This window comes from Elephas maximus, chromosome 17 (genome assembly GCF_024166365.1).
Source record: "Elephas maximus indicus isolate mEleMax1 chromosome 17, mEleMax1 primary haplotype, whole genome shotgun sequence".
Taxonomy (NCBI): domain Eukaryota; kingdom Metazoa; phylum Chordata; class Mammalia; order Proboscidea; family Elephantidae; genus Elephas; species Elephas maximus.
This window is the reverse complement of record NC_064835.1, coordinates 17,690,780-17,761,516: the sequence shown is the minus strand read 5'-3', so window position 1 is coordinate 17,761,516 and position 70,737 is coordinate 17,690,780. Positions and strand designations below refer to the sequence as shown.

The window sequence follows — 70,737 nt, the reverse complement described above, 5'->3', positions numbered from 1 at the left end:
TTCTTTAGTGAAATGTGTGTTCATATCCTTTGCCCACTTCTTGATTGGGTTGTTTGTCTTTTTGTCGTTGAGTTTTGACAGAATCATGTAAATTTTGGAGATCAGGCTCTGGTCTCAGATGTCATAGCTGGATATTCTTTCCCAGTCTGTAGGTGGTCTTTTTACTCTTTTGGTGAAGTCTTTAGATGAGCATAGGTGTTTGATTTTTAGGAGCTCCCAGTTATCTGGTTTCTCTTCATCATTTTTGGTAATGTTTTGTATTCTGTTTATGACCTGTATTAGGGCTCCTAGGGTTGTCCCTATTTTTTCTTCCATGATCTTTATCGTTTTAGTCTTTATGTTTAGGTCTTTGATCCACTTGGAGTTAGTTTTTGTGCATGGTGTGAGGTATGGGTCCTGTTTCATTCTTTTGCAAATGGATATCCAGTTATGCCAGCACCATTTGTTAAAAAGACTATCATTTCCCCAATTGACTGACACTGGTCCTTTGTCAAATATCAGCTGCTCATACATGGATGGATTTATGTCTGGGTTCTCAATTCTGTTCCATTGGTCTATGTGCTTGTTGTTGTACCAGTACCAGGCTGTTTTGACTACTGTAGCTATATAATAGGTTCTGAAATCAGGTAGAGTGAGGCCTCCCACTTTCTTCTTCTTTTTCAGTAATGTTTTGCTTATCTGGGGGTTCTTTCCCTTCCATATGAAATTAGTGATTTGTTTCTCTATCCCCTTAAAATACGACATTAGTATTTGGATTGGAAGTGCGTTATATGTATAGATGGCTTTTGGTAGAATAGACATTTTTACTATGTTAAGTCTTCCTCTCCATGAGCAGGGTATGTTCTTCCACTTAAGTATGTCCTTTTGAATTTCTTGTAGCAGAGTTTTATAGTTTTCTTTGTATAGGTCTTTTACATCCTTGGTAAGATTTATTCCTAAGTATTTTATCTTCTTGGGGGCTACTGTGAATGGTATTGATTTGGTTATTTCCCCTTCGGTGTTCTTTTTGTTGATGTAGAGGAATCCAAGTGATTTTCATATGTTTATTTTATAACCTGAGACTCTTCCAAACTCTTCTATTAGTTTCAGTAGTTTTCTGGAGGATTCCTTAGGGTTTTCCATGTATACGATCATGTCATCTGCAAATAGTGATACCTTTACTTCCTCCTTGCCAATCCGGATACCCTTTATTTCTTTGTCTCACCTAACTGCCCTGGCTAGGACATCAAGTACGATGTTGAACAAGAGCGGTGATAAAGGGCATCCTTGTCTGGTTCCCGTTCTCAAGGGAAATGCTTTCAGGTTCTCTCCATTTAGAGTGATATTGGCTGTTGGCTTTGCATAGATGCCCTTTATTATGTTGAGGAATTTTCCTTCAAATCCTATTTTGGTGAGAGTTTTTATCATAAATGGGTGTTGAACTTTGTCAAATGCCTTTTCTGCATCTATTGGTAAGATCGTGTGGTTTTTATCTTTTGTTTTATTTATGTGATGGATTACATTAACAGTTTTTCTGATATTAAACCAGCCTTGCATAAATACCTGGTATAAATCCCACTTGATTAGGGTGAATTATTTTTTTGATGTGTTGTTGGATTCTATTGGCTAGAATTTTGTTGAGGATTTTTGCATCTATGTTCATGAGGGATATAGGTCTAAAATTTTCTTTTTTTGTAATGTCTTTACCTGGTTTTGGTATCAGGGAGATGGTAGCTTCATAGAATGAGTTGGGTAGTATTCTGTCATTTTCTATGCTTTGAAATACCTTCAGTAGTAGTGGTGTTAGGTCTTCTCTGAAGGTTTGGTACAACTCTGCAGTGAAGCCGTCTGGGCCAGGACTTTTTTTTGTTAGAAGTTTTTTGCTTACCGTTTCAATCTCTTTTTTTGTTATGGGTCTATTTAGTTGTTCTACTTCTGAATAGGTTAGTTTAGGTAGGTAGTATTTTTCCAAGAATTTATCCATTTCTTCTAGGTTTTCAAATTTGTTAGAGTACAATTTTACGTAGTAATCTGAAATGATTCTTTTAATTTCATTTGGCTCTGTTGTGATGTGGTCCTTCTCGTTTCTTATTCGGGTTATTTGTTTCCTTTCCTGTTTTTCTTTAGTCAGTCTAGCCAATGGTTTATCAATTTTGTTAATTTTTTCAAAGAACCAGCTTTTGGCTTTGTTAATTCTTTCAATTGTTTTTCTGTTCTCTAATTCATTTAGTTCAGCTCTAATTTTTATTATTTGTTTTCTTCTGGTGCTTGATGGGTTCTTTTGTTGCTCACTTTCTATTTGTTCAAGTTGTCGGGACAGTTCTCTGATTTTGGCTCTTTCTTCTTTTTGTATGTGTGCATTTATTGGTATAAATTGGCCTCTGAGCACTGCTTTTGCTGTGTCCCAGAGGTTTTGATAGGAAGTATTTTCATTCTCGTTGCTTTCTAAGAATTTCCTTATTCCCTCCTTGATGTCTTCTATAACCCAGTCTTTTTTCAGGAGGGTATTGTTCATTTTCCAAGTATTTGATTTCTTTTCCCTAGTTTTTCTGTTATTGATTTCTAGCTTCATTGCCTTGTGGTCTGAGAAGATGCTTTGTAACATTTCGATGTTTTGGATTCTGCAAAGATTTGTTTTGTGACCTAATATGTTGTCTATTCTAGAGAATGTTCCATGTGCACTAGAAAAAAATTATATTTTGCAGCAGTTGGGTGGAGAGTTCTGTATAAGTCTATGAGGTCAAGTTGGTTGATTGTTGTAAGTAGGTCTTCCGTGTCTCTGTTGAGCTTCTTACTGGATGTCCTGTCCTTCTCTGAAAGTGGTGTGTTGAAGTCTCCTACTATAAATCCACGTGGAGGTGTCTATCTCACTTTTCAATTCTGTTAAAATTTGATTTATGTATCTTGCAGCCCTGTCATTGGGTGCATAAATATTTAATATGGTTATGTCTTCCTGATCAATTGTCCCTTTTATCATTATATAGTGTCCTTCTTTATCCTTTGTGGTGGATTTAAGTGTAAAGTCTATTTTGTCAGAAATTAATATTGCTACTCCTCTTCTTTTTTTGCTTATTATTTGCTTGATATATTTTTTTCCATCCTTTGAGTTTTAGTTTGTTTGTGTCTCTAAGTCTAAGGTGTGTCTCTTGTAGGCAGCATATAGATGGATCGTGTTTCTTTATCCAGTCCGTGACTCTCTGTCTCTTTATTGGTGCATTTAGTCCATTTACATTCAGCGTAATTATAGATAAATAAGTTTTTAGTGCTGTCATTTTGATGCCTTTTCATTTGTGTTGTTGGCCATTTCATTTTTCCACATACTTTTTTTTGCTGAGACGTTTTTCTTAGTAGATTGTGAGATCCTCATTTTCCTAATGTTTAACTTTATGTTAGTTGAGTCGTTACGTTTTTCTTGGCTTTTTTCTTGAGTTATGGAGTTGATATTCCTTTTTGTGGTTACCTTATTATTTACCCCTATTTTTCTAATTAAAAACCTAACTTGTATTGTTCTATATCGCCTTGTATCACTCTCCATCTGGCAGTTCAATGCCTCCTATATTTAGTCCCTCTTTTTGATTATTGTGATCGTTTATCTATTGATTTCCATGATTTCCTGTTATGTGTATTATTTTGTTTATTTATTTATTTTTTAGAATTAATCTTAATTTGTTTGTTTTTGTGCTTTCCCTATTTGAGTTGCGTTGATATCAGGACGTTCTGTTTTGTGACATTGTATTTTTGTGCTGGTACCTGATATTATTGGTCATCAGGCCAAACAATCTCCTTTAGCATTTCTTGCAGTCTTGGTTTGGTTTTTGCAAATTCTCTAAACTTGTGTTTATCTGTAAATATCTTAATTTCTCCTTCATATTTCAGAGAGAGTTTTGCTGGATATATCATCCTTGGTTGGCAGTTTTTCTCTTTCAGTGCTCTGTATACGTCGTCCCATTCCCTTCTTGCCTGCATGGTTTCTGCTGAGTAGTCTGAACTTATTCTTATTGATTCTCCCTTGAAGGAAACCTTTCTTTTCTCCTTGGCTGCTTTTAAAATTTTCTGTTTGTCTTTGGTTTTGGCAAGTTTGATGATAATATGTCTTGGTGTTTTTCTTTTTGGATCAATCTTAAATGGGGTTCGATGAGCATCTTGGATAGATATCCTTTCGTCTTTCATGATGTCGGGGAAGTTTTGTGTCAGGAGTTCTTCAACTATCTTCTCTGTGTTTTCTGTCCCCCCTCCATGTTCTGGGCCTCCAATCACTTGCAAGTTATCCTTCTTGATAGAGTCCCACATGATTCTTAGGGTTTCTTCATTTTTTTTAATTCTTTTATCTGATTTTTTTTCAGCTATGTTGGTGTTGATTCCCTGGTCCTCCAGAAGTCCCAGTCTACATTCTAATTGCTCGAGTCTGCTCCTCTGACTTTCTATTGCGTTGTCAAATTCTGTAATTTTATTGTTAATCTTTTGGATTTCTACATGTTGTCTCTCTATGGATTCTTGCAACTTATTAATTTTTCCACTATGTTCTTGAATAATCTTTTTGAGTTCTTCAACAGTTTTATCAGTGTGTTCCTTGGCTTTTTCTTCAGTTATCCTAATTTCATTTGTGATATCTTTAAGCATTCTGTAAATTAGTTTTTTATATTCTGTATCTGATAAGTCTGGGATTGTATCTTCATTTGGGAAAGATTTTGATTCTTTTGTTTGGGGGGTTGTAGAAGCTGTCATGGTCTGCTTCTTTATGTGGCTTGATATGGACTGCTGTCTCTGAGCCATCACTGGGAAACTAAATTTTCCAGGTAATCAGCTAAAAAAAGTGCAGTCAGATCCCTATCTGAATTCTCCCTCTGGCTCAGGGTATTTGGATGTTAATGGAGCCGCCTGGGAAGGGTGGGGGAGGGATCAGAGAGCTAAGAGTGTAGCAGCATAGAATATAGAGCTGATCCCCGCGTTCACGCTCCGCCCCCGTCTGCCAAAATCCCGGCGGGACGGCTCCCCAGCTGGGACGCTACTCTCCCCGTTCCGAGACCCGTCACTTCCTCCCAGGGACGTCTCCCTCCGGTGCGCCACACCGCACGCGCGAACTGGGTGAGCGTCCCCCGCAGGAATGTCTGGGCCCCCCTCGGGGTCGTTTTAGGAAAATATTGCTGATCCCCCCACTCTCGCCACGCCCGCTTTCTGCCAAACTCCCAGTGGGACGGCTCCCCGGCTGGGACGCTGCTCTCCCCGCTCCAAGATCAGTCACTACCTCCCGGGTGCTTCTCCCACTGGCTGCGCCGCTACGCCGCCCGCGCCAACCAGCTAGACTCCCTCCCAGGATGGGTTCGGGAGGGGTAGGGCTGGGCCCCTTGTCTGTGCCGTCTGCCCCCCTGGGCTCTGCCCCAGCTCGGGCTCCAAAGGTCACCTGCCTAGTACGCTGGCTCCTAGTTCTGAAAACGATCGCTGTCTGCCCGTATTTGTTCGTTCTCCGTCTCTAAGTCTGTGTTTGTTGTTCTGAGTTCGTAGATTGTTATGTATGTGATTGATTCACTTGTTTTTCTGAGTCTTTGTTGCAAGAGGGATCCGCAGTAGTGTCCACCTAGTCCGCCATCTTGGCCCCCAAAAATCCTCCTGCAGTTTTTTGATTGTTGTTTGTTTGATATATTTTTTCCCCCATCTTTTGAGTTTTAGTTTGTTTGTCTTTAAGTCTAAGGTGCATCTCTTGTAGGCAGTATATAGATGGATCATGTTTTTTAATCCATTCTGTCACTTTCTGTCTCTTTATTCGTGCATTTAGTCCATTTACATTCAGCATAATTATTGACCAATATGAATTTAGTGCTGTCATTTTTATGTCTTTTTTGTGTGTGTATCTTGCTAACAGTTTCTTTTTTCCACTTAGTTTTCTGTGCTGAATAGCTTTTCTTTATATATTGTCTTTTCCTCTTTTTCATTGTTGTTGCTTTTGTATCTGCTGAGTCTTTATGTTTTTCTTGTTTTTTATTTTGATGTGTAGGAATGTTAATTTTCTTTGTGGTTGCCTTACTATTTATCCCTATTTTTCCAAGTTTAAACCAATCTTTTATTTCTTTGTATCCCCTTGACTTCCTTTCCATGTGAAAGATCTATGACTATATTTTTTAATCTCTGTTTTTGATTTAGGGTTGTTATCTTTTACATAAAGTGTCTCTGTTTTCCTGTTTTGAGCATTTTAGCTTTGATTTATTTGGGGGTTTTCCCTATCTGGGTTGATATCTGGTTTCTATGCACTGTGTTCTAGTCTTAGGTTGTTATCTGATGTTATTATTGATTTTCTAATCAGGGGACTCCCTTTCGTAGTTCTTATAATTTTGGTTTAGTTTTTGCAAATTCCCTAAACTTCTGTTTTTCTGGAAATGCCCTAATGTTGCCTTCATATTTGAGAGACAGTTTTGCTGGATATATAATTCTTGGCTGACAATTTTTTTCCTTCAAAGTTTTATTATATACATCATCCCATTGCCTTCTTGCTTGCATGGTTTTTGCTGTGTAGTCTGAGTTTAGTTGTATTGATTCTCCTTTGTAGGTGACATTTTGATCATGCCTAGCCACTCTTAAAATTCTCTCCCTATCTTTGGTTTTGGCAATTTTGATTATAATATGTCTTGGTGACTTTCTTTTGGGATCTGCCTTGTGTGGAGTTTGATGAGCATCTTGGATAGTTATCTTCTCACCTTTCACAATATCCTGGAATTTTTCTGCCAACAAATCTTTAACAATTTTCTCTGTATTTTCTGTTATTCCCCCTGTTCTGGTACTACAATCACTTGTGGGTTATTTATCTTGATAGAAAAAAAAAAAATAGAGTTCCACATAATTCTTAGGGTTTCCTCATTTTTTTAAATTCTTTTATCTGATTTTTCATCAAATATGTTGGTGTCATGTGTTTTATCTTCAATCTCACTAATTCTGGCTGTCATTCCCTCGATTCTGCTCTTATGACTTTCTATTGAGTTATCTAATTCTGAAGTTTTATTATTAATCTTCTGAATTTCTCTTTGCTGTCTCTCTATGGATTTTTGCAGCCTATTAAATTTGTCATTATCTTCTTCTTAAGTTCCTCTAGTGCTTTGTCTGTGTGCTGCTTGGCTTGTTTTGTTTTGCCTGATCTCCTTTCTGATCTCTTGAAGAGTTTTGTGTATTAATCGTTTATATTCTACCTCTTGTAATTCCAGGAAGTTTTCTTCATCTGGAAGATTTTTGATTCTTTCCTTTGGGAGTTTGTTGAAGCTATCATGATCTGCCTCAATGTATGATTTGATAATGATTGTTGTCTGTGAGCAACAATAAGTTACTGTATTTACTTATTTTATGTTTGCTTACTGTGTCCTAGTTCTTGTTTTGTTTTTGATATGGCCAGATAGGCTGCTCAAGTTCGCTAGTTTGATTATTGGCACCTCTGAAGCTCTAACATCCTGTCACCCGGTGGTTAAAGCTTTTACTGGGTATATGAGCCCAGGAGTCCATTTACTTTTCCTGTATGGGTTCAACTCAGGTGTCCAGGTAGTTGGTCACCAAGTATGTGATGCAGGCTCTCACCTACAGTCTTAGACAAGCAGGGGTGATTGGTGTAGGCACAGGTATCTGGTGGCAGTAGGTGCGATGCACTGAGGAAGGCAGGGAGCTGACAACTGCCCCTGAATGTCTGTGAAGAAACCATGTCCCTGTTCCCTAGAGTACATAGGTGTGTGGATTTTGCAGCTGAACTACAGGATCCCAGTGCTGTTGGCTGTAAGGACTGGGAGTCACAACTTATTTTTGGACTCCTGTCAAGGGTCACTAGGCGGCATGGTTGGAGCCACCAGTCCTCAGGTCCTTGATGTGGGTAGGTGAGGACCTTGCTTAATAGGCATAGCAGTGTCAAACATCAGGAATCTGCCTCTCCACCACATAGCTGAAACAGTTAAAGTTAGACTTCATGTATATAACCTATTTTGCTATGCTAATGAGGTCCTATGCTATTGAAATGGGCCCACACAGGTGTATGCAGGGGTGAAAGGGATTCAAAGTTTGTGGACCCGTTAAGCCTGTGCCTATGCAAAGGAGTTGTTTCTGCCCTGAGTTTCCAGTTTAGGGGAGCTGGTGGATTATTTTTTCCCTGTTTCTTAATTTGTTCCTTCCCCAATGCCAAGAGAATGGCTCAGAATAACTGATAGGTCCTACTTCTGGCCGAGGGAAAATGGCTAACACTGAAGCTGGTTTAGGATCTAGTGCCAAGAGGAGAGGAGTCAGGAAAATGGGAGAGAATTTTTTTTCCCCAAAGGGGTGATTTTTGGTCCACACAGTAGATTAGGTCCATGTAGTTATCTTTTGCTGAGAGCGCCGCTTTTTGCTGATTCTGAAGGAGTGAATGGACTCTCTGCCACTTGGTCTCTCCCGATGTGGAAAATGTGTATTGAACACCACGACTTGTCTCACCATGCTCACGCCAATGGATCTGGCCTGCAGGGTGCTGGTTCCAGCTGAGTCAGATCTGGCAACTCCTTGTTGCTTCTGAACCATTTCTCCCTCCCTCTGCCACTCAGTCCAATTCCGCAACTTTGCCTTTGATGTTCAGGGCTCCTAGATTGTCATATATATTCAATTCACTTGTTTTTTTCAGGTCTTTGTTGTAAGAGGGACTACAGGAAGCATCTAACTACTCTGCCATCTTGGCCTTGCCTGCCTGTTGAGACTTTCTATTTCCTCTTGAGTCAGTTTGGTTAGGTTGTGTGCTTCTGAGAATTTGGCCAGTTTATCTAGGTTATTCAGTTTGTTGCCATACAGTTGTTCATAATATTCTGTCATAATTCTTTTTATTGGGTCAGTTGTAATACTCTCTTTCATTTTTTATTTTGGTTATTTGCATATTTTCTCTTCTTCTGTTTGTTAGTCTAGCTAATTCTTTGTCAATTTTATTGATCATTTCAAAGAACCAACTTCTGGTTTTAGTTGATTCTATTGTTTTTCCATTTTTTATTCTATTTATGCTCTAGTATTTGTTATGTCCTTTCTTCTGGTAGGCTTAGGCTTAGTTTGCTCTTCTCTTTCTATTTCTGTAGTTGTTAAGTTAGGCTGCTAATGTGAAAATTTTCTCTTTTTTATGTAGGCATTTATTGCTATAAGTTTCCCTCTGAGTACTGTCTTCACTGCAACCCATAAGTTTTGATATGTTGTGGTTTCATTTTCATACAACTCTAGGAAATTTGTGATTTCTCTTCTGATTTCTTCCTTGACCCATTGGTAGTTTAAAAGCGTTTTGTTTAATTTACCTATGTTTGTGTATTTTTTTTTTCTATTATTGATGTCTATCTTCACTTTGTCTAATTTCAACCTTTTTAAATTTATGGAGACTTACTTTGTGACCTAACATGTGGTCTATCCTGGAGAATGATCAATGTGCACTTGAGTGGAATATGTATTGTGTTGTTACTGGGTGAAGTGTTCTATACATATCTGTAAAGTCAAGTTGGTTTATACTGTCATTCAGGTCCACTGCTTTCTTGTTGATTTTCTTTTTAGATGTTCAGTCAGATATTGAAAGTGGTGTACTGAAGTCTCCAACTATTATTGTAGTATTATCTATTTCTCCCTTCAATTCTATCAGTACATGCCTTATATATTTAGGTGCCCCAATATTTAGGATTGCTAAATCTTCTTGACTAATCAACACTTTTATCACTATATAATGTCCATATTTATCTCTTCTGACAGATTTTGTCTTAAAGTATGCTTTGTCTGATATTAAGATTGCCACCCCAGCTCTCTTTTGGTATTATTTGCATGGAATATAATTTTCCGTCCTTTCACTATCAACCTATTTGTGTTCTTGGGTTCAAGGTGTGTCTCTTGCAAAAAAACATATAGTTGGATCTTTTTTTTTTTTTTTCCTAATCCATACTGCCACTCTCTGCCTTTTGATTGGAACATTTATTCCATTTTACATTCACTGTAATTACTGATAAGAAGTGACTTACTTCTGCCATTTTACTTTGTGTGTGTGTGTGTCTTAGCCTTCTTTGTCTTTGTCCTTTAACAGTGCTTGCTTTCCTGTTTTTTAGGTTTATTATAGTGAGCCTTTTTGTTCCCTTCTCCTTTCCCTTTCTGCAAATGTTTTATATATTTTCTTAGTGGTTATCATGAATGTTACATTTAAGAGCTTGTATTTATAACATTCTAAGGTAAGTTGGTACCAACATAATTTAAGTAACAAAAAATTCTGTCTACACCATTGCTCTCCTCCTCCTTTTGTTGTTGTTATTCTTAATTACATGTTTATATTTCATTTACCCTATAAAATAATTTTATCTTTGCCTTTTATATATTCGTTTTTAAAAAACATGAACAAAACATTTAAAATTATCTAGCATGAATACCTTATTACTAAGCCTTACACTTCTCCATGCATTTACTTCATAAGGGATATATAGACCAACAGGACAGAATTGAGAACCCAAACATAAATTCATCCACCTATGAGCAGCTGATATTTGACAAAGGCCCAAAGCCTGTTAAATGAGGAAAAGACAGTCTCTTTAATGAATGGTGCTGGCATAACTGGATATCCATCTGCAAAAAAAAAAAGAAAGAAAGAAAGAAAATGAAATAAAATCCATACCTCACATCACACACAAAAACTAACTGCAAATGGATCAAAGACCTTAATATAAAATCTAGAATGATAAAGATCATGGAAGAAAAAATAGGGACAAAGCTAGAAGCCCTAATATATGGCATAAACAGAATACAAAACATAACTAACAATGCACAAACACCAGAAGAGAAACTAAGCAACTGGAAGCTCCTAAAAATCAAACATCTATGCTCATCCAAAGACATCACCAAAAGAGTATAAAAGAATCCTAAAACTGGGGAAAAAAATTTGGCTACAACATATCCAATCAGGGCCTAACCTCTAAAGTCTATAAGATACTACAGAACTTCAACAACAAAAAGACAAATAACCTGGTCAAAAAATGGGCATAGTATGTGAACAAACACTTCACCAAAGAAGACATTCAGGTGGCTAACAGACACATGAGGAAATGCTCACAATCATTAGCCAGTAGAGAAATGCATGTCAAAACTACAATGAGATACTATCTCACACTGGCAACACTAGCATAAGTCCAAAAAACACAAAATAATAAATGTTTAAGAGGTTGTAAAGAGACTGGAACACTTATACACTGCTAATGGGAAAGTAGAATGGTATGACCACTTTGGGAATCGATTTGGCACTTCCTTAAAAAGCTAGAAATAGAAGTACCATATGATCCGGAAGTACCACTCTTTGGAATGTATCTTAGAGAAATAAGTGCTGTCACATGAATAGGTATATGTGCACCCATGTTCACTGCAGCACTGTTTACAATAGCAAAAAGATGGGCACAACCTAGGTGTCTATCAAAGAATGAATGAATAAACAAATTATGGCATATTCACACAATGGAATACTATGTTATGGTTTGTATTCTGAGGAACAACAATGAGTCCTCAAAACATCTCATAACATGGATGAATACAGAGGGCATGATGCTGAATGAAGCTAGTCAGTCACAAAAGAACAAATATTGCATGAGACAACTACTATAAGAACTCAAGAAAAGGTTTAAACACAGAAGAAAACATTCTTTGATGGTTACGAGAATGGGGAGAGAGGGAGAGGGGAATTCACTAACTAGGTAATAGACAAGAATTATCTTAGGTGAAGGTTAGGACAACACATAATACAGGGGAAGTCAGCACAACTGGACTAAACCAAAACCTAAGTTTTTCGGAACACAATCAAACACTTCAAGGGACGGAGTAGAAAGGGTGGGGGTATGGGGACCATGGTTTCAGGGGACATCTAGGTCAATTGGAATAACAAAGTTTATTAAGAAAATGTTCTGCATCCCACTTTGGTGAGTGGCGTCTAGAGACTTAAAAGCTAGTGAGTGGCTATCTTAGATGCATCAGTTGTTCCCAACCCACCTGGAGCAAAGGAGAATGAAGACCACTAAAGACACAAGGAAAATATTAGCCCAAGAAACAAAAAGGGGCATATAAATCAAAGAGTCCATTAGCCTGAGACCAGAAGAACTAGATGGTGCCTGGCTACCACCAATGATGGCACTGACGGGAACACAACAGAGAGTCCCTGGCAGAGAAGGGGAAAAGTGGAGTGTAGGACTCAAATTCCAGTAAAAAGATTGGACTTAATGGTCTGACCAAGACTGGAGGAACCCCAGAAGACATGGTCCCCAGACTCTTTGCTAACCCAGAGCTAAAACCGTTCATGATGCCAAGTCTTTAGACAAAGATTAGGTTGGACTATAAGACATGAAACAATACTCGTGAAGAGTGTGCTTCATAATTCAAGTAGATACATGAGACTAAATGGGCACCTCCTGTCCAGAGGCGAGATGAGAAGGCAGAAGGGGATATGAGCTGGTTGAATGGACATGGGAAATCTGGAGTGGGAAGGAGGAGTGTCCTTTCACATTATAGGGTAACACCTAGGACCACATAACAAGATGTATAAATTTTTGTATGAGAAATGAACCTGGACTATAAACTTTCACCTAAAGCACAATTAAAAAAAAAAAAAGCTTAAAGGTTATCTCAGGGTAATAGTTTCAGGGGTTCTTCCAGTCTTCATGGCTCCAGAAACCCTGGAGTCCATGAATAATTGAAGTTATGTTGTGCATTTTCCCCTTTTTGATCAAGGTTCTCTCCATAGGGCTTTCAACGGCTGATATTTTGGAAGTAGATCATCACACTTTTCTTCCAAGACTCTTCTGGGCAGACTCAAGCCTTGAACCTTTTGGTGTTCAGCCCAGCAAGTTAACCATTTACACTACCCAGGGACTCCATATAGAAAAAAAGAAAATTGATCATTTTCAACTGTGATACTGGAGAAGAATATTAAATATGCTGTGGACTGCCAGAAAAACAAATGACTCAGTCTTAGAAGAAATACAACCAGAATACTGCTTAGATGAAAGGTAGGCAAGATTGAGCTCACTCATTTTGGGCATGTCGTTAGGAAAGATCAATTATTAGAAAAGGGCATCACGTTTGATAAAGTAACCAGTGAGTTGAAATGAGGGAAACCCTCAATTAGATGAATGGATACAATAGCCACAACAATGGGCTGAAACATAGCAACAATCATGCAGATGGTGTAGGATCACAATGTTTTCTTCTGTTATACGGAAGTTTGCCATGAGTCAGAGGCGACTCTATAACAGCTAACAAAGACATACATGTCAAGTAGGGCTGAAACATTCCAGTCAGCTGGCATATCCTCTCTCCTATACAGGAGAGAGACTACTTCCTTTTTGTTTTTGGACAGCTTTATTGAAGTATAATTTGCATATGGTAAAATTCATCAGTTGTAAGTGTCAATTTAATGACATGTAGTATTTTATACAGTTGTGCAAACATTGCCAAAATTCAAAACTTTTCATTACCCCGAAAATTTCCATGGAGCCCATTTGCAATCAATACTCACTTCTACTCTCAGTTTCAGGCAAACACTCATCTGCTTTCTGTGTCTATTAATTTGTCTTTTCTGAGCACTTAATGTCAATGGAATCATACAATATGTAGCCTTTTGAGTTTGGCTTCTTTCACTTAGCCTCACGTTTTTGAGGTTCACCTATGCCGTAAAAAAAAAGCACGTAAAAAGTCTTCTCCTTCATTTTGCTGAATAACACCCCACTGTATTTTTTTTTTTTTGTATAAATATACCACATTGTGTTTACTCTTTCATCAGATAGCAGGTAATTTGTGATGTTTCCAGTTTTGTAGTATTATGAATAATGTTTCTTTGAATAATTACTTATAAGTCTTTGTATGTGTTCATTCTCTTTCTATCACCTAATGCTGTAAATGTAAGAAATACAATAAATTGATAAGATTATCATACTGTCATATGTCAAAAACCAAACCAAACCCACTGCTGTCAAGTTGATTCCAACTCTTAGTGACCCTACAGGACAGAGTAGAACTGCCCCACAGGGCATTGAGTGTGGCCTGAATTTAGTGACTCATTTCTAACAAATAGAAAATAAAAGCAGCATGATGTGTGACTTTGGAAACGAGAGTCTTGAAAGGTTCCGTGACTTCTTGCTTAGTCTCTTTCTTGGATCATTCACTCTGGGGGAAGCCAGCCACCATGTTGTGAGGATACTTAAGTAGATACGTGGGTATTCTGGGGTCTAGTGGCACAGAAGTTAAGAGCTTGGCTGCTAACCAAAAGGTCAGCAGTTCAAATCCACCAGCCACTCCTTGGAAACCCTTTGGGATAGTTCTACTCTGTCCTATAGGGTCGTTATGAGTCAGAATCGACTCGATAGGCAATAAGTTTAGTGTTTTTTTTTTTTTTTTGGTGGACATTTTGGTTTGGTTTTCAGTTTGGTGGACATTTAGGTAGTTATGAGGAACTGAGGCCTCTTGCAAACAGCCATGTGAGGGAGCCATCTTAAAATCAGACCCTCTAGGCCTAGTCAAGCCTTCAGATGAGTGTAGCCCTGGCCAACAGCTTCACTCATGAGAAATCCCAAGCCAGGACTGCACAGCTAAGCCACTTTCAGATCTCTTATTCTCAGAAACCGTGTGAGACAATAAATGATCTTTTGTTAAGCTGCTAAGATTTAGCGTAATTTGTTATGCCACAATAGATAGCTAATACAATGCCATAGACAGTGCAAGGGATCCAAGAACTTTGGAATCAGGGAAATAAGGTTCAAAATGGATATTCTTTGCAAATTTATAGAAATCCATTCTCCCATTTTATAGGAATAGATAATTGACCAGTTTGTCTCCTAAAATATAATGAATAAAGTCCAACTCCAAACTTCTCTGTTGACCAAAGGAATAAAGCTCCAAGTGGAGTTATTTTGAAGTAGGAACATATGGTTAAAACCAAAGTTAAAAACTAAGTGTAAACTTAAATTTACCAAACTGTACAATCTTAATGCTAGATTTTATATCTTGTTGATTTGCTACTTAGATTCACTGAACAGCCAGAGAGAGACTAATAGCATATAGCATAAATTTAGAAAGAAAAGAAGGGAGGGAGGGAGGGAGGGAGGGAGGGAAGAAGGAAGGAAGGAAGGAAGGAAGGAAGGAAGGAAGGAAGGAAGGAAGGAAGGAAGGAAGGAAGGAAGGAAGGAAGGAAGGAAGGAAGGAAGGAAGGAAGGAAGGAAGGAAGGAAGGAAGGAAGGAAGGAAGGAAGGAAGGAAGGAAGGAAGGAAGGAAGGAAGGAAGGAAGGAAGGAAGGAAGGAAGGAAGGAAGGAAGGAAAGGAGGGAGAGAGAGAGGGATAGGATGCAGGAAAACTTTCAGTTTAATAGCAATCAATGAAAACGAAGTTGGAACAAGTATAGACTGTGTGAAGCAGAAAATATATACTATTTTGGTATATCAAAAAAACAGAAAGGCTGGGCTTATCTGAAAAGTCTTCTTGAGCCAGTGGCTCAGTCCACTCATTCCCTTCTATGTGATCCTGCTAGGACTCCTAAGAAATACCTCCTACTAACTTTGCTCAGCTTGGTATTTGGCAACAATTCTGCTGTAAGAGTAGCCGGTCTGTAGCAGCTTCCCAAACAACTTCAAAGAGAAGAATTGTCCCTACACCTCACACCCTAGAAATGTGGAACACTTGAGTTAACACCTTTAAAAAAAAATTTGTCGTTGTTTAGAATATACTCAGCAAAACATACAATTCATCACTTTCTACATGTATAATTCAGTGACATTGATTACATTCTTCTAGTTGTGTGACCGTTCTCACCCTCTTTCTCTGAGTTGTTACTCCCTCATTAACATAAACTTACTTTCCCCCTAAGGTTCCTATCTAATCTTTTCAGTTGCTGTTGTCAATTTGATCCCATACAAATAGTTCTTAAAAGAGCATAATGCTCTAGGCACACACTTTTCTACTAGTTAAGCTAAACTATTGTTCAGTTTAAAAAGACTTCAGGGAATATTTTTGATTTAAGGTTTAAAGATTATCTCAGGGAAATAGTCCATATTTAAGACTTATTAACAATAAGTTCACCTAACTTACCAATAAAACAATAAGTTCACCTAACTTACCAATACTATAGCAGAAACCATGAATATTGTGGTTTAGGAGATTATTGTCAAATTATTTACTTTATGGTCAGCAGTGCTTGTGAGGGCCAATTTTACCAGCATTATGTATTAACATATTAAAAGGTTTTAAAGGCTTTTTTCATAAGCAATTGACACCTAACTGATTTTTTATATTCATTTTTTATCACTCCTAACTGTAAGGAGCCCTAGTGGTGCAGTGGTTAAGCACTTGGCTGCTAACTGGAAGGTGGGCAGTTTGAACCCACTATCCAATCCATGGGAGAAAAGACCAGGCAATCCTCTCTCGCAAAGATTTCAACATACAAAACCCAATCGGGGAGTTCTACTTTGTCTTATAGGGTCATTCTCAGTTAGAATCAACTCAGTGGCACACAACTACATCAAAAACAGGCTAAGTATATTTACAAATGTCTGTTTATTATTTTCCTCCATGCAATGAAAACAACATGGTGTTGGTTTAGGGTTGGACAAACAGACAAAATGGAACAGAAGTAAGAGCATAAAAACATATCCTGTGCACATATGGATAAATGATTTAAGACAGAAGTGGCCTGAGAGATCATGGGAAAATATTTTTTCAATAAATTGTTCTTGGACAACTGGATCAACAAGGAAAAAATTAAATTAAAATAAAAATAACTTTAATCTCTTACTACATACAACACTAAATCAATTCCAGCAGTGTTGTAACTAAATTTGTTAAGGCAAACAATACAGCTTTTACAACTGGAGGGGAATCCTTTTGACCCAATACAGAAATAATAAAAGAATCACTGATGATTTTGGTTACATTAGGATTGAAAATATCATTAAAATAATTAAAGAAAAAAGCAAAAGGAGGAAACTGAAAATCAGAAAAATGAAATGTAGCATTGCTAACAGGGACTCATATCAAAAATATATAAAGAACTCCTAAAATTTATACAAACATTCCAATATGAAGACAGGCAAATGACTTGATAAAGCTTCACAAAAGAAACACAAATAGCCTATAAACAAAAGCTCAATCACTTTAAAAATTAAGGGAATACAAATTAAAATTGCAATAAAATGTTGCTACAAGTAGATGTCAAAGTCATCCATTACTTGTCAAGGAATTATACACGTAAAAAATGATGAAATGGTACATGTTTTGTTTTATATATAAATATACTTACCACAATAAAAAGAAATCATTCATTACTCAGCATGTGGAACTTTCACACATTGCTAAAGCCAAAAAAAAAAAAAAACCAAACCCACTGCCATTGAGTCGATTCTGACTCATAGTGACCATATAGGACAGAGTAGAACTGCCCCATAGAGTTTCCAAGGAGCGCCTGGTGGATTTGAACTGCTGACCTCTTGGTTAGCAGCTGTAGCACCTAACCACTACACCACCAGGGTTTCCCATTGCTAAAGGTAGTGTAATTTTCAGAATTACTTTAGAAAATGCTTCATCATTTTCAAATAAAGTGGACAATGTTTTCCTCATAATACAGAAATTCTCCAGAGAAACTCATGAAAGTGCACATCGGCATAAATGTTAAGAATATGCAAGACATAATATTGTACTGCCAAAAATTTTAGTATACAAATATCTATCAAGAGTATGTTTTACGTCAGCAAGACGTGGCCAAGGTAAATGAAACCATTAAGAGGTACACAAGAATAAAGGACAACTACAGTAAATGCTATAACATACACAATTCTATAACAACCAAAAATTTATGAGTGGTTAATTACATAGATAGATATGTATCTATATAGGTGTGGGAGCATGTACACGAGTACATGCACATACATATATAGGTATAATTGTGGACATTTCTATATACACATTTGTATATGCTGCATATGTATTCATATATGTAATGGAACACCCAGGGTCAGTTATGGAAAGTTCTTAGACATACCCAGACACCTCATGGGACTGAGTTACTGGGCTTGAAGGCTAAGGATTGTAGTCTCGGGGAACATCTAGGTCAACTGGCATAACATAGTTCATAAAGATAATGTTCTACATCCTAGCTTGGTGAGTAGCATCTGGAGTCTTAAAGATGGCGAGTGGCCATGTAGGATACTACTGATCTCTTCCTGCCTGAAACAAAGACAGTGAAGGAAATCAAAGACTCAAGGAAGCAGTTAGCCCACATGAACCACTGCCTCCTCTAGGCTGAGACCAGAAGAACTAAATGGTGTCCAGCTACAACTACCAACCACTCTGACCAGGGACACAACAGAAGTCCCAGTTAGAATGAGAGGAAAATGTAGAACAAAGCTCAAATTCACAAAAAAGACCAGACTTACTGGACTGATAGAAACTGGAGCAATCTCTGAGACTATCACCCTAAGACACCATTTTAACCTGGAATGGAACCCACTCCCAGAGGTCATCTTTCAGCTAAATAATAGATTGGCCTATAAAATACACAATAACACCCATGAGGAATGTGCTCCTTCAACCATACAAGAAGAAATGGGCTACATTTGCCCAAAAACAAAGATAAGAAGGCAAGGAGGGGCAGAGAAACTGGAGGGATGGAAATGGAGAGAGTGCTGGATTGCCTGGATAGCTACCAACCTCAGGGAAAAATTTGTGTATGAATTGTTGAATGGTAAACTAATTTGCTATGTAAACTTTCACCTAAAGCAAATAAAATGTTCAAAAACAAACAAAGATTGTATTTTGCAATGGAACAATCCACGTCAATTAAAAACAGATAAAGGGAAAAATATTTTAAAAGCAGCCAAATTAAAAAATACACATTGTATACAGAACAAAGATAAGAATGAATAGATAATTCTCATCAAAACTATGCATGACAGAAGGCAATGGAATGATATATTTAAAAAGCTCAAAAAAAAAAAAAAGTCAATCTAGATTTCTATATCCAGTAAAAATATCCTTAAAACAATGAAAGCAAAATAAAGGTCTAGTCAGGAAAACAAAGCCTGGAAATTTTTTTTAAACAGTACTCCTGGACTACAAGAAATGTTAAAGGAATGTCTTCACACAGAAGTTACATGAAGCCAGATGGAAAATTAATTTATACAAAAGGATAAGGAGTGCCAGACACTAAGCACAAAATATATTTTTTCATTGCTTATAGCCAAAATAATAGCAATGTATTGTGGGGTTTATTACATATATAAAAGTAAAATGTATGGTTACAATAACTAAAGAATAGGAGATTTATGCTGTTTTAAGATTTTTTCATTATACTTGAAGTGGTCTTGAAGGCAACATTTGAAGGCAAAATGTGATCATTTAAAGATAGATATTGAGCAACCACTAAAAATATGAGGAAGAAAGATATGTATGTATATAATAGAGACAAATTCAAATACTAAAAAACAAACAAAAATGCTACTTCATTAATTTAAAAGACAGGAAAAGATAAAGGAAAAACAAATAACATATGGCACAAATAGTAGACAAAATAGCATAACAGTAGAGAAAAATCAATGTTTGCATTATATGCAAATAGTCTAGACGTTAAAAAGAATAGATTGTCAAATTGGAAAAAAAAAGACTGAACTAAAATCAGAACCCTCATCCATCACTGATGGGAATGCAAAATGGTGTAAATACTGTGGACCACATGAAGAAGAACATGGCATTAGGATCAGAGGAAGGCTTATTAACAACCTGCGTTATGGCGTTATCTAGATAACACAACTTTGCTTGCTAAAAGTGTAGACGATTCGAAGCATTCACTGATGAAGATAAGAAACCACAGCCTTCAGTATGAATTACACCTCAAGGTAAAGAAAACAAAAATCATAATAACTGAACCTATAAGCAATATCATGATAAACGGAGAAAAGATTGAAGTGTCAAGGATTTCATTTTACTTGGATCCACAATGAAGACCCATGGAAGTAGCAGTCAAGAAATCAAAGGACACATTGCACTGGGAAAATCTGTAGCAAAAGACCTCTTTAGAGTGTTAAAAAGTAAAGATGTCACCTTGAGGACTAAGGTGTGCCTGACCCAAGCCATGGTGTTTTCAATTGCCTCATATATATGCATGCGAAAGCTGGACAATGAATAAGGAAGACTGAAGAAGAATTGACACCTTTGAATTGTGGTGTTGGCAAAAAATATTGACTATGCCTTGGGCTGCCAAAAGAAAGAACAAATCTGTCTTGGAAAAAGTACAAACAGAATGCTCCTTAGACTTGAAAGCAGCTGTGTGAAGAGACACATGTACATCAGTGTTCATTGCAGCACTATTCACAATAGCCAACAGATAAATAGATAAACAAAATAATGTGGTACATACACACAATGGACTATTGCTCTGTTGTAAAGAGAAATGAAGTCCTGATACATAGATGAACCTTGAAAACATTATGCTGAATGAATTAAGTTAATGACAAAAGGACAAATATTGTATGGTTTCACTAATAGGAAATACCTAGAATAGGCAAATGTATAGAAATTACAGTTTAACGCTGGTTACCAGAGGCAAAAGGAATAGGGCAAAGGGAGAATTATTGTGTAGGTAACACTGAGTTTTTGCTTATGGGAATGGAAAATTTGGCAACTGCAATTGATGATGACTGCACAACATGATTGATGTAATTGGTTTTATTAAATTGTGTATGTGAAAAACATTGTATGGCCAATGTTGGGTTCTCTATATTCTTAGAACAATTAAAAAAACAAACAAAACAAAACACTAAACTGTGTACTCGCTACACCCACTTTAATTGCTAGAACACGGACAGGTTTTAAGTAAAAGAATGGAATAAGATATACCACGTGAATGTTAATTGTAAGAAACATTGAGTGACTATAGTAATATCAGATCAAGTATGAAATACATGACTGATTGCCTCCACGAACAACTACTTTCTTTGTCATGGGACCAGAGGAACTGGATGGTGCCAGGCTACAACTACTAAACGTTTTGATCAAAGATTCTATAGAAGAATACTGATCAAAAGGGGGAAAATGCAGAGTAGAATTTAAAATTTTCATAGAATCCAGACTTTCTGGAGCCATGGAGGCTGAATTGCCTTAAGATAATCTTTAAACCTTAAATCAAAAGTATTGCCTGAAGTCTACTTTAAACCAAACAATAGTTTAGCTTAACTAGTAAAGAATGTCTACCTTGAGCATTGTACTCTTTTAAGAACCATATGGGATTAAATTGACAAGCAGCTTGAAAGATTAGATAGAACCCCATTGGGTTTTAGTGAAATATAATCTGAAAAGCTGGATAGTTCCTTTCTTGTTCTTGAAAAAGGAAAAACTCAGTAAATGTCACTACTGGTCTCCTTTTGCTGAAAAAAGCAACTGAAAAGTTATGCAGCACTCTCAAGAGATGTAAGTCATCCTTGAAAAGTAGTCAGCTGGGCAACAACAGCGTTTTCTGCAGAAGCAGTAAGACAGGAAATAAAATTAGTAGGTGCTTAGTTTTGGAAAGGAAAAGACAAAATTACTATTTATGAAGATACATGATTTTACAGTTATATAGCCCAACAGAATCAAAAGGAAGTTAATAAAATTCATAAAATTATGTAAAAGAAGTTGGATAGAAGTTTAAATTCACAAAAAGTAGTAGTATGTATTTGATAAAAAAAAATAGACTTTGAAATATAGTAACTACAGCTGAACTGTAAATAGTTATTGAAATAAACTTGCAAGATAAATGCTCTCATCAGTCATAAGTTTATTGATACATTGTTGTTTTCCCTTGCTCAACATTTTTAAAATGATCAGTATCAAAGGGTGTCATGGTACATTAAAAAAGTAAACAGTAATCCATTAGAGTTAATTAAATGTGAAATTTTTGGCCATTGCTGTAAAACTATTGATCAAATAAAGAACATACTGATCTTTGAAAAATACGAAATAAAATAAAAGGCAGCATTGTGATTCTACATTGATTTTAAGTACGCTTATACTGAATGGATAACGATATATGAAAACTGGGTAATGTGATAGGCTAATTCAGGCGGCTTCAGCTCCTCAAAGCCTATCGCTTAAAAAAGATATATTCTCAACATACAGGAGAATATAGTACAGAAGGCTTGTGAAGCTGCTCTTTTCCTTCTCCAATAGTGATAGTGCTTTGGGTTTCTACAGGAGCAGATCAATTTTTCTCCTCTTTGTCATAAATTCCTTTCCTGATAACTAAGACAGACATTGACTCTGGAAGAAAACATACCCACCCTTTCATTAGTTATATTAATTCAAGCTTAAAAAAAAAAAAAAAAAAAACTCTCTCTCTTAGAGATTCTAAAAATGTTCTAAGCTTGGAGGATAGAAGGCACAAAGACAGAAGTCTCTGAGAAAGAAAGGAATTCCTGAACCAGAGAAGTTGAGGCAGCATCCATTCTGGGCTGGGAACTTGAACAGTGCATCCGTCAAGCCCCAGAGGGAAGAAGGGTAATTACCTAGATGTTTATGTAGGAGTAATAAGACTCTGATCATCCCTGAAGCACAGAAGAGACAGAGCTTCTTTTTGTAACTGGCCATAATCGCCGGAAAGTAAGATTCATCAAAGAGGTTTTGAGCCCCACCAGAGGCTCTTTTGGGATGAAAGCCATATTTTCTATCATTGAACTTAAAGAAGAGTTTTTTTTTTTTAATAAATAAATAAATCAGTCCTGCACAAGAAATTTTCAAACCCAGAATGGCATGGTTGTTTATTTTAGAAATTACTTTTTGGCAAATAAAATGCCTTGTGGAAAGATGATCTATTAAATGCAAAACCCACTTAAACAGGTACATTTGGAAAAAAATTTTGAATGCTCATCGTAATGTTTCCCACCTTAATCATGAGGGCCCTGGGGCCAAGGCAGCATCTCCTGAGACATTAAACCAATTTTATGCTCTCTTACTTAAAAAGAGCTTGTATCTATACCTTGTTCTTCTTGTGGTTTCATCTTTACAAGAAAAAGAATCCTACTACTAATCAAAGACTAGAGCTTCTCTACACCTTGAATGTTGCCTTATGATCCAAAACCTAGTTATAAAATTGGTAAGTAGCAAAAAAGAAAAAGCAAAAGCTAAGCATTTTTCATTATTGAGCATATCTAAGTGTAGATGTTGAGCATATCTACAGTTTGTTTATAGTCATAGTTTGTATTTTTTCATCTTTCTTGAGCTTTGACTTAGATTGTCTTAGCTTCGACTTAGATTGCCAACTTTACATGGTTTTATAGATGGTTTACCTCAAGTAGATAAAGCGTTTTGTGTATAAACCTTGGCATTACAACTCTGAGTTGGAACCAAGGGAAAACTTCCATTTCTCTCAGAGACCCAACGTTGGAAATATGCCACTAATATGAGTCTGCGTGGCAGAAGTATCTTAGAAATTACCCACAAAATGCTCATTTTCTATCAGACATCTCCAGGTCTTCAAACAGATTTCTCTTCATTTCTTTACACCTTTGTATTTCTTTTAACTTTGAATATACAATTTCAAGGACAACCAACGCACTCTTAAAAAGAAAAGAAAAAAAAAAATTGAGTCTGAACTTTGGAATAATCAAAATTCTAGAAACAATTTTTTTAATACAATTTCATACTACATATTTTTTCTTTATTTTATTTTTAGAAGCACAGTTTTGTTTGTTCTATTACAAATCTAAATATTCATTTCTGAAACTCAAACACGATAGATACAGTCTTGTCCTCTTTACTATTTAAGCAGTTTTAATCCTTCTTGGTCATCTCAAAATATATTGTGAGGCGACTTGATGAAGGTTTAGAGAGACGAAGATGGATTTATTAAAATTCTAGAGGCAGAAATAGTAAAAATTTATAATTAGAAATCAACATAGGAGAAAGGATGTGAGAAAAATGTTACTTTGATCATTATTACCTAAGATGGTGTCAGACGTCATGTATGATCAGATGAATATGGTGTGGGATAAGACAGAGGAATGGAAGACAGGCTTTGAGTAAAGCTATACCATTTTTGAGATCCTGCCTTGGCACTTGTGCTGCTGACAAGAAAGCATTAACAAGGCCAATTTTCTCTCAGCCATCCAGAATGAAAATTTCTTTAAATTTTATATTTATAATGGATAATTCTCTGATGATAAAAAAGACTGTATATTTGAAAATTGTGGGTCTGTGTGTATGTGTTCGTCAGAGAGAAAAAGAGAAAGATGCTTGAATAAAGGCTTAATTCTAGAAGGAACTTGCCAACTACTGGATACTTGCTAGTTTGGCTACGTTGCTGTTCTTAGCTGTCTTTGTTTCAGCTTTGACAGATGGACATCCCATGCAGCTTGGAACAATACTCTGCCTAGTTCTGCACCATTCCCATGATTGGTTGTGGATCAGACCATTGTGATCCAAAGGGTTGTTGCGATTAGGGTCCTCATCCTGGAGCAGTCGAGCCAATGAAATGTACTCCAAGTCAGAAAGAGTGAGAAAGTTTATTCAGGAGATGTATATATCACTGGGACTCAATAGCAATGCAGACTGTCTCTATGGAGTCCCAAAGAGCAATTTTATATCAGATCTTATGTAGAATTCTGCGAGGGTTAGAAGTGTCTCTGTAGCCTGCAGATGGCATGGCTGGAGGAGTTATACATTATAAGATAGTGACAAAAGACCCTTTATCAGGCTAAAGGGATACATGCTAGACATCTCTTTATCAAGCTAAAAATACACATGTCAGACATCTGGGCTCTGATTTCCCTGTGGAGGTTGTAAATCACAGGTAGTTGGACAGAACAAAACAAAGATATTTGCAACAGATTAAAACAAAGAACGAAGTTGTTAACATTAGGTCAAAATAAAGTCATTAACAAAGGTATGTGAAGGAGGAGGCAGGCAGAGGAAGGAAAATATCTTATAGGTTCATCACGGCCTTAGTTATGTCAAGCCCTCAGTCACCCATTCTGAAAAGGAGAAAACATGCTGGAAAGTATTAGGGTCACAGGTTTTCACTGGCTGATTTCCAGAAGTAGATCACCAGCATTTTTTCCTAGTACATTTTAGTCTGGAAGCTTCAACATGGGTGACACTGCTGGTATTTGAAATACCGGTGGCATAGCTTTCAGCATCATAGTAACGCAGAAGCCACCAGAGAACAAACTGATGGATGGTGAGATTGCATATAACTTTTCTAATTCTACAGAAAAAAGAATACAAAATTACCTCTCTTCTCTGTTCAGCTGATTTTATGTGATACTGAAATAAGGAAAAAAATATTTCTCTTCAAAGTCTCATTTTCTTGAAAATGACTATGTAGAAGATAAAAGACAATTCAGCCCTTGTGTTCTCTATCAGAGAATACGCAGTTACATATTTCACATGAAATATGAGTAAATTTCTTTCCTTTCTTTAAGTACAAAAACTAAAAACCAATCCCACTGCCCTCGAGTAGATTCCGACTCATATCACCCCTGTAGGACAGAGTAGAACTGCATCCTGGGGCTTCCAAAGCTGTAAATCTTTAGGTAGTAGACTTCCACATTTTCCTCCTATAAGCTTCTAGTGATTTCAAACTGCCAACCTTTCCCTTAGCAGCCAGGAGCTTAACCACTGCATACCACTAGAGCTCCTTCTTTAAGGACAGAGTTCCATAAATGAGAAGAAATGTCAAATTTGAGCCTGGTGACAACGTTCATCCTCATGGGCATTCCTCATGCACCAGCCCTGGACACCATCCTCTTTGGAATTTTCTTTGTGATTTATGTACTCACCGTGGTGGGAAACCTCCTTATCCTGCTGGTGGTCAGGGTGGATTCCCACCTCCACACACCCATGTACTACTTTCTGACTAACCTGTCCTTCATTGACATGTGGTTGTCCACTGTCACTGTGCCCAAAATGCTGATGACCTTTGTCTCCCCAAGGGGCAGGGCTATCTCCTTTCACAGCTGCGTGGCCCAGCTCTATTCCTTCCACTTCCTGGGCAGCAGTGAGTGTTTCCTCTACACAGTCATGTCCTATGATCGCTACTTGGCCATCAGTTACCCGCTCAGATACACCAGCATGATGAGCAGGAAAACCCGTACCCTCCTGGCCACCAGCACTTGGCTCAGTGGCTCTCTGCACTCTGCTGTCCAGACCATACTGACATTTCGTTTGCCCTACTGTGGGCCCAACCAGATCCAGCACTACTTCTGTGATGCACCGCCCATCCTCAAACTGGCCTGTGCAGACACCTCCGCCAATGAGATGGTGATTTTCGTCAACATCGGGGTAGTGGCCTTGGGCTGCTTCCTCCTGATAGCGCTGTCCTATGTGTCCATTGTCTTTTCCATCCTGAAGATCTGTACCTCTGAGGGGAGACACAGAGCCTTCCAGACCTGTACTTCCCACTGCATTGTGGTCCTCTGTTTCTTTGTTCCCTGTGTTTTCATTTATCTGAGGCCAGGCTCCAGGAATGCTGTGGATGGGGTTGTGGCAGTTTTCTACACTGTGCTGACACCCCTTCTGAACCCTGTAGTGTACACCCTGAGGAACAAGGAAGTGAAGAAAGCTCTGCTCATGCTGAAAAGTGGGTCAGTATTCACCCAAAGCAAATAATGAGGAAAGGTCATATATGTCTAACTCCTTTTATTTATAATTAAATTAAAATGCAGACATGAGTATTATCTTTTCAAGGGACATTTCAATCACTCAATCTTAATTTTTAATGAAACCGTTAATGAATATCAGTTTTTTTCCTCCATAGTGCAAATCCTAGTTAAAGAAGCCATTTAATGGTAATAATTAAAGAGGAAGGATAATAGTCTATTCTTTCTTTATTATTCTACTAAGTATATCACCAGAAAAGTAATTTATTATTTTATCCTCTGTATAAATATATTTCAGAATTTCTAGCCAGTATAATACTTTTATATTTTATTGTGTGCAGTTTAAATCAAATCTTTTAAAAAGCTGTTTCTGTTTTTCAAACTTCTATATTGAAAAAAATCACTTATGATATTCACAGTCCATTACATAAGTATCTAGTCTGATGAAATTTTTATTTTAGAAAGCACTAGATAAAAAATGCTTGATTCTCAGGAAGAATGGCTTTATTTGCATTTATGATACAATAAAAACTGAGTAACACTTATTTTTTATTTTGACTTCCAAGATGCTCAAAAGTAAATATTTGCACATTTATGCACTGTACAGACTGGATTGGTCACTGATACAACTATCTCAGCTGCCCTTCTGTATTTATAGGGCTGCTGATCTCATATCCTAAATGCAAAGCTTCTATTTTCAGCAATCTTAAAATTATATTTGTAAGTAAACTGTGGATAAATGGTTAAATATACAAAAAAAATAAACCAATGAACTTAGAGACCAAAATAATACCATAAAAAAATTTCAGGTTATTTTCCATTTTTAGAACAAGGTCCTGGTCAGTACTTCTTATGTAATTGTACTGTAACTGTAATTCACATTTGTTTGATTTAAAGTACAAAGCAAACCTTGGACACCATCTAATACATAGTAGAATATAGTGTGGTTTGGTTTCTGGGGAGGTAAGTCTTGGGCCATGAGCCTTACAAATAGGCATCTCAATACATACTAGTTAACTAAATGCTAAATGCTAAATTTTAATTCCACATGTATCCTGTTAATGCCATAAATGCCAGCTATAGAGAGCACAGAGCTTGGCTGCTAACCAAAAGGTTGGCAGTCTGAATTCACCAGCCCTTCCTTGGAAACCCTACGGTGAAGTTCTACTCTGTCCTATAGGATCACTATGAGTCGGAATCAACTAAATGGCAACAGGTTTGGTTTGGATGGATGCTGTCAAAGATTGAATTGTGTCCCCCCCAAAATGTGTGTATCAACTTGGTTAGGCCATGATTTCCAGGATTCTGTGGTTGTTTTCCATTTTGTAATTGTAATTTTATGTTAAAGAGGATTAGGGTGGGATTGTAACTCCCTTACCAAGTCACATCCCTGATGCAATGTAAAGGGAGTTTCCCTGGGGTGTGGTCTGCACCACCTTTTATTTCTCAAGAGATAAAAGAAAAGGGAAGCAAGCAGAGAGTTGGAGAATCTCACATCACCAAGAAAGCAGTACCAGAAGCAGAGAACGTCCTCTGGACACAGGGTCCCTGTGCAGAGAAGCTTCTACTCTGGGGGAAGATTGATGAGAAAGCTGACAGAGAGAAAAAGACTTCCCTTGCAGCTGATGCCTTGAATTTGGACTTTCAACCTATTTTACTGTGAAAAAATAAATTTCTCTTTGTTAAAGCCATCCACTTGGGGTATTTCTGTTATGGCAGCGCTAGAAGATTAAGACAGCTAGCATCCCAGAAGCAGCAAAGAACAAAACTGGTAGGCAGTTGCTAGAACTGAAGAGCACTTCTCAGACTTTGAGCAGCTACATTTCAGAGATTTTTCTTTTTTTTTTTTTTTGATTCTTCAGCTAAGACAGCAGAAGAGATAATTCATTGTGCGCATGGTACAATCAGCCACAACTGAAAACAGGACTAGTCCAGACTGTCATAGGTCCAGGGAAAAGAATCAAAAGGGGCTGATTTGGTTGCTGCCGGTATTTTTATAGTCACTGATTTTGTCAAATTTTGTAGCGTTTTAGCTACAATTTGAACCTATATCAGTAACTTTTTTGAGAACAAAGTAGTAATTAAAGAAAAGCAGAAAAGTCAAAAAAGGCTTCAGCTCAGTTAATAATAATATTGTAACTAATAATGTTATATAATTTGACGTAGAAAGATTTTACAAAACAATTTTGTTGTTACTATTCATATAATCTAAGAAATATTACATTTAAACAATTTACAGCTGTTTATTTATCACATATTATTCTATGATTAAAATTGATAATAAACATTACTAAGGATTCTATATGGTCTGGCACGGGAGGAGGGCTGTGGGTGGGGGGAGTGACACCATGGGTTATCCCACTGGGTGACACCAACCCTAGTGATGCCACTGGTATCAGCCCATTGTTGCAGCCCGTTTCATTGAGGGTCATTGTATTAATAGAAGGTGAGTAGTTTAAGAGGAAATTTTGTAAAGTCAAACTCCCTAGGGTTAGACCCAAGCATCTCTAACTGCCCCACTAGGGCAGTTTTACTTAACATATCAGAATCATGGGGTGCAGCTTAATCAAGGTTACATGCAAAATTATAGGTTTAAAAGCTTATATTAGAAAATAAGACTTCTAAATTCAATGATCTAAAATACTCCTTCAAGAAATTAGAAAAAAAAAAAAGATCAAATTATACTCACAATAAGTAAAAAGAGGGAAATAATATGGAGTTAAGCAGACTTAATAAAATAAAAAATGGTAAAACAGTGGAGAAAGTCAAACTACTGGTTCTTTGAAGCAATCAATAAAGTTGATAGTTCTAGCCAGGATGACCAAAAAAAAAAAAAAGTGAAAACATTAGCAATAGCAGAAATGACAGAATAGCATCACTACAGATCTCAGACACTGAAAGGAAAATAAAGAAATGTTATGGACAGCTTTATACCAATAAAATAGCCAATTTAGACTAAGCAGAAATGAATAAATGTATTGAAAGAAAAATTACAAAAATTATCTTTAAAAAAGATACTCAAATAGTAAAATATTAATTAGAAAAGTGAAGTAGTAATTAAACCTCTTCCCACAAAAAAAAAAAAAAGAAAAAAAAATTTCCAGGCAGAGTTTCGCTGAAGAGCTCTGTTAAACAATTAAGAAATATATAATGGTAATCCTATGCAAAATATTTCGGGAACTATAGAAGGAAATAATGCTTTATAACACATTTCATAATTATCCTGATAGCAAAACAGAAGGAAAATTCACACACAAATCACAGAACAATATTCTTCAGCAATATCAATGTAAACATTCTCAGTAAAATATTAATAAATTTAATCTCATGGTATATAAAATGTATAATACAACAAGGACAAATAATTTTTATCCCTAGATGGTAACTTGGGTTAACATTTTAAAAATCCAATAAATCTGTTTTACCATATTAAAAAACTGTAGATAATCTCAATAGATATAGAAAAAGAGCCTATCAAATTTTAACATCCTTTCATGATAAAGCCCTCATCAAATAAGAAAAAAAAGATCTCTCAACCTAACAAAGAGTATCTTCAAGAAAATCTACAACTAATATCACACTTAATAGATGTTTTTCCTTAAATATTAGAATGAGGATAGAGAATATCCACTCTCAACACGTCTATTCAACATTGTGCTGAAGGTTCCAGTCACTACAATAATGCAAGAAAAACAAATGAAAGGCATAAAAATTGGAAATAAATTAGTCTTTTTTCATAAAGGATTTCTTCCTGTATGTAGAAAATCCTAAGAAACCTAAATAAAAGCTTCTAGAACTAATAAGCCACCACTAGTGGTTTTTTTTTTTTTTTTTTTTTTTTAGTGGTTAGTGACCTCAAACAAAGGTCCTTTCAGTTAGCAGCTCAGTGCTTCACCATTGGGCCATCAGGGCTCCTTATATATTCAATAATTAACTTGAATCTAAAACTGAATTCTATAATTTAGTAATCTGAATTAAAAAAAAAAAAAGGGAGTCAATAGCATTGAAAACACACTTCTCAAAAGAAGATACGTGAATAACTGAAAGGAAGATGAAAAAATGCTTAACGTTATTAGTCATCAAGGAAATGTAAATTAAAACCACAGTACAATGCCACTACACACTCAATTGAATAGCTAAAATTGAAAAGGCTGATAACACATCAAATATTGGTGAGGATATGGTACAGTTGGAACTCTCAGACATTGCCGATGGATACATAAAATGGTGGAACCAGTTTGGAGAATTGTTTCTTAAAATATTAAACATACACTTATAATTTGACCTACCATTCAACTTTGCAATTCTATTTATCAGTGTTTCTCCAAGAAAATTAAAAACATGTGCCCACCCAAATATTTGTAAATGAACCTTCATAGTAGTTTTATTCATAGTATCTCAAAACCGAAAACAACACAAATATTAATGAATAAGTGATAAATTTTGGCATATCTAGTCTATTGTACAGATATCTATATAGTCTATTGTACAGATATTTGTATAGTCTAATGTATAGATACCTATATAGTCTATTATGTAGGTATCTGTATAGTCTATTGTATAGATATAAACCCAAAAAAACCCAGGGCCGTTGAGTCGATTCCGAGATAGTCTATTGTATAGATATATATATAGTCTATTGTATTGTATAGATATGCCAAAATTTATCACCTATTGATTCATATTTGTGTTTTCAGTTTTGAGATATTATGAATAAAGCTACTCTGAGGATCCATTTACAAATATTTGTATGGGCTCATATTTTTAATTTTCTTGGGTAAACAGTGATGAATAGAATTGCTAAATTGAATGGTAGATCAAATCATAGACTACCACTTGGCAACAAGTGAATTATTGACATAGATGTATTTCAAAAACACTGAAATGAGCAAAAGAAGCCAGACACAGAAGCATACATACTATATGATTTTATTTACATGAAACTCTAAAGAAAGACTAATCAATCCTGAGAGACAGCAGATCAGTGATTGTCGCTCAGGGTGGTAGGGGTTGACTGATAAGGAACAAAAGGAATTGTTTTGTGGCAATGACAAGATTTTTTGTCTTGATTGTGGTGGTAGATACATAGGTACATACATTTGTCAAAGCATGTCAAACCGTGTACCTAAAATGGACCCATTTCAGTGTATGAAAATTATACCCTCATAAAGCAGATTTTAAATGGCAGGTCAATAGAAAAGACAATTCACAAATTAAAAAAAAAAATCTGTTATTTCTAAATCAAGTAGCTGATATCAGACTTAACCTCCCTCTGTAAACAAGTATAAATCTGGAAAAAATAGTACCACGCTATGAAAGATACTAAAGGAAATACTAAAGTTGAATAAAATGATCCCCAGATAGAAGAATGAAGGTATAAGAAGGAATAAGTGGTATGGAAATGAGTAAATATAAATAACTGTTGACTCTTTAAAGCACAATTCATGACATCTTGATGAATTTATGACATATTTAGTTGATTGAAGCAGGCTTTTGTTATCTCTACATATGATTCTCTTTACCTTCCAGTGGTGTTTCACTCCACCGAGTTATATGCCGTAGGGTTTACCATGGCACTTCATACATACTTCATGATGTACTAAAATCCATCTGTTTGGCTCTGGCCACATAACAAATAATGGTGTTAATTACTAGAGTAATTTATTGTCAATGTTTAAGAAGGCATAATTTCTGCATCTTAAAAAAACACTATATAAATGTCTGGGGATTCACTGAAATAGCTTGGAAAGGGAATCATCCTCAGAATCAGGTGATCTGGCTGGCAGTTCCAGGTTTTAATTGTGGAGCCTTTATCTAAGAATGTATTATTATGAATCAGCATTACTTGAAGCACTTTAACTTCCATTACCTCATATAATCCCTACAAACAGTAGTTGAGAATTTTTTACACATGGGAAATTGAGGTACACCGCATAAAATGATTTCTAAACTTGTAAATGTTTGATCCAAGATTTTTTTTTTTTTTTTTTTGGCATGCATTTCCAGTACATTATCCCTTATATGAGAATTACCGACTTTATAGCTGCACGGCAGGATTTTTTGGTTTTGTTTTGTTTTTAATCTTATTGGGTGTTTTATCCTTACCAGGCCTTATTTTTCTAATTTTTAAAATAAATGCACCGAAATTCAATGATACCAAGCTAAAAAGCTAGTTAACTATATTTTCATAGTCACTGATGAATAAATGATATTACTAATTTAAAAAAAAAAAAGAACATCTCTATTTCCTAGTGTTTATTTGCTCTGAGAAAGTGTTTTGCCTTTAAGCTTAAAAAGAACTCTCTTCACTTCGTTGTTCCTCAGGGTGTACACTACAGGGTTCAGAAGGGGTGTCAGCACAGTGTAGAAAACTGCCACAACCCCATCCACAGCATCCTTGGAGCCTGGCCTCAGATAAATGAAAAGACCAGGGCCAAAGAAACAGAGGACCACGATGCAGTGGGAGGTACAAGTCTGGAAGGCTCTGTGTCTCCCCTCTGAGGTGCGGATCTTCAGGATGGAGCAGACAATGGACACATAGGACAGCACTATCAGGAAGAAGCAGCCCGAGGACACTACCCCGATGTTGACGAAAATCACCATCTCATTGGCAGAGGTGTCTGCACAGGCCAGTTTGAGGATGGGCGGTGCATCACAGAAGTAGTGCTGGATCTGGTTGGGCCCACAGTAGGGCAAACGAAATGTTAATATCGTCTGGACAGCAGAGTGCAGAGAGCCACTGAGCCAAGTGCTGGTGGCCAGGAGGGTACGGGTTTTCCTGCTCATCATGCTGGTGTACCTGAGCGGGTAACTGACGGCCAGGTAGCGATCATAGGACATGACTGTGTAGAGGAAACACTCACTGCTGCCCAGGAAGTGGAAGGAATAGAGCTGGGCCACGCAGCTGTGAAAGGAGATAGCCCTGCCCCTTGGGGAGACGAAGGTCATCAGCATTTTGGGCACAGTGACAGTGGACAACCACATGTCAATGAAGGACAGGTTGGCCAGGAAAAAGTACATGGGTGTGTGGAGGTGGGAGTCCACCCTGATCACGAGCAGGATTAAGAGGTTGCCTACCACAGTGAGTGCATAAATCACTAAAAAGATTTCAAAGAGGGTGGTGTCCAGGGCTGGTGCATGGGGAATGCCCACGAGAATGAACGTTGTCACCAGGCTCAAATTTGACATTTCTTTTCACCTTTGATCTCTTTCTCTATAAAAGGGAACATAACGATCACACAGCCTTTAGTTGAGAACTGAAAACGCGTTCTATACATGACAACTGCATCATCCATGCTGGAGAATTCTAGAGTTAAACTGGATTTTACTTGTTGCAAACCTTCTTTGGTAAAGGTAGTGTAATGGTTGCAGCAGCCTTTCTCTCTCTCTCCCTTCCCCCTCTTTTCCTCCTTTCCCTCTTTCTCTTCTTCCTTTTCTTTCTCCCTTCCCTTCCTCTCCTATAATTTCCTTTCAATATTTCTCTGCCAGATACATATAAGTTCAGATATACGCACAAATGGAGACATACACAGATACATGCAATAGGTAGTAGGAGAAAGTCATTATATTAGTTTTCTATTGACAATTCAAATTTATTATCTTACTCTGTCTGCAGGTCAGGTCAGCTGGGTAATCATCTCAAGTTCTCACCAGGCTGAAACCAAGGGGTCAGTTTGGGCTACAAATTCATCTGAGGCTCCAGGTCCTCTTCCAAGCTGATTTAGGTTGTTGCCAGAATATAGGTCCTTGAGGTCGTGGGGCTGAGGTCCCTATTTTCTTGCCAGATGTCAAAAGGTGGGGTCAGTCTCACCTTCTAGAATTCACTCTCAGGTTCTCGCCACGTGGCTGTCTCTCAACATAGCAGCTTACTTCTTCAAAGCCAGTGGGAGACTCTGTCTCCGGTTTTCTGTGAGGGTGTTATATAATATAATGTAATCAAGGGAGTCGCTACCCCCTTATATTCAAGACCCATCAACATTCAAGGGTATCGTTACATATAGTTTGGCAGTAATAACATCACTTTCCTCACTGATCCATTATAAATATTAAATAATACATGTAAAGTACTTAAAACAGTGCCTGGTACATCATAACTTTTCAACAAGTGATAATCATACAACAATGTTCCCTGGAATAGTATCACTTTTTTATCTGGTGTAGAAAGAGAAGAGAGAAAGAAGAGAGAAAAGAAAGAAAAGGGAGAAGTTCTCTATGAGCAGTAGATATTTCTCAATTCCAAAACTAGGTCTTTAAGGAAGGTTTCATCCCTGGTATTGGTGCCCCACTACCATCACTGACAGGTATAAAGGGGGTTCTTTCACTTTTCTCAGAGAAGGTAAGAATCTCAGGAAAACGTCATAGCAGGATACCAACAATCTTTCATACAGTCAAGAAAATACTACCAAACATTGCTAGCCCTGACCTTCTATTACAATAAACTCCCTCTTGTGAGGTTGTAAGACCATGAAGTCCTTATGTGTCCTCCTAACTACAGCTATTGGATAGGAGCCAGTTTTACATTCTTCTACCATAGATATCTAAATACTTTCTAATATAGGCTTTGTTATAGATAATATTTTGCCCCACCCCATCTTCTCCTACTCCTCATACACACAAATATAGCAATTTTCTAATAAGAGAAGAGAGTTTCATCCAGTAAATGTTATTTATCTAACATCTACAACCTGAGACAGGAAAACTGGAACTGAAGCAAAAAGAAAGGACATAAAAGTTGGCATTCTGCACAAAGAAAAGTGAGACAGGAATTATGTTTTTGACTTAATATGAAACATTGCCTGGAATTCAGGATTGTTATTAATTGTTCTATAAAGGAAGACTATGAAACCTGTTTACCAGTGGGAGAGAAACCAGAATCTCTGCTCTTAGCAGAACCCAGATTAAATACATTCTCAGGGAATGGGGCTTAAGCCAAATTAAAATTACATTTTTCAAATATGAGAGTAAATGAGAGAAGATTATTGTAATTACCTCAATGAATCTCAGAACTTCAAAAATAGAGCAAAAGTGAGGGAAGGTGGGAGAGGGGCATTTACTAATTAGATAGTAGATAAGAACTACTTTAGGTGAAGGGAAAGACAACACACAATATAGGCTAGGTCAGCACAACTGGACTAAACCAAAAGCAATGAAGTTTCCTGAATAAACTGAATGCTTTGAAGGCCAGCATAGCAGGGGCAAGGGTCTGGGGACCATGATTTCAGGGGACATCTAAGTCAATTGGCATAATAAAATCTATTCAGAAAATATTCTGCATCCCACATTGAAGAGTGGTGTCTGGGGTCTTAAACGCTAGCAAGGAGTCATCTAAGATGCATCAATTGGTCTCAACCCACCTGGATCAAAGGAGAATGAAGAACACCAAGGACACAAAGCGATTACAAGCCCAAGAGACAGAAAGGGCAACATGAACCAGAGACTATATCATCCTGAGACCAGAAGAACTAGATGGTGTGTGGCTACAACCAATGACTGCCCTGGCAGGGAACACAACAGAGAACCCCTGAGGGAGAAGGAGAGCAGTGGGATGCAGACCCCAAATTCTCATAAGACCAGACTTAATGGTCTGACTGAGACTAGAAGGACCCCAGTGGTCATGGCCCCCAGACCTTCTGTTGGCCCAGGACAGGAACCATTCCCGAAGCCAAATCTTCAGACATGGATTGGACTGGACAATGGGTTGGAGAGGGATGCTGGTGAGGAGTGAGCTTCTTGGATCAGGTGGACACGACACTTGAGACTATGTTGGCATCTCCTGCCTGGAGGGGAGATGAGAGGGTGGAGGGGGTTAGAAGCTGGCAAAATTGACACGAAAAGAGAGAGTGGAGGGAGAGAGAGGGCTGACTCATTAGAGGGGGAGTAATTGGGAGTGTGTAACAAAGTGTATATGGGTTTTTGTGTGAGAGACTGACTTGATTTGTAAACTTTCACTTAAAGCACAATAAAAATTATAAAAAAAAAAATAGAGCAAACGTATTTCTGAAATATCTGTTTCACCAGATGAATCCAATCACCAGTATATTTCCACTTTCAGATTTCATAAAATATGAACATTTTTATCAGGGGAAGTTCAAAGTAGCCTGAGGCTTAAAACAGGAGTTTCAATCAGGAGTCTCAATGACTGACTTATTTGTCCATGTGGATCAACTTATATTATTTTATTTATGGAACCTCAATTACTGTTAACTTGATAAGAAAATTTAGAAGGAAGTCTAGCATTTGCCAAGTATTTCAGCTCTAAATGGAAGTTAAGATGAGGGAAAGAATAGGGGAACAAAGGTAAATCTTTCAAAAAAATCACCTTACAGTATGTGATTAATTTCAGTAATACGACTCACCTGAGATTTTCTTTTCCCAAAATTTTTCACTTTCTACATGTCTTGTAGAGATACTGGTTTGCAAGATATTATTCAAAGAATAGATACACCAGTGATTCCTGGGTGAGAAAGAATTGTTCATTTCTGTTCAAGGACCCTACAAGTTGAAGTGCAGAGAATGGAAACTCACATAACTAGGGGAGCAAGAGCATAACTTGATTGGGTGTCCCAGGGGATGGATTGCTCTTGGGTCCTCAGGTTCCCCTAATGAACAAAAAAAAACTACAGGAAGAAAGCAATGAGTTGTTTTGAACAAGCATGTGATATTTTCCTGGGTGTTTTTTATTTAAACCCTGCAGAGATGAGCTCCTATCTTTCCGGAACTAATATTTATACCTAAGGAAAAGGAAGGAGGTAGTATGAAGAAATATTTGGTAATGATATTCCTATATTTGGAGATGGAAATGATGAAGTACTTTGGTTATTTCTTCTTCACTTTCTGGACACCTTTCCTACTTTTTCACTTTTGTCCCTAGTTACTTTGTCCCCAAAATGGAAGGAAAAGTAAATTAAGACTCTAATTTTTCTAAGTGCTTGCTGTTGTTGTTGTTGTTAGGTGCTGTTGAGTCAGTTTCGACTCATAGGGACCCCACAAACAATGGAACAAAACGCTGCTCAGTACTGTGCCATATTCACAATCATTGCTATGCTTGAGCCCAGTGTTGCAACCATTATGTCAACCCATCTCATTAAGGGTCTTCCTCTTTTTTGCTGACCCTCTACTTTACCAAGCATGATGTCCTTCTACAGGGACTGATCCCTCCTGAAAACATGTCCAAAGTATGTGAGACGTAGTCTCACCATCCTTGCTTCTAAGAAAAATTCTGGTTGTACTTCTTCCAAGACAGATTCGTTCATTCTTTTGGCGGTCTGTAATATATTCAATATTCTTTGCAAACACCACAATTCAAAGGCATTAATTCCCCTTCAGTCTTCCATATTCGTCATCCAGATTTCGCATGCATATGACATGATTGAAAACACCAAGACTTGGGTCAGGAGCACCTTAGTCTTCAAGGAGACATCTTTGCTTTTCAACACTTTAAATAAATCTTTTGCTGCAGATTTGCCCAGTAGAATAAGTCTTTTGATTTCTTGACTGCTGCTTCCATGGTTGTAGTTTTTGGATCCAAGAAAGAATGAAATCCTTGTCAACTTCAATTTTTTCTCTTCTTATCATGATGTTGCTTACTGGTCCAGTTGTGAGGATCTTTGTTTTCTTTATGTTGAGGAAGTCTGTAGTCTTTGTTCTTCATCAGTAAGTGCTTCAAGTTCTCTTCTCTTTCAGTAAGTAAGATTACATCATCTACATAATGCAGGTTGATAATGAGTCTTTCTCCAATCCTGATGCCTGTTCTTCAAATAGTCCAGCTTCTCAGATTTTTTGCTTAGCATATATTTTGAGTAAGTATGGTGAAAAGATACAACCCTGATGCATACCTTTCCTGATTTTAAACCACATAGTATCCCCTTGTTCTGCTTGAATGGGTGCCTCTTGATCTATGTATAGATTCCTTATGAGCACAATTAAGTGTTCTGGAATTCGCGTTCTTCAGAATGTGATCCATAATTTGTTATGATCCACACGGTCGAATGTTCTTGCATAGTCAATAAAACGTAGGTAAATACCTTTCAGGTATTCTCTGCTTTCAGCCAGGATCCACCCAACATCAGCAATGATATCCCTGATTCTAAGTTTCTTTCTGAATCCTACTTGAATTTCTGGAAGTTCCCTGTCAATGTACTGCTATAACCTTTTTGAACGATCTTCAGCAGAATTTTACTTGTGTGTGATATTAATGATGTTGTTAGATAATTTCTGCATTTGGTTGGATCACCTTTCCTTGGAATAGGTGTAAATATGAATCACTTCCAGTTGCTCAGCCAGGGAGCTGTCTTCCAAATTTCTGTGCATGGAAGAGGAAGTGCTTCCAGCCTTGCGTTCATTTGTTGAAACATCTCAATTGTTATTCCGTCAATTCTTGGAGCCTTGTTTTCACTAATGCCTTCAGTGCACCTTGAATTTCTTCCTTCAGTACCGTCAGTTCCTGATCATATGCTAGCTCCTGAAATGGTTGAATATTGACCAATTCTTTTTGGTATAGTGACCCTATGTATTCCTTCCACCTTCTTTTAATACTTCCTGCATCATTTAATATTTTCCCCATAGACTCCTTCAATATTGCAACTTAAGGCTTGAATTGTTTCTTCAGTTCTTTCAGCTAGAAATCTACTGAGGGTTTTCTTTCCTTTTTGTTTTTGTACCCAGGTCTTTGCACATGTCATTATAACACTTTATCTTCTCGAGCTACCATTTGAAATTTTCCGTTTAGCTCTTTTACTTCATTATTTGTTCCATTTGCTGCGGCTACTCAATGTTCAAGAGCAAGTTTCAGAGTCTCTTGTGACATGTTTTGGTCTTTTCTTTCTTTCCTGTCTTTTTAATGACCTCCTGCTTTCTTCATGTATGAAGTCCTTGATGTCATCCCACAGCTTGTCTGGGCTTCAGTCATTAGTGTTCAGCATGTCAAATATATTCTTGAGATGGCCTCTAAATTCAGGTAGGATATACTCAAGGTCATACTTTGGCTCTTGTGGACATGTGCTTAGAACACATTATTTTATTTAAACTTTACAACCCAATGCAATATATGGTGTTTCTGTTGCACAAATAAAGAAATCACAGATCAAGATAAAGAAACCCAATCAAGACTTCTTCAAGTAGAACAATTTATAAATACAACAGTTGAAAGCCAGTACCATGTTTGCCAACCTCCAAAGCTGCCCACATAGAGGGATTAGTATTATCATTGAAATCTTCCTAATTGTTGCCATCTGATCAGCTATCTTTTATCTACTTTTGTAGCTCAGGAAGGCACTGGCTACAAGCTGCTAGACAAAAAGGGTGGGAAACACTGCAGCATTTGACCCAGAGGTTCTCTTGTGTAGTCAATAGTATCATTGCTAACAACAGTCTTACTTTCCTTTTTGACGGTTCTGATGTTTACTAAAGAAAAAGAAAATTTACAAGAGAAAATGACATTTGATCTATGCTTAACTTTTAGTTTAGTCAGGATTGGCATTAACTTAGTATCCAGTTATAAATCTTCCTTTGCAAATCTGTATGTATTTGAGGAGTCTCAACAGAACATGGGAAGTAATGTCATGATCATCTCTCACCCCCCTGCCCTTGATTAGACTCTTTCTTCCACTTTTGACATGTAAATTGCTAAGTAAACACATGTGATGGTTGAATTGTCAAATGCTGTGTTATATACATTTCTTCACAATTAAAAAAAAAAGGAAACACACATGCATATATTACTTGAAAAATGTGTAAAGCATAAAAGATGGGCTCTTCAGTAGGAGTATTAAGGCTAAAGAAACAAGATGGTCATTAGTTTTCATGTTACTAAATCTGGCTTCACCTTCAGAGTCAGGAAGCAACATCTGAGACCCATGGTTTAAGGAACACACACACACACACGCACACACTCATACTCCTGTCTGTACACTCACACTCTCATGCAGGCACAAGTACACACACATACATCATGCCAAGTACATCACTTCTGTTGGGAGTTTACAGGCACATATCAATCAACTGTCTCACTCTTTTAATTTACTAAATGAGAAAGACATAAGGATCCAAAAACTACCGAAATTATAGCATCAGTTTTGTTCCTGTTGTAGCTGGATTCTAGACGCATAACAGGGCCTCCTACTGATTTTTCAGTCTGGTCAGTCCTGCCAATGCAGGCAGAGTGGGGTATGTTTCCTCCAAAGAGAGAGAGGATAGTTCATGCATGTCCTAGACATTAAGAAGGACATCAGGCTTTCCCCATTTGCACCTGTCATATCACCTACTCCTCCTATTGTAGAAGTATGTGGAGATCACAGGGAAAGATGCTTTCCCCTGGTTGCTTTCCTGTTTTTCTGTTGGGACTTATCATAGGACAATCATTTGAACCTAAAGTGTAAATGAATGTTTCTCTGCCTGAAAACAAAATTAGAGACAAATAAGTTTAGATAGAGTATGTGAAAATGCCAGAAGTTCTGAAGCACGTGTTGTTGCACAGGAGGGGCTCCAAACATGTTGTTGTCAGGTGCCCCTTAGTTGGTTCAGACGAATAGCAGCCCTATGTGCAACAGAATGAAACACTTCCCAGTACTGTGCCATCTTCACAATCTTTGCTGTGTTTGAGCACACTGTTGCAACCACTGTGGCAATCCATGTCGTTTAGGGTCTTCTTTTTTGTTGCTGACCCTCTACTTTACCAAGCATGATGTTAGTCTCCGAGAACTGGTCCCTCCCGATAACATGTCCAAAGTACGTGAGGCGAAGTCTCGCCATTCTTGATTCTAAGGAGCTTTCTGGCTGCACTTCTTCCAAGACAGATTTGTTCCTTCTTCTGGCAGTCCACGGTATATTCAATATTCTTCACCAACACCATAATTCAAAGGCATCAATTCTTCTTCAATCTTCCTTATTCATTGTCCAACTTTCACATGCAAATCAGGCAATTGAAAATACTATGGCTTGGGTCAGGCACATCTTAGTCCTCAAAGAGACTTCTCTGGTTTTAACACTTTAAAGAGGTCTTTTGCAGCATATATGCCCAAAGCAACGCGTCATTTGATTTTTTTGACTGCTGCTTCCACGGGTGTTCATTGTCATTTCAAGTAAAATGAATCCTTGACAACTTCAATCTTTTCTGTATTTATCATGATGTTCCTCATTGGTCCAGTTCTGAGGATTTTTCTTTTCTTTATGTTGAGGTATAATTCATATGGAAGGCTGTAGTCTTTGATCTTCATCAATAAGTGCTTCAAGTCCTCTTCTCTTTTAGCAAGCAAGGCTGTGTCATTTGCATATCGCACATTGTTACTAGTCTTCCTCCCTGATATTCCATTCTTCTTCATGTAGTCCAGCTTCTCAGATTATTTGCTCAGCATACAGATTGAGTACGTATGATGAAAGAATACAACCCTGATGCACACCTTTCTTGACTTTAAACCATGCAGTAAACCCTTGTGCTATTCGAACAACTGCCTTTTGATCTATGTACAGATTCCTCACAAGCACAATTAATTGTTATAAGCAAATACTGTCTCGAGGCAAAGATTAATAATTAAAAAAAAGGAACAAAACTGCTTGTAAAAAAAGAGGAAGAAACTAAGATTTACTGAGTGTTTATAACATGCTGTGATCAGAATTTGTTATTTAAAACTAACAACCCTGAAAAGTAGTTAATATTATCCCCAATTTAGAAATTATCAACTGAAGGTTCAAGGAAATTACTGCAATATTCATATCTATACAAGAAATGATTTGTAACATTGCAATTCAAACATAAGACTGGCTAATTTCAAGTTCATTTTCTTTTTATGTGACTTGTTTTCTGTCAGCTATCTGTAATAATGTGATATATATATGTAAACACACTTCTACTTACTCAGGGTTGTAATATTAATTGTAACACAGAAAAAAAAAAAAAGTCATCATATGGCTACATGGGTGTCTAACAAGCCCGGAATGGGATATAAGGCTGCTGAAGTTTGCTGATTATAACACCCAGGTTGTATTGACATTGTGACTCCAAATTTTCCCAATTTGGTTGATAAGTTATAAGGTCACTAATGCTCTAATTCTCCTCTCTGAAATTGCTGTGATAAAAATACAAGCTCACCAACCAAAATGAGTACCCCAAACTGAAGATATTAGAGGAAATAATCTTGATGGTATGGCTGTGAAATAAACCACCTCTCAAGTTATTTCTGTAATTATAAAGAAAAGGACACCTAAAATTTGTCTATTGATACCTCCAACCCTATAAATTAAGTTTAGAAAAACTTCTAAAACACTAACATTGCATTATTGCAGACAAAATTAAGGCATGGGAAAAGGCAGACTGTTACCAAGACGCTGCCACTAAATTGCAGACTGGGCCTAATAAGAAAACTGGTTTACCCAATTTCCTGCATGTTTCTATGATGCAAGCCTTCCATGGAGGTTCCCACAAGGAACAAGATAAGATTATTGACAGCTTAATATAATATTAGTGGGGAAAATTTTTCTAGGCTGCAGAACATGTTGCCACCCATGGCCCTACTTGCCCTAGCTACAATCCTGGAAAACGCTTTTAAGTCCTATCTGAACAATAACCTTTACCTTCCAGACCTATGCTTGAATGTCAGTTAAATTTTATTCAGCTTCTACCCTCCAATGGTTATAAATATGTATTAGCAACAATTTGTAGATTTTCACACTGAGTATAAGCCTTCCCCTGTCATCATGCAACTGCAGCCTTTGTAGCCAAGAAACTCCTTGAAAACATTATACTCACCTTTTAGAGAGTACCAAGAACTTATTGTAGTGATAGGGGAACTCATTTTACTGGTCAAGTCATTTGTGAACTGTGTCAAGTTTTTTCCGTTTATCAAAGGCTACATCATCCCTATCATCCTCAGTTCTCTGGCCTAGTGGAGAGAACTAATGGAATAAGAAAGACCCAAAGAGCCAAGATTTTTGAAACTTTAAATTTATCCTGAACTAAGGTCCTTCCCTTAGTTCTTTCAAATCTGAAGTCCACACCATGCGGATCGCACAAACTTGCCCCCTATGAAATAATTGCTGGAGACCTATGGTCCTTATTTATGCTGCCTACACCAACTCTAATATTGTTCAACCTGAATTAGTGAAGTATTGTCAATCTTTGGCACTATATTCTAAAGGATATCTTTCAGAGGCTAGAGAAGCTTTTGATGAACAAAAATTAGACTCCTGAAATCTGCCTAACTTTGCCCCAGGAGAATATGTATACTGGAAGAAACAATAGACAAAATACTCATTAGAAACTCCTTGGTAAAGATCATACTTGGTCCTCCTCACCAATCCACGTGCAGAAAAATTGTTGTTTTTAGGTGCCTTTGAGTTGGCTAGGACTCTTAGTGACCCCATGTACAACATGACAAAATACTGCCTGGTTCTACTCCATCCTTGGTATGTTTGAGCCCATTTTTGCAGCCACCATGTCAAACCACCTCATTAAGGGCCTTCTTCTTTTTTGCTGACCCTCAACTTTACCAAGCGTTAAGTCTTTCCCAAGTGACTTGTGCTTCTTGACCGTATGGTCAAAGTACATAAGACAAAGTTTTGCCATTCTCCCTCTAAGGAGAATTCCGGCTGTACTCTTCCAAGATAGATTTGTGCATTCTTCTGGAAGTTCATGGTATATTCAATATTTTTCACCAGCACCAAAATTCAAAGGCATCAATTCTTTCCTGATCTTCATCGCTTATTGTACAACTTTCACATGCATATGAGGCGATTGAAAATACCATGGCTTGGGTCAGGCATACCTTAGTACTCAAAGTGACCTCTTTACTTTTTAACATTTTAAAGAGATCTTTTGCAGCAGATTTGCCCAATGAAATGCTTTGTTTGATTTCTTGATTGTTGTTTCCATTGGTGTTGATTATGGATCCAAGTAAAATGAAACCCTTGACAACTTCAACATTTTCTCCATTTATCAAGAGGCTGCTTATTGGCCCAATTTTGAGGATTTTTGTTTATGTTGAGGTGTAATCTGTACTGAAGGTTGTAGTCTTTGATCTTTTTCAGTAAGTGCTTCAATAAGGGAATAAAACCTTGGATTAATTTGTCACAGTTAAAAAAGGTTAAGACTCCTCTTTGGCCTAGTCAACCCACTGGGAATTGAAAATAATATTTAAACAACCCTGTGACTAGAAGCAGATGACCTCGGAGGCAGATAGCTGACTGAAGACCCTGGAACAGGCCTGAAAGTGCATGTCTTTATTTTCTTTCCGTTTTTGCTTTGCTACACTCATGTCTCCACTAATGTATTCCTAGATTGGGCAGATGCACATGCTCACCATTTTAATAGGTTTGATTGTTCAATATGTTGTGCCTTCCCACCTAAAGCCCATCTAGTCTTCCCTGGGGAGTCTTTCCACTACAGGTATCTGACTGGGTTGCTCTCCTTCTTGGATATAAGAACAATGGAGAAATAGTTTGTTACTACAAGAAACCACTATTACTAGATTTTCCATTGATAAATGGCCTCTTTGGGGATCTGAATGAAATCCACTCCATAACTTAACTGTCACTGTTAGCGTAACCTGTACTTTACTAAATAAGATCACCCAAGGAAGGCTAGCTAATGAATCTCCAAACCCACAAACAGTACTCTTCATACTGTAGGCCCATTATCAACAACCGTGGGATGGATTCATCTGGTTAACTCCCCAAATGGGGAGGCTAAGTCAGGTTGCTTCCCTTTGCTGGGAACTATCTACCCATAAAACCAAACCAAACCCCTTGCTGTTGAGTTGATTCTAACTCATAGCAACCCTGCAGGACAAAGTAGGATTGCTTCATGGGTTTCCAAGGAGCAGCTGGTAGATTTGAATCTTTTTTTTTTTTGCTTTGTTGCCGTAGCTCTTAACCACTGTGCCACCATACTTGTATGAATAACCCCGTCATCACCAGACCTATGGGGGGGCTTCCAATGTATGAATGTGCATCAGTTATAACCTTACAAGCCACTAACTGGTTCATCACTGAAAGGCTAGGATGCTCAGGTATCTTTTGGGCAGCCCTAACAACACCTTTTGGTATGTATGTGGATCCAACTTTTGGCCATGGCTCATGCCAGGCTAGATTGGAAATGTACTCTGGGCCTGAACTGTACTCAAGGATGTATTTTAGCTAAACTCTCTTTACCAGCCAGTGCGCCCAGATTAAGAGCTCAATGGTCTTGATCAGTGTTTCATTGGTTTGATCATTTGCACCTCAGATAGGACTTGGAAATGTTATGACACTTGAAGAAATTTTAACCAAATATATACAAACCACCCTAAAAGACAGTGCCCATGGGCTTCAAGAGATCTATACTGAAATTACAATGATGAGAAAAGTAATACTCCAAAATAGAATGATCCTTGACATTCTCACTGTAGCCCAAGAAAGTACTTGTGCCATAATAAAATCTGATTGTTGTGTCTATAGTCCTGACAATAGCGCTAATATTAAACTCTATGTTAATCATATGCAGTGTGGAGTGTCTCACCTTAATGATCCTGTTCTTTTCCTAACTGATATTATAAGTAATTGGTTTTGCTGTTGGAATGGAAAGTGGAAAAAATTGCTACTTTTTTTTGGTAATCTTTATAGTCCTCGTTGCTTCTACTATTATAATTAGAGACACTGTTTTGCTTTAGTTCAACACATTTCACCCCAAAAATGCTGTACTTCAAAACCATTTAACCCTTAACACAAAATCATGCTGTTTTCACAAGCTTCACCAATGATTGTGTTTTTAATCAACTCCCTTTTGACTCCCCGGGTATGTTTCATCTTGACCTCTATCATTGTGTCCTGACTGAGAAATGTTCCTCAAATATGGCCTTGTCCATTAAGATGTTCCCCATAAAACCTAATCACCCTGAAGATGAGACCTATTAGCTCAGCTAGGTGAAGAAAAAAATTTTATTAACCAAAGCTCCTCAAGAAAACAGACAAAGTCCTTGCAGAAGAAAGGATATTCCATTTTGGATGATCAGGGTCTCCTAGTAGAGGCTTGATCAAAAGGAGAAATGTAAACAAACAGTAAAGTTTCAAACTGGAGGCACTTGTGTCAGATGTAAAAATGACAGGGCCAACATACATTCCCAGGAAGCAAAAGGTCAGGATGTAAACCATTCGTTCATGTGAAGAATGTGTCAATATGTAAACAATTTGTTCCCAGGAAAGATGTTTTCATGACTGTCATGAGTATAAGCAAACTACCTGGAACCATTCATCAAAGGAGTACTTTCACTCCTTCCTAGCCAAATGGTTGTCCTTTACCTTTCAAAGGCCTTCAAGCTAAACAGATGTTATCTACAGTCATTAACCCCCTACCTTCCCTTTGTTCTCTGTGTATGTAGATCCCTCTCTCCACTTGAACTGCTGAATGCTTTGCGTTTTTTACTTAGCACTGCCCAGTTCCAGTTGTACTATTCATCAATAAAATTCTTTTTCTTTCACTCCAACAAAGTGTGGGATTTTCCTCTTTGACACTTGAAATATTTATATTTTCTATTAAAAACAAAGGAAGTCTAAATATGGTGTCTCTAGTACAATTGTGTTATTTATCCTTTATCGTTTTCTTAAAAGTCCCTTCAAGCTATTTATTTTACAAAGATATGTTTTTCTTATAATGACTATTGAACCTTATTCAATACTTTTCTGAATATATTTCAGAATATACAATTTCTTAATGGGGTGAGTTAAAATGAGCAACTTTATGATATTAAAATATCCTATATTTTTATGTTGTGACATTTATTTGATTCTATGTTATTACTTACACCTATGTTCATAAGCAAGATTGGTCTACAATTTTTAATTGTCCTTCTTGGAACTAATGTCAAAGTTAAATTTCATAAATGGATTGATAACTTCCTATATCTAGGGTCTGAAATACTGTATAAAGTCAACTCTGAGACATATCCTAATAAAACTATTATATTTCAACTATAAAAATAAAATCCTCAAAGTCTTCAGCACAAAGATTGAATAATTTATGAAGGCAAAATAATTAGGCATCAGACATTTTTAAACCAACATGTGATCCAAGTATTTTATATTCAGCCAAGCTGTCCTTCAAAGACCAAGACTTTGAAAACAATGTTCAACATACATGAACTTAAGGAATTCTAAATTCATCAACAAAGGGATAGGTGGTGAACATTTAGCAATATATAAATATATAAATGTAAGATGAAAACAAACATGGGAATGAAGATGGAAGGCTAATGTACAAATGTTGGGTACTGTAGTAAAATAGAAGCAATGCAACTAGGAAATGGGAGAAGAAAGAAGGCGTAAAATAGTAAAAGCTCATGTTGTGTAGCCAACAGGTGGGCATTGAAAGATACTGAAAATAGGAAGACCTGGCAATAACTATTAAAATAGATAGTAAGTGAGTACATTAGATAACAGGGGACCAAACTAGATAATAAAGAGTCCTAGTATTGCAAACTGTTAAGTGCGTAGCTGCTAACTGAAAGATTGGCAGCTCAAACCCACCCAGCAGCTCTAGGGGACAAAGACCTGGCTATCGGCCTGGCTATTTGCTTCCATAAAGGTTACAGCCAAGAAATCCCTATGGTGTAGTTCTGCTCTGTCACATGGGGTTGAAATCAACTGGATGTCACCTAACAACAAAGATGGCACAATGCAACGTTGCCCATGAAAATCAATTCGAAGTTTCTAAAATATTAGCAAACAGAATCTACCAGCATATTAACCAAGTGGGATACATATATACGGTAAACGTCACTCAGCAGGCTTTCCTTCTTTTGATTTATGTGGGGTTTTTTTGGGTTGTATTAAATAGCTTATTGAGGTGCAACCATGAAATTTACCTTTTAAAGTGTATCACTCAATGATTTTTAGCAAATGTGCAGAGTTGTGAACTATTACCACAACCCAATTTTAGAACATTTCCATCACTTCAGAAATATCCCTCATGCCCATTTGGAGCCAGCCCCAATTCAAACCCCCAAACCTAGGCACCCACTAACCTACTTTCTGTCTCTCTCTCTCTCTCCATATATATACATACACACACACACACACACACACACACACACACACACACACACATATATATATACCCATATATATATATATATGCATACACACATATCCCAGTGGCGAAGTTGTTGAGAATTACAGCTGTTAACAAAAAAGGTCGACAGTTTGAATCTACCAGGCACTCCTTGAAACCCTATAGGGCAGCTCTACTCTGTCCTATAGGGTCACTATGAGCCAGAATCTACTCGATAGCAATGGGTTTGGTTTTTTAGTTTTACATATACATGTATATATATGTACTCTCCTCCCGCCGGACCATTCGTATAAGTGGAATAATACAATATGTCATCTTTGTGTCTGGATTCTTTATTCTCCTACGGATTCTTTCACCTAGCATAATGTTTTATGAGTTTCATATATTTTGTAGACTATCAATATTTTGTTCCCTTTTATTGCTAAATAGTATTTTATTATGTGGATATACTCATTTTGTTTATCTATTCACCAGTTGAGGAACAATTGGATTGTTTCCAGGTTTTGGCTCTTATGAACAATTCTGATATAAACATTGACATATAAAAGTCTTGTGTGGATATACGTTTTCATTTCTCTTTGGTAGAGTACTGGGAGTAGAATTGCCAGCTCATATGGCAAAGGCCTGGTGACTCAGTGGTTAGGTGCTCAGCTGCTAGCAGAAAGGTAGGTGGTTCAAACCCTCCAGCTCTCCTGTGGGAGAAAGATATGGTGGTCTACTTCTATAAAGATTACAGCCTTGGAAACCCTAATGGATAGTTCTACTCTATCCTATAGGGTCACTATGGGTCTGAATTGACTTGATGGTAGTGGGTTTTATTTTATTTTTGGTTCATGGCAAATTGATGTCTAAATTTTTACATAACTGACAAACTTTTTTCCAAAGTGACTGAACAATTTTACATCTCCACTAGTAATGTATGAGGGTTTCAGTTTCTCCACATCCAGTAACAGTTGTTATTCATTGTATTTTATTTTTTAATCATAGCCATTCTAGTGTCTGTGAAGAGGACAATTCCAAAATGAATTTATTGAAATATCAGGGACACACACACATACACACATATACACACACACACATATATACAATTGATGTAAAACAATTACAATATATTGATCCACTCAACATTGGAACAGGCTCTCTTGTGAAACAGGAATTACTCCATTACTAAATTTCTTCAAGCAAATGCTGCAGAACTCTTTGTCAGGAACATCACAAGAGAAATCGTTACACTTAATTAAAACCATTGAATTTGAAGATACACTAGGTAAAATAACAGTTAATTTAAACCGAGTACCAGTGATGGCACACCCAATTTAAATTTAAGGATGGAGGGACAGAGAATTAAGCACCATGATTCATATATTTCAGTTAATACGTAGTTGACTAGGGTTTGAAACACACACTTATTAAAAAAAACCCAAAAACCCGTTGCCATTGAGTTGATTCCAACTCACAGTAACCCTACAGGACAGAGTAGAACTGTCCCATACCCAAAAAGTTTCCAAGAAGCACCTGGTATATTTGAACTGCCAACATTTTGGTTAGCAGCCATAGCACTTAACCACTGCACCACCAGGGTTTCCATATTACCCAGTGCTGTCAAGTCGATTCCGACTCATAGCGAGCCTATAGGACAGAGTAGAACTGCCCCATAGAGTTTCCAAGGAGAGCCTGGCAGATTCAAATTGCCAACCCTTTGTGGCTGGCAGCCATAGAACTTAACCACTACGCCACTAGAGTTTCCATATAGGAGTCTAAATAACCTTGGCCCTTTACTATTTCTACTGCTTTATCCCAAAAGTGGTGATATGAAACTAGAGGGGTTCCCCCACCTCCAGCCCCGCTGCATGCTTCTTAGCAAATATGACATATGCACATAGAACAATGAAGGAGTCCAAAAAAGTATGTGCTTAGGTAGTTACACATCATATTATAAATACCATTAGGCTTCAGAAATTAATAAATCAATCTGAGTTAAAATATTTATATAGGGACTCCTTTAAAGTTCAAGCATAGCCATAGAGAATAGATTGCAGGAGGTGGGTTAAAGATATATTTAAGTTGAAAATAGAATGTTGTGCTAAAATTAGGGAGAGATTATGGCAAATTGAGAAGAAGAGACAAACTGCATCACTAGGGAAGAAGAATTTCTTTAGGCTATTGCAGGAGTTAAGGGTTTTACATTGTAACTGAGACAGTTTACAGATAACTGCAAATAGCAAACTGAGAGGCACTTTATGCTTTAGGCAGTAGAGACTAAAAAAGGGGAGAAATGAATCACATATGTTGCTTAAAGACTGAGAAAGCAGTTGAATGCAGAATCAATTGTTACATTAGAGGAGTGATTGAGAGATGGCACAAAAAGGACCATTGTGAAAATCTAGGTATAAAATAATCAAAGGTAGGGTTAGGTAACCTCCAAGGTAATTGAAAAGCTAACAGAAAAGGCAGTTTAAAGAACATTTGTACATACTTCAACATCTAATTAGATTTAGGAGGTAATGGATGAAAAAACTCACAGAAAACGCTTCAATTTCAATTCTGGCCCAATGGGGAGGCTCAACAAGAAAGGCTTAAATAAGCAATTCCTAAAAGTTTAAGGGGCAAAGTTTTACAAGGCAAGCATGAAATGCACTGCACAATTTATCCTGATAATTATTCAGTCAATACTCCACAGTCTCATTGTCGTACACTGGAGGGTTGTTGGTAGCTGAAATTCCAAAGAACTCCCAATGGAGAAGGGAAGTGTGGGACTGCCCTATTCCCGGCTGATGTAATAGGACACAAACTCTAGTTAAGGTCCCCAGGAGAGAAGAACCTGCCTACTCACATCTGCAGCATGGCAGAACAAATCAGGAGGGCAGAAGCATCACAATACTGGGACATATGCAAGAATACACACCTAAAATGAGAACGTGTATTGCAGTTCATGCTTATTTAGGAGTTGCATTTCTCCAAATTATCAGGACGGTACATTATGTGCCTCACAAACGTTGCAGATCCCACACTGAAATGACTCATTAGGAAGCAAAAGAGTCTTTCAATAAGGAATAAACCAACCAAAACCTAACCTGTTGCCACTGAGTCGATTCTGACTCACAGCAAACCTATAGGACAGAGAAGAACCACCCTATAGAGTTTCCAAGGAGCACCTGGTGGATTCAAACTGCTGACCTTTTGGTTATCAGCCATAGCACTTACCCACTACACCTCCACTGTTTCCTTCAATAAGGAATAGGCAGCAAGAAAACACTAAAACTGGACAAAACAGTGAATTAACCGTGTTTATCTATCTTCTGCTGAGAGAGAAAGACCAAGATGGCTTAGCCCACTGGGTAATAATATTTCAGGAGAGGTAAATGCCTATTTATTACATCTGTTAATATTAGTTTTGCTTCAAGGAGATAACTAACTACTCTGTGAGAAAATGGCTGTGGAGACAGAATACCCCAACCAGACTATGGTGAGCTACTTCTTCCTGGAGGGTCTGATGTACACGGCTGAACATCCTGCCCTCTTCTTCCTCCTCTTCCTCCTTATCTACAGCATCACCGTGACTGGGAATCTCCTCATTCTTATAACTGTGGGCTCTGATCCTCATCTCTGCTCCCCCATGTACCACTTCCTTGGGCACCTTTCCTTCCTGGATGCATGTTTGTCTACGGTGACAGTGCCTAAGGTAATGGCAGGTCTCCTGACTCTGGATGGAAAGATGATCTCCTTTGAGGGCTGTGCTGTTCAACTTTACTGCTTCCACTTCCTGGCCAGCACTGAGTGCTTCCTGTACACTATCATGGCATATGACCGTTACCTGGCTATCTGTCAACCCCTGCAATACCCAGTGTCCATGAACAGGCAAATGTGTTCAGGGCTGGCTGGGATCACCTGGGCCATAGGTGCTGTTCACTCTGCAATCCATACCTCCCTCACCTTCCACCTACTCTACTGTGGACCTCATCACATTGCCTACTTCTTCTGTGACATCCCCTCTGTGCTGAAGCTAGCCTGTGCAGACACCACCATCAATGAGATTGTCATCCTTGCCAACATTGGCATTGTAGCTGCGGGCTGTCTGATCCTCATCGTCATATCCTACGCCTTCATTGTGGCCGCTGTGTTGAGGATCCACACAGCCAAGGGCCGGCAGCGTGCCTTCTCCACATGCACTGCACACCTCACAGTGGTGCTCTTGTACTACATGCCCCCTGTGTGTATCTACCTGCAGCCTCGCTCCAATGGGGCAGGAGCTGGAGCCCCTGCTGTCTTCTACACAATGGTCACTCCTATGCTCAACCCTTTCATTTACACTCTGCGGAACAAGGAGGTGAAGCAAACTCTTCGAAAAGTTTTGTGCCAAGGCTCCCAGAAGTCTCTAGCAGGCATACCAGCCCCCTAACCTTACTATGACTATCTTATTTGGCTGCTAGGAAAGCAAACATTCACTTACCAAAATAGGGAGGGAATATCTTTCAAGTGGAAATCAGAATAACTGAGTTTCAGCTCAGCCACTATTTTATTTCATTAGCCGTTTGACATGTCTCTATGTCTCAATCACAAATTTTATAAAATAAAAGGACTGGAGTAGTATGGCTCAGAGGTGTATGAAATACTATACATATTCTCATTCGTTTTAGTAATTTTTTTTTTACTTTTTATGAAGTAATTTTATTAAATATATAATACATATAAAGGAATACTAATAACGTGAGTTTAGGGTACAAACAATAAAATAAACCTTTGTATAACCACCACCAAGCTTGAAAAAGAAACCACATTTTTTAGATGATAAAATGCGACTTTCAGGAGAAAATAGACTTTCTTTCCCAAGGTCGTTTAGAATGTGTTCAGAACTAAGCCTGTAACTCTTTAGCTTTTAGGCTTAGCATTATCTTCACTACCTTTTCTCTCCCACTCAAGATACGATACGACACAGGGCATATTGAGTGGTGGAAATAACATGGATTTTGGAGTTAGTTGGACCCACCTGTCATGAGATGCAGACTCTTGTGCAAATTTTATCATGCTTCAGTGTCAGTCTCCTCTTTTGAAAGTAAGATTAATAATAACTATGTCAGGAGTTGAATTGTGTCCCCCCAAAATTTGTGTATCAGTTTGTCTAGGCCATGATTCCAAGTATTGTGTGATTGTCCACAATTTTGTCATCTGATATGATTTTTCTATGTGTTATAAATCCTGCCTCTAAGATGTTAATGAGGGAGGATAGGCGGCATTTATGTCACTGAGATAGGATTCAATCTACAAGACTGGATTGTGCCTTGAGCCTATTTCTTGGGATATAAAACAGAGGAACAAGGAGGGAGACAGGGAGTCCTCATACCACCAAGAAAGCAGTGCCGGAAGCGGAGCTAGTCCTTTGGTCCTGGAGTTCCTGCATGGAGAAGCTCCTAGTCCAGGGAAAGATTGACAAGGACCTTCCTCCAGAGCCAACAGAGAAAGAAAGCCTTCCCATGGAGCAGATGCCCTGAATTTGGATGTCTAGCCCACCAGACTGTGAGAGAATAAATTTCTCTTTGTTAAAGCCATCTACTTGTTGTATTTCTGTTATAATAGCCCTAGATGACTAAGACAAGCTGCTTTGTATGAATTTATGAGGACTAAATGAGATAATTATGGAAACTACCCAGTGCCGAAACTACCTGGTACAAAATAAATGTTCCATCTCTTAGCAAGCAGGCTAAAGAAGTCAAAGACCTTATTACACAGCTAAGGTTGAACAACTTGTGTCTCCAAGATGGGCAGGGTTTTGATATCTTCATTGAGCAAACATTTATACAGCAACTACAAAAAAAAAAAAAAACCTCTAGACTCAGGTGATAAAAGATAACTAGAGGTTCTAGTGGAGGCAGCTTGCCATGCAAGGGGGAGGAGTTGTGCTATGTTCAGAGAAGTGAGTGGATGAGTCTAAACTATATGGAGTGAAGATGGCCTTAAATGCCTGATTAAAAGTTTAGGTCATGCGTTAGGCGCACTATGTATTTATTTCTCCTCTTAATCTTCATCTATAGCCTCTGGAAATAACTAGAAATACCCTCATCCTGGGAAGTCACATACCTTACATAGTGAATCCTTAGATAAATAAGAAGAAAAAAAAAGGAGACTAGTCAATAGACTATTACAACATCCCAAACTGGAGAGAAAGTATCATCAACTTGAGTGATGACTTTAGAGATAGAAAGCCATTTTATAGGGTTAAATTAGAGACATTTTAAAGGAAAAAAATAATTTCTCTGTTTAGATATTATTATTTGGGGGTTTGATTTATGATTTAGGAGACTTGGTATATTTATGCCACTACAGACTTACTTGAAATTTAAAGGGAAAGGGACTAAGAATTAATTAGTATTAATTAAAATGAAAAATTACTTGGCAAAAAGATGGGAACTACAATTAGACCACCATTTTTCCAGCTTCCTACAATGCAAAAAGTACACAAACTGGTATTTTTCTTGTAATAAATATCTCTTGAATGGACAGGAAACAAAAGTATTATTTGGATAGGGGAATTGACAATAGAACATGCTACAAGAGCGACTAAGCATTCTCACGCTTGGTCATTCTCTGACATGGAATTTCTGAGGCAGAAGTTTAGCAGTACTTCTGAAGATAGAGTGTACAAAGGAAAATATAATGCACATAATTCTCATAAATAAAAGACCTCTAGAGTAGCAGGGCATTCAAAAAATGAATATGCAGGTGATTCACGATTTCAGGCAACTTCACTAATAATGGGAAGATCTGTAACACTTATAGCTTTGTCCCTCCCTCAGTGGCAGTGATCACTAAAGCACAAGTACTGGAATTAATAAAATAACATTCCTTTCAGAATATTCTGTTACTTTTAGTTTTCATTGGATGTTTGTTACTTTAATTATTATTTTAATTACTATTACTAATAGTTCTGTTATGTAAATTAAGGTAAATGTCTGAAAACATTAAAACAAAGATGGCATAGATTGTGGAAGCTACGATGAAGGAATGCTTGCCCAGGGATGTTGTGGAAACATAAGCCTTGGAATTAGATACTCAAGGACCAGTTTTACCATATAGTCTGCCCTCCATATCCACGGGTTCCACATTCGTGAATTCAATCAACCATGGGCATAAAATGTTTGGAAAAAAAATTTCAAAAAGCAAAACTTGAATTTGCCTCATGCAGAGCACTCTGCCAAATCCATGCAAATAAATGATGTATAGACATACCCTGCAGTAGCCTCCAGTCATTTCACAAATCCTCAGTTTCTCTCCAGCACTCAGTTGGATTATTGTTCACCTGGAGTCTAGTCGTTATTCCTTAAACAATACAGTACTGTATAACTGTTTACATAGCATTTGCATTGTATTAGGTATTATAAGTAATATTGTTGTTGTTATTCTTTTTTTTTTTTTAGATGCCCTCCAGTGGGTTCAGACTCCTACAGATCAAAACACTGCCCCAGCCTGCGCCATTTTCACAATCTTTGTTATGTTTGAGCCCATTGTTGCAGCCATTGTGTCAATCTATCTCATTGAGGGTCTTCCTATTTTTTGCTGACCCTCTCCTTTACCAAGCAAGATATTCTTCTCCAGGGACTGGTCCCTCCTGATAACATGTCCAAACTACAAGAGACAAAGTCTCGCCATCCTTGCTTCCAAGGAGCACTCTGGCTGTATTTCTTCCAAGACAGGCTTGTTCTTTATTCCAGCAGTCCACTATATATTCAATATTCTATGCCAACACCATAATTCAAAATTCACTGTCTTTGGTCTTCATTATTCATTGTCTAGCTTTCACATGCATATGAGGCGATTAAAAATATCATGGCTGCATCATGCACACTTTAGTCCTCAAAATGACTTCCATGCTTTTTAACGCTTTAAAGAGGTCTTTTGCAGCAGATTTGCCCAATGTAATAAGTCATTTGGTTTCCTGATTGCTGCTTCCATGGGTGTTGATTGTGGATACAAGTAAAATGAAAGCCTTAACAACTTTAATCTTCTCCATTTACCATGATGCTGTTTATTGGTCAACTTGTGAGGACTTTCATTTCTTTATGATGAGGTGTAATCCATCTGAGGGCTATGCTCTTTGATCTTTATCAGTCAGTGCTTCAAGTCCTCTTCACTTTCAGCAAGAAAGATTATATCATCTGCATATCACAGGTTGTTAATGAGTCTTCCTCCAGTCCTGAGGACCCATTCTTCTTCATATAGTACAGCTTCTTGGACTATTTGCTCACCATACAGATTGAATAAGTATGGTGAAATGATACAACCCTGACTCACAACTTTCTTGACTTTAACCCATGCAGTATCCCCTTGTTCTGTTTTTGAAAGACTGCCTCTTGGTCTAAGTACAGGTTCCTCATGAGCACAATTAAGTTTTCTGGAATTCCCATTCCTCACAATGTTATCCATAATTTGTTATGATCCACACAGTTGAATGCCTTTGCATAGTCAATAAAATATGGGTAAACACCTTTTTGGTATTCTTTGCTTTCAGACAAGATCCATCTGAAATCAGCAATGATATCTGTCTTTCCACATAATCTTCTGAATTCTGCTTGAATTTCTGGCAGTTCCCTATTGATGTGCTGCTGTAACCATTTTTGAATAATCTTCAGCAATATTTTACTTGTGTTTGATGCTAATGATATTGTTCAATAATTTCTGCATTCTGTTGGATTACCTTTCTTTGGAATGGGCACAAATATGGATTTCTTCCAGTTGGTTGGCCGAGTAGCTGTCTTCAAAATTTCTTGGCATAGAAAAGTGTGCACCTCCAGGGCCACAACTATTTGTTGGAACACCTTGATTAGTATTCTGTCAATTCTCAAAGCCCTGTTTTTTGCCAATGTGTTCAGTACAGCTTGGACTTCTTCTTTTGGTACCATCAGTTCTGGATCATATGCTGCCTCCTGAAATGGTTGAACATCGACCTATTCTTTATGGTGCAGTGACTCTTTGTATTCCTTTCATCTGTTTTTGATTCTTCCTGTGTCATTAAATATTTTGCCCATAAAAAAAATTTTTTTTTTTTATAGAATCCTTCAAAATTGTAACTCGTCTTGAATTTTTTCTTCAGTTCTTTCAGCTTGAGAAATGCAGAGCATTTTCTTAATTTTTTGTTTTCTATCTCCAAATCTTTTCACATTTCATTATATTCCTTTACTTTGTCTTCTTGAACTGCCCTTTGAAATCTGTTCAGGTCTTTATGTCATTAATTCTTTCCTTCGTATTAGTTATTCTGCATTCAAGAGTAAGTTTCAGAATCTCTTCTGGCATCTTCTCTTTCTTTCCTGTCTTTTCAATGATCTTTTACTTTCTTCATGTATGATGTCCTTGATGTTGTTCCACAATTTGCCTGGTCTTCAGTCATTAGTGTTTAATGCATCAAATGTAGTCTTGAGATTGTCTCTAAATTCAGGTGAGATAGACTCAAGGTTGTATTTTGGCTCTTGTGGATTTATTTTAATTTTCTTCAGCTTCAACTTGAATTTACATATGTGTAATTGATGGTCTGTTCTGTACTTGGCCCCTAATAAAGCCCATTTTAACCCACAGCAGTCAAGTAGGAGCTGCAGATCAGGCATTCTATGCCACCCTGCCCGTTAAGAAGAGCCACAACCACTCACATTGTGGATCTGATGTCCAGCAGTACCACCCACTCCATCTGGCTGCCCATAATGGGGGCCTGAGGACCAGTGTTACCCACCTATACCTCCAGCCAATGGCACTGGGTGCCCAAGAACCAGTTGCAGTACACCCCCACTATGTGCTGTAATGGACAGGGGTACACCCTCTATCTGGGCACCAGGGGGCAGCCAACAGCACCCTGCCTTGCTCCCTGCATTGTCTCCCCTATGCAACAACACACCCGTGCATGCTCCAAACACTCCCATACAGCCTTACCCACCCAGAACCGTAAGTGAGAGTCTCCACACCACACAATCAGTGACTGATGACTTGAGCACACACACAACACCCAAACCAATGACCAGGGAGAATACCCCCATACCCATGGCCAGGTGACCAGCAGGACAGATACATCACCTCACCAAAAGTGCTGCCTACATCCTCAGCAGCACTGCGAGAACAGATGAACAGACTCTCATGTTCACACACCTGGTAGCTGCTATGCCCATCTGGAGACACAGGATGAGAGCTTCAGTGTGGCCAGATTATGGACCAGAGTAGCACACATGTCCAGCCTACTTGGATATGTCAAAATAAAACAGAACAGAAATCCAGGATGCAGTAAACAAATATACAATAACTAAATAAATATAATAACTTCTTGATGACTCAGAGACAACAGTCAATATCAAATCACATAAAGAAGCAGGACAAAATGGCTGCAGCAAGGGACCAAAGTAAAGAACCAGAAAACCTGCCAGAGAAAGATAAGGCAGTAGAACTACCTGATAAGGAATTCAAAAGACTAATATACAGAGCTCCCCAAGAGATCAAGAAGAAGATCCAGAAAAATATAGGCTAAATCAAGGAAACAATACAAGAACAAGACAACAGAATAAATAGGCTACTAGAAGCCATATGAAAACAGCAATAAAAATCCAAACATTAACCATAAAATTTCAGAATTATACTACCCAATAGAAGCTCATAGGAGCAGAACTGAGACAATGGAAGCCAGAATTACTAAGATTAAAGGCAAGTCCTTTGATAGCAATTTGAGGAAAAGCCAGAAAAAAAGAATGAAGAACACTTAAGAATTATGTGGAATGCTATCAGGAGAAAAAATCTATGAGTGACCATAGTTCAAGAATGGGGGGGACAATGGGAAACACAGAAAGAATTGTTGAAGATGTGCTGGCAGAAAATTTCCCTAATATCATGAAAGACAAGAAGGTGTATATCCAAGAAGCTCAGTGAACCCCATACATGATGCACCCCAAAAGAAAGTTACCAAAACATATCATAATCAAACTTGCCGAAACTAAAGACAAAGAAAGAATCCTGAGAGTGGCTAGGGACAAATGAAAAGTCACATACAAAGGAGAACCAATAAGACTAATCTCTAATTACTCAGTGGTAACCATGCTGGAAAGATGGCAATGGGATGACATATATAAATTATTGAAGGAAAAAAAAAATTGTTAGCTAAGAATCATATATCCAGCAAAATTATCTCTCAAATGTGATAGTGAAATTAGGTCATTTCCAGAGAAACAGAAATTAAGGAAACATGTAAAAACCAGACCAAAATTACAAGAAATATTAAAGGTAGTCTTTCAGTTAGAGAACCAAGAACATCAGAAAACAGTCCAAGACTGGGACTGTCATGGATTGAATTGTGTCCCCCCAAAAAATGTGTCAACTTGGTTCAGCCATGATTTCCAGTATTGTGTGGTTGTCCTCCATTTTGTGATTAATATAATTTTCCTATCTGTTGTAAATCCTAATCTCTGCCTGTGGTTAATGAGGCAAGATTAGATTGCATTAAAGAGGATTAGGGTGGGATGTAACACCCTTGCTCAGGTCACATCCCTGATCCAATGTAAAGGGAGTTTCCCTGGGGTGTGGCCTGTACCACCTTTTATCTTAGAAGACATGAAATGAAAGCGAGCAGAGAGTGGGGACCTCACACCACCAAGAAAGCAGCTCTGGGAGCAGACCGTGATCTTTGGATCCAGGGTTCCTGAAAGGAGAAACTCCTAGTCCAGGGGAAGACTGATTGCAAGTGCCTTCCTCCATAGCTGACAGAGAAAACGTTCCCTTGGCCCTGACACTTTGAATTTGGACTTCTAGCCTACTAGACTGTAAGAAAATAAATTTTTCTTTGTTAAAGACATCCACTTGTGGTATTTCTGTTATAGTGACACTAGGTGACCAAGACAAGGACACAGGGCTGATCAACCCAGATAGGAAATTCTCTAGATAAAACAAAGCTAAAAGGTTGAAAATCAGGAATCAGAGACATCAATATGCAAGTGACAACAACATCAAAACATAAAACAGGGAATAAATGATGTAGTCATAGAACTTCCATCTGGAGAAGAAATAAAGGTGATACCAAGAAATAAAAACTGGTTTAAACTTGATCTAAGCATCCTGTGGAACTATCTGTAATCACTAGCTATTCTACTAATAATCGGTAACCAGAGTGTAATTACTACAATATGCGTTGATTTTCCTGTAATTTCCCTCCCTATGTGCCATGAATTGAACTGTGTCCCTCAAAATTATGTGTATCAATTTGACTAGGCTGTGATTCTCAGTATTGAGCGATTGTCCATCATTTTGTCATCCAATGTGATTTTCCTGAGTGTTGTAAACCCTACCTCTATGATGTTAATGAGATGGGATAGGAGACAGTTGTGTTAATGAGGCAGGACTCAATCTACAAGATTGGATTATGTCTTGAACCAATCTCTTCTGAGATATAAAAGAGAGAATAGAGCAGAGAGGCAGGGGGACCTCATACCAGCAAGAAAGCAGTGCTGGGAGCAGAGCACACCCTTTGGATCCGGAGTTCCTGCATGGAGAAGCTCCTAGTCCAAGGGAAGGTTGATGACAAGAACCTTCCTCCAGAGCTGACAGACAAAGCCTTCCCCTGGTGCTGACACCCTGAATTTGGACTTCTAGCCTAGTAAACTGTGAAAGAATAAACTTCTGTTTGTTAAAGCCATTCACTTGTGGTATTTGTGTTACAGCAGCACTAGATGACTAAGACAGTTTGATTTGTTTCCTCTTTTCACCCCATAAGGATACTTGTATAATGAAACTGCTCCAGGACTACGTGGTTCCATTTTCAATGGGCTATGTGGTTCCCCAACTGCAATTGTTTTAAACCTTTAATAAACCTCTCTGTTTTAACTTGAAACAGCGTTGAAGTTTTTCTCTGCAACACCAATTTAATATTCAAAATTCCATTCTGGCTTCCAGTTGCTCCTGCTGACTGCGTATGAATTGAATGATTAAGATGATGTTGAATTTTTAGGGTTTCACAAGTGTCCTTTTTGGTCTAACATGTGTACCCTGGTATGGGTAGATGGATATTAAAAATCTGAGACTGAAGTCTCCTTAAAATATTTTATTATGATAATTTTGAGTAGAGCTACAGTAACACCCATTTTTTAAATTTCCTACCATTTGGAGGAAGAAAAGATATCTGTATGGTTTCACAATTTTGCCCACAGTGTCAGAAAAATTGAGTCACTCTGTAAATGTTTGAGTTACACCTTAATGCAATGCACCTAATATTCCCTCATCTCCTCCTACAGGGGTTTGTTTGGATTGCACCCTTTGGCCTTCTTGTGGTTGGGAGGAAAGGGCCAGATGTCTAGGTCTGACCAATATGTATGCATGGTCTGTACCTCGCAATTATTAGGGAATAAAAGGAAATATAAAATGCTTAAGCTTTTGTCTCTCATGTCCCAAACATTCCTCTTACTAAGAAAAAAAAAATCAAAATATGGTATGATTTGGTATGGAAATTAGAAGCTCTGTGAATTTGGGATAGGCCCCAAAACACGTGAACTATAATAAACTTTGTGTTATACATATTCTACACATAAATTATTACGAGTTACATGGTTGGAAAAGGCTTTTTTTTTTTTTTTTATCTCTGTATAAATTCTCTTTACCTTCCAATGGTGATTCACTCTGCTATCTAATCTGAGTTACATGCCACATGGTTTACAATGGCGTCTCATACATTCTTACTTCATGATACTCTAAAATCCATCTTTTTTGGCTCTGGCTACATAGCAACAAATAATGGTGTTAACTACTGCAGTAATTTATGATCAATGTTTAAAGAAGGCATAATTTCTGCATCTTAAAAAAAAACTATATAAAAGGATGGGGATTCACCAAAATAACATGGAAAGGGAATCATCCTCAGAATCAGGCTATCTGGCTGGCAATTCCAGGTTTTAATTAAGAAGGCTTTATTAAGAATTTATTATGAATCAGCATTACCTGAAGCACTTTAAATTCCATTACCTCATATAATCCCTACAAAAAGTATCTGAGGGAAATTGAGGCACACAGCATAAAATGATTTCAAAACTTGTAAATGTTTGAGCCAAGATTTGTTTTCTTTTGCATGCAATTCCGGTACATTGTTCTTTATGACAATTGCTGGCTTTGTAGCTCTGTGTTAGGTTTTTTTTTTCTGAGTCTTATCATGTGTTTGTTTTGTTTTTATCAGGAGTTGTTTTTATAATTTCTAAAAGAAATGCATTGAAATGCCATGATACCCAGCTATTTAATTATATTCTCATTTTTTGAAATAAGAACTATCTTTGGCCCTAGCCCACAATGTGGGGCATCTCAGCTCTAGAGCAGGTGGTACTTTGGTACAGCTAAATTTCTAAGACTCTAAGAAGGTGGGAGAAGGAGCTATCTGGACAGCATAACCAGTCACAAGCATTTGTGATAAAAGGATCCCACCTAAGACTGTCCCGTGCTGAAGATGGGAAAGTAGTCAGAAGGGTAAACTGTGTGATTGAGTCTAAGGGTGTCTGCTGTTGATCTAGTTTTAATCCCACTCACCAAACCTGAGAAATCTCTGGGGATCTTGAAAGGTGATAATTGTTCCCAGTGACTAAAAGAAGCATGTCAGTTCCAGAACTGGTCCTGACAACCTTGCCTAGAGAGACATAGGCTGCTGAGAAGAAGTTTAGAGTTTTTTTTTTTTTTAATGTGTGAACAATGAGTAGGGTCAAGATGTGCTAAGGAAGATGGTTAGCCCCCTTGGGACCATCATACATACACACACACACAACTGTTACAGAAAGAATTGAGAAAGCAGTTACACAGGTTTGGCCTCAATAAAAGACCCCTGAAATTTGTTGCTATCCTTGTACAGTATCCCCAGGGTAGTAAATTTTTAGGTTTGTGTGCACAGGAAATAAACACAAAGCACGTTATCAATGGAGAGATATGAATAACTCAACCCTCTATATTCAATAAGTATATGCTTTGTTTTTTAAAAAAAAGATAAAATGAGGAGGCGGAGCCAAGATGGTGGACTAGGCAGATGCTACCTCGGATCCCTCTTACAACAAAGACACGGAAAAACAAGTGAATCGATCACATACATAACAGTCTACGAACCCTGAACAACAGACACAGATTTAGAGACGGAAAACGAACTAATACGGGGAAGCAGCGATTGTTTCCAGAGCCTGGTGCCAGCGTACCAGTCAGGTACGGCACAAGCACAGAGAGCTGCTCCACCCCTCTGAACTAACCCCGGGAGGGGGACCAGCCGGTTCCACGGGCGGTGTGGGGCGCAGCCGGTAGGAGAAGTCCCCGGGAGGCAGTGACTGGTCTTGGAGCAGAAAGAGCAGCGTCCGAGCCGGGGAACCATCCCGCAGGGATTTGGACTGGATGCAGCAGATTTTCTGGAAAAACTAGTTTCCCAGTGATGGCTTGGAGGCAACAATCCATATCAAACCACTTAAAGAAGCAGACCATGACAGCTTCTCCAACCCCCCAAACAAAAGAATCAAAATCTTTCCCAAATGAAGATACAATCTTGGAATTATCAGATACAGAATATAAAAAACTAATTTACAGAATGCTTAATGATATCACAAATGAAATTAGGATAACTGCAGAAAAAGCCAAGGAACACACCGATAAAACTGTTGAAGAACTCAAAAAGATTATTCAAGAACATACTGGAAAAATTAATAAGTTGCAAGAATCCATAGAGAGACAACATATAGAAATCCAAAAGATTAACAATAAAATAACAGAATTAGACAACGCACTAGGAAGTCAGAGGAGCAGACTCGAGCAATTAGAATGCAGACTGGGACATCTGGAGGACCAGGGAATCAACACCAACATAGCTGAAAAAAAATCAGATAAAAGAATTAAAAAAAATGAAGAAACCCTAAGAATTATGTGGGACTCTATCAAGAAGGATAACCTGTGGATGATTGGAGTCCCAGAACAGGGAGGGGGGACAGAAAACACAGAGAAAATAGTTGAAGAACTCCTGACACAAAACTTCCCTGACATCATGAAAGACGAAAGGATATCTATCCAAGATGCTCATCGAACCCCATTTAAGATTGATACAAAAAGAAAAACACCAAGACATATTATCATCAAACTCACCAAAACCAAAGATAAACAGAAAATTTTAAAAGCAGCCAGGGAGAAAAGAAAGGTTTCCTTCAAGGGAGAATCAATAAGAATATGTTCTGACTACTCAGCAGAAACCATGCAGGCAAGAAGGGAATGGGACGACATATACAGAACACTGAAGGAGAAAAACTGCCAGCCAAGGATCATATATCCAGCAAAACTCTCTCTCAAATATGAAGGCGAAATTAAGATATTTACAGATAAACACAAGTTTAGAGAATTTGCAAAAACCAAACCAAAGCTACAAGAAATACTAAAGGATATTGTTCGGTCAGAGAACCAATAATATCAGATATCAGCACAACACAAGGTCACAAAACAGAACGCCCTGATGTCAACTCAAATAGGGAAATCACAAAAACAAACAAATTAAGATTAATTAAAAAAAAAATACACATAACAGGGAATCATGGAAGTCAATAGGTAAAAGATCACAATAATCAAAAAGAGGGACTAAATTCAGGAGGCAATGAACTGCCATATGGAGAGTGATACAAGGCGATATAGAACAATACAAGTTAGGTTTTTACTTAGAAAAATAGGGGTAAATAATAAGGTAACCACAAAAAGGTATAACAACTCTATAACTCAAGATAAAAACCAAGAAAAACGTAACGACTCAACTAACATAAAGTCAAGCACTATGAAAATGAGGATCTCACAATTTACTAAGAAAAACGCCTCAGCACAAAAAAGTATGTGGAAAAATGAAATTGTCAACAACACACATAAAAAGGCATCAAAATGACAGCACTAAAAACTTATTTATCTATAATTACCCTGAATGTAAATGGACTAAATGCACCAATAAAGAGACAGAGAGTCACACAATGGAATACTATGCATCGATAAAGAACAGTGACGAATCTGTGAAACATTTCATAACATGGAGGAATCTGGAAGGCATTATGCTGAGCGAAATTAGTCAGAGGCAAAAGGACAAATATTGTATAAGACCACTATTATAAGATCTTGAGAAATAGAAAAAACTGAGAAGAACACATACTTTTGTGGTTACGAAGGGGGGAGGAAGGGAGGGAGGGAGAGGGTTTTTTATTGATTAATCAGTAGATAAGAACTGCTTTAGGTGAAGGGAAAGACAACACTCAATACATGGAAGGTCAGCTCAATTGGACTGGATCAAAAGCAAAGAAGTTTCCGGGATAAAATGAATGCTTCAAAGGTCAGCGGAGCAAGCACGGGGGTCTGGGGAACATGGTTTGCGGGGACTTCTAAGTCAATTGGCAAAATAATTCTATTATGAAATCATTCTGCATCCCACTTTGAAATATGGCGTCTGGGGCCTTAAATGCTAACAAGCGGCCATCTAAGATGCAGCAATTGGTCTCAACCCACCTGGAGCAAAGGAAAATGAAGAACACGAAGGCCAAACGACAACTAAGAGTCCAAGAGACAGAAAGGGCCACATGAACCAGAGACCTACATCAGCCTGAGACCAGAAGAACTAGTTGGTGCCCGGCCACAATCGATGACTGCCCTGACAGGGAGCACAGCAGAGGACCCCTGAGGGAACAGGAGATCAGTGGGATGCAGACCCCAAATTCTCATAAAAAGACCAAACTTAATGGTCTGACTGAGACTGGAGGAATCCCGGCGGCCATGCTCTCCAGACCTTCTGTTGACACAGGACAGGAACCATCCCCGAGGACAATTCATCAGACATGAAAGGGACTGGTCAGCGGGTGGGAGAGAGACGCTGATGAAGAGTGAGCTAATTATATCAGGTGTACACTTGAGATTGTGTTGGCAACTCTTGTCTGGAGGGGGGATGGGAGGATAGAGAGAGAGGGAAGCCGGCAAAATTGTCAAGAAAGGAGAGACTGAAAGGGCTGACTCAAGAGGGGGAGAGCAAGTGGGAGTAGGGAGTGAGATGTATGTAAACTTATATGTGACAGACTGATTGGATTTGTAAATGTTCACTTGAAGCTTAATAAAAGTTATTAAAAAAAAAAAGATAAAATGAACCTATTGCAGAGAAATGCATTTAAACATCAGAATACAGGCATGTTCATCGTAAATGAAAAATTTAATTGTGATTTTAGAAATTCTACAGAAAAATTTGCGAAAGAAATATTTCAAGTAGGTGGTTTTAAATAGTAGTAAACACTGAGAATTACACATGTAATAAATGGCATGCTGACGAGTAAATGATATTACTTGCTCTGAGAAAGTGTTTTGTCTTTAAGCTTAAAAAGGGCTCTCTTCACTTCCTTGTTCCTCAGGGTGTACACTACAGGGTTCAGAAGGGGTGTCAGCACAGTGTAGAAAACTGCCACAACCCCATCCACAGCATTCCTGGAGCCTGGCCTCAGATAAATGAAAACACAGGGAACAAAGAAACAGAGGACCACGATGCAGTGGGAGGCACAGGTCTGAAAGGCTCTGTGTCTCCCCTCCGAGGTGCAGATCTTCAGAATGGAACAGACAATGGACACATAGGACAGCACTATCAGGAGGAAGCAGCCCGAGGCCACTACCCCAATGTTGACGAAGATTACCATCTCGTTGGTGGAGGTATCTGCACAGGCCAGTTTGAGGACAGGCGTTGCATCGCAGAAGGAGTGCTGGATCTGGTTGGGCCCACAGTAGGGCAAACGAAATGTCAATATGGTCTGGATAGCAGAGTGCAGAGAGCCACTGAGCCAAGTGCTGGTGGCCAGGAGGGTACGGGTTTTCTTGCTCATCATGCTGGTGTATCTGAGCGGGTAACTGATGGCCAGGTAGCGATCATAGGACATGACTGTGTAGAGGAAACACTCACTGCTGCCCAGGAAGTGGAAGGAATAGAGCTGAACCACACAGCTGTTGAAGGAGATAGCCCGACCCTCTGGGGAGACAAAGGTCATCAGCATTTTGGGCACAGTGACAGTGGAGAACCACATGTCAATAAAGGACAGGTTGGCCAGGAAGTAGTACATGGGTGTGTGGAGGTGGGAATCCACCCTGACCACCAGCAGGATTAAGAGGTTGCCCACCACAGTGAGTACATAAATCACAAAGAAGATTCCAAAGAGGGTGGTGTCCAGGGCTGGTGGATGGGGAATGCCCATGAGGATGAACGTTGTCACCAGGCTCAAATTTGACATTTCTTTTCACTTTTGATCTCTTTCTCTATGAAAGGGAATATAAAGGTCACACAGCATTTAGCTGAGAACCCAAAACCCTTTCTACACATGGCAACTGCATCAGCCATGTTTGAGAATTCTAAACTGGATTTTACTTTTTGCAAACTTTCTTTGGTAAAGGTAGTGGAATGATTGCAGCAGCATCTCTTTTTCTCCCTTCTTCCTCCTCTTCCTCCTTTCCTCTTCCTTCTTTTTTCTCCTGTTCCTTTTTCTTCCCCTTCTTTCTTCCCACCCTCTTACTTTTCCCTTCTCTATCTATTTCTCTGCCAGACACACATAAACTCACACATACACAAAGAGACATACAGAGATACATGCAACAGAAAGTAGGAGAAAGTCATCGTATTAGTTTTCTACTGAACAATTCAAGTTTAATATCTCACTGTGTCTGTGCATCAGGTCAGCTGGGTCTTTGGTTCAAGACCTCACCAGGTTGAAACCAAGGGGTCAGCTTGGGCTACAAATTCATCAGAGGCTCCAGACCCTCTTCCACGCTTATTTGGGTTCTGGGCAGATTTCAGTTCCTTGGGGTTATGGAACTGAGGTCCCCATTTCCTTGCCAGATGTCAAAAGGCAGGGTCACTCTCAGCTTTTAGAGGTCACTTTCAGGTTCTACTCATGTGGCCATCTACCAACATGCCAAATTACTTCTTCAAAGCCAGCAGGGGAATCTCTCTCCAGTCTGTTGTGAGAGTGATAGATAACGTAATCAAGGGAGTCAGTATCCCATCACATCCACAAGTTCCGCCCACATTCAAGGGGCAGAGAGTTATACAAGGAGCTTATACAGAGGTGAAAATCTTTGAGTTCAATATGAAATCTGCCAACCAAACCCATACAAGTTCTATTTTCTCTCCACATTTCATGGGGAATCATAAAGAATCTAGAATCTAATTGTTGGTAGCAATGAGCACTTCAAAAGTCCACAGCACACCTAAATCATCCTCTAGTTTCCTCAGATATAATTTAGCAGTAATAACATCACTTACCTCACTGAGATGTTATAGATATTAAATAAGATAATATATGTATAGTACTTCAAACAGTGCATGGCACAGTATAACTTTTCAATAAATGATAGTAAATCATTCAATAGTGTGCCCTAACTTATTTATCTTGGGGAGAAAGAGAGAAGAAAGAAAAAGTTCTCTATATGCTGTAGAGATTTCTCAATTTCAAAACAAGATCTTTACAGAAGGTTTCATCCCTGGTATTGGTACTCTCACTACCATCACTGATAGTTATTAAGGGTCTTCTGTTGCTTTCCTCAGAGAAGGTAAGAATCTTAGCCAAATGTCATAATAGGATCAGAGCAATCTTCCGTATGACCAAGAAAATACCAAACCTCACACATTGTTATTCCTGAGCTTTTCTTACAATAAACTATCTCTCGTGAGGCTGTAACGTCATAAAGTCCTTACATATACTCCTAACCACAGATATTGGATATTGGATAGGGACCAGTTTTCTAGCATGCATCATTCTATCCTAGATACCTAAATGTCTTCTAATACTGGCTTTGTTATAATTAATATACCCCCATCTTCTCCTACTATTCATACAAATATAGCAATTTTCTAATGAGAGAAGACATTTTCATCGAGTAAATGTTACTTGTCTAACTAACATCTACAACCTAAGACAGGAAAAATAGAACTCAAGCAAAAGGAAAGGACATAAAAAATTGGCAGCCTGCACAATGAAAGTGAAGCAGGAATTTTGTGTTTGACTTAATATAAAATACCGCCTGGAGCTCAGGACTGTTACTACTTGTTCTATAGGGGAAGACCATGACACTGGTTTACTAACTGGAGAGAAACCAGGATCTCTCCAGGGAACAACAGGGCTTAAGCCAAATTAAAGCTACATTTTTCAAATATGAGAATAAATAAGAAAGACAAGGTTATTGTAATCACCTCAAAGAATCTCAGAACTTCAAAAATGGAGCAATTGTATTTCTGAAATTTCTATTTCATCAGATGAATCAAATCACTAGTATATTTTCCTATTCAGATTTCAGAAAATTTGAACATTTTTATCAGGTGAAGCCCAAAGTAGTCTGAGGCTTAAGACAGGAGCATCAATCAGGAGTCTCAATGACTGATTTGTTTGTTCTTGTTGATCAACTTAGTCCCCATTTGTGGGCCCTCAATTCCTATAGACTAGATAAGAAAATTTAGAAGGAAGTCTAGCAATTGCCAAGTATTTCAGCTCTAAATGGAAGTTAAGATGAAGGAAAGAAAGGGAAAATAAGATAAATCTACATTTCTAAGAACTTACCGTACACTATATGATTAATTTCAGTAATAAAACTCATCTGAAATTTTTCCCCCAAATTTTTCACTTTCTTCATTACATGCCATGTAGATACTGGTTTGCAAGATATTATTCAAAGAACAGTTACACCAGTGATTCCTTGCTGAGAAAGAATTGTCCATTTCCATTCTAGGATCCTTCAAGTTGAAGTGCAGAGAATGGAAACTCACATAAACTAGAGAACTGGAAGCTTAACTTGATTGAGTGTCCCAGGGGATGGATTGCTCTTGGGTCCTCAGGTTCCCTTATGAACAGAAAAAAAACAGGAAGAAAGCAATGAAATGTTTTAAATAGGCGTGTACATATTTCCCTTTGTGTTTGTCATTTAATCCCTTCTGAGAAGAGCCCATATCTTTCTGGAGCTAATATTTATACCTAAGAAGAAAGAAGGAGGCCCTATGAAGGAATATTTGGTAACGGTATTCCTAAATTTGAAGATGGAAAAATGGGACTCCTCTCTAATAGGAGTCCTTAGGTCATTTCTCCTTCACTTTCTGGAGACCTTTCTTACTTGTTCACAGTAGTCCCTAGCTGCCTTGTTCCAAGAATGGAA

The 70,737-nt window shown here is 37.9% G+C and overlaps 4 protein-coding genes across 4 annotated transcripts; 2 read left to right on the top strand and 2 right to left on the bottom strand.

Moving 5' to 3' along the window:
• Positions 1 to 25,635: 25,635 nt before the first annotated feature.
• LOC126060904 (olfactory receptor 10G9) lies at positions 25,636 to 26,571 on the top strand. Its single transcript, XM_049857286.1, has one exon. The coding sequence runs from the start codon at positions 25,636 to 25,638 to the stop codon at positions 26,569 to 26,571; it is 936 nt and encodes a 311-aa protein (XP_049713243.1).
• A 6,245-nt stretch (positions 26,572 to 32,816) lies between these two features.
• Positions 32,817 to 33,749, bottom strand: LOC126060895 (olfactory receptor 10G7-like). The gene has a single exon (XM_049857264.1). It carries the CDS (start codon positions 33,747 to 33,749, stop codon positions 32,817 to 32,819), a length of 933 nt encoding a protein of 310 aa, XP_049713221.1.
• Positions 33,750 to 52,018: 18,269 nt separating this feature from the next.
• On the top strand, positions 52,019 to 52,993 carry LOC126061204 (olfactory receptor 10S1-like). The gene has a single exon (XM_049857592.1). The coding sequence runs from the start codon at positions 52,025 to 52,027 to the stop codon at positions 52,991 to 52,993; it is 969 nt and encodes a 322-aa protein (XP_049713549.1). The 5' UTR covers positions 52,019 to 52,024.
• Positions 52,994 to 66,896: 13,903 nt separating this feature from the next.
• On the bottom strand, positions 66,897 to 67,829 carry LOC126060897 (olfactory receptor 10G9-like). The gene has a single exon (XM_049857265.1). The coding sequence runs from the start codon at positions 67,827 to 67,829 to the stop codon at positions 66,897 to 66,899; it is 933 nt and encodes a 310-aa protein (XP_049713222.1).
• Between the last annotated feature and the right edge of the window lie 2,908 nt (positions 67,830 to 70,737).

Coding starts and splice junctions, on each gene's coding strand:
- LOC126061204 (XM_049857592.1), top strand. CDS start 52,025: ATGGCTGTGGAGACAGAATACCCCAACCAGACTATGGTGAGCTACTTC.
- LOC126060897 (XM_049857265.1), bottom strand. CDS start 67,829: ATGTCAAATTTGAGCCTGGTGACAACGTTCATCCTCATGGGCATTCCC.
- LOC126060895 (XM_049857264.1), bottom strand. CDS start 33,749: ATGTCAAATTTGAGCCTGGTGACAACGTTCATTCTCGTGGGCATTCCC.
- LOC126060904 (XM_049857286.1), top strand. CDS start 25,636: ATGTCAAATTTGAGCCTGGTGACAACGTTCATCCTCATGGGCATTCCT.